The sequence below is a fragment of the Poromitra crassiceps genome (assembly GCF_964638095.1).
Source record: "Poromitra crassiceps genome assembly, chromosome: 28".
Classification (NCBI taxonomy): domain Eukaryota; kingdom Metazoa; phylum Chordata; class Actinopteri; order Beryciformes; family Melamphaidae; genus Poromitra; species Poromitra crassiceps.
In genome coordinates, this window is record NC_139651.1 from 3,348,960 (window position 1) to 3,412,893 (window position 63,934).

At 44.6% G+C, this 63,934-nt stretch overlaps 2 protein-coding genes and 1 pseudogene across 5 annotated transcripts; all 3 read right to left on the reverse strand.

The window, feature by feature from the left end:
- Positions 1-14,875: 14,875 nt before the first annotated feature.
- LOC310799691 (ribonuclease P protein subunit p29-like) lies at positions 14,876-22,381 on the reverse strand. The gene is made up of 7 exons (XM_083662282.1): positions 22,289-22,381; positions 21,065-21,120; positions 20,366-20,595; positions 20,174-20,251; positions 19,975-20,036; positions 17,336-17,437; positions 14,876-16,596 (listed from the first exon to the last, which is right to left on the reverse strand). Exons 1-7 carry the CDS (start codon positions 22,293-22,295, stop codon positions 16,460-16,462), a joined length of 672 nt encoding a protein of 223 aa, XP_083518408.1. The 5' UTR covers positions 22,296-22,381; the 3' UTR covers positions 14,876-16,459.
- Positions 22,382-34,018: 11,637 nt separating this feature from the next.
- On the reverse strand, positions 34,019-41,322 carry LOC310799648 (all-trans-retinyl ester 13-cis isomerohydrolase-like). Of its 3 annotated transcripts, XM_083662241.1 has the most exons (10): positions 41,238-41,317; positions 40,859-40,917; positions 40,564-40,679; positions 40,288-40,433; positions 39,847-39,928; positions 37,931-38,017; positions 37,649-37,791; positions 36,782-36,908; positions 36,456-36,570; positions 34,019-36,109 (listed from the first exon to the last, which is right to left on the reverse strand). In XM_083662241.1, the coding sequence occupies exons 6-10, from the start codon at positions 37,955-37,957 to the stop codon at positions 35,886-35,888; spliced, it is 636 nt and encodes a 211-aa protein (XP_083518367.1). In that variant the 5' UTR covers positions 37,958-38,017; positions 39,847-39,928; positions 40,288-40,433; positions 40,564-40,679; positions 40,859-40,917; positions 41,238-41,317; the 3' UTR covers positions 34,019-35,885. The 3 variants fall into 3 exon arrangements, with proteins under 3 accessions (XP_083518367.1, XP_083518366.1, XP_083518365.1); XM_083662240.1 differs by lacking the exon at positions 40,859-40,917 and having other exon boundaries at positions 41,238-41,322; XM_083662239.1 differs by lacking the exons at positions 39,847-39,928; positions 40,288-40,433; positions 40,564-40,679; positions 40,859-40,917; positions 41,238-41,317 and having other exon boundaries at positions 37,931-38,053.
- A 5,665-nt stretch (positions 41,323-46,987) lies between these two features.
- LOC310799710 (ribonuclease P protein subunit p29-like) lies at positions 46,988-54,577 on the reverse strand (annotated as a pseudogene). The gene is made up of 7 exons (XR_014553988.1): positions 54,485-54,577; positions 53,299-53,354; positions 52,600-52,829; positions 52,408-52,485; positions 52,209-52,270; positions 50,759-50,859; positions 46,988-49,095 (listed from the first exon to the last, which is right to left on the reverse strand). The product of XR_014553988.1 is annotated as a ribonuclease P protein subunit p29-like (transcript).
- Positions 54,578-63,934: the final 9,357 nt, after the last annotated feature.

The window sequence follows — 63,934 nt, forward strand, 5'->3', positions numbered from 1 at the left end:
TTCGTCCTCTTCCCCAGTCGTTCCAGTCAAACCTCGAGGGAACAGCTCCAAATTTAAGACGTCTGTAGCCTTTCAGGGTCGAGTAGATGGCATCCTCATCAAAATGACGACTGCAAACATAGCTGTAGATTTTGAACATGGCAGCCTCGTCTCTTCTCATCGCTATAACCCATGCAGCTCGCAATCTAACATCCTTTGGAAACTCGTGGAAACTTAGATAAGGCTGCCGTTGCTTGTTGTTGGAACAAAACGGGACACTACAGCGAGCTTTACTGCGAGATTGCGCCATATTGGTTGTTTACATGGCAACGCACCGGAAGTGAAACTGCCCCGTCTCTATTTACTTCCGCGTTCAACTTGGGCGTGAAAAGCATAGATATATATCTATGGTGAAAAGAGCCTATTCTAACAAATGGTAGCAGCAAGTCTCCTAAAACCAGCCTAAAACTGGGAGCGAAGGATTTCACGGTTGAGTGACGTCACACCCGAGTTGTCGACGACGTAACGTTCCAAAAAAGTCGGGAAATTAGCCAGGCAAATGTAAGAACTTCCGGTATGTTTCTTTTAAAAATAAAAGAACACAAAAGCCAATAACTTGATTAATTTTACACATTTAAACAATAAATTAAGCATTTAAGAAGAGATACAATACACATTATGTTTATGTATAACAATAACTGTTTTATTAACGTTATTCTCAGTATATTAACGGATAAATGCTGTTCACTGGAAGTGGCAGCTTGTCAAACCATAGACTGTAAAAATAAGTGTCAAACACACACACACACACACACACACTATACTATGGAACTAGCAATTGACGAACTTCCGGTCGGAGTTTTTCAAAATAAAAGAACACACAAACCATTGAAAATGATTAATTTGCACATTAAAAGTATAAATCAAGCATTTAAACGAAGCTATGCATTACTAATTATGTTTCTGTATAACTGTTTTAATAACATTGAGGACGTTCTTTTCAGTATCAAATGGAATATGCTGTTGACTGGAGTGCATAGTTTTACAAATTGGACAAGATTAAAGATTTCAAGATTCAAGATTCAAGATTTCAAGATTCAAGATTCTAGATTCAAGATTTTTATTGTCACTCCGTAGTACAAGTATCATGTGTGAAATTCTTGTGCTGTAGACTCCGTTACAACATAGTACAAAAAATAAAAAATAAAAACAAGAGGCAACAAGCAATAAAGCAGTAAGACACGCCACAAACAGTGGCGTATTCACTGCACATATGTGCAAATGGCATGAACATACTTAACATAACATACTTAACATAACATAACATAACATAACTAAACATAATAACATTCTGTTAGGTGCAAATAGCATATACCGGTACCCAATTAACATACTATTGAACATTAGTCATACATGATGGTAGCAGCTGCAGTGCGGTACAGTACGGCTACTACACTATTTGTATATGTTAAGGAGTCTCGTGGCCTGCGAGAAGAAACTGTCCCTCAAGCGATTTGTGCGTGCTCTTGGGACCCTGTATCTCCTCCCTGAGGGTAGCAGGGAGAACAGACTGTTGTGGGGGTGGTTTGTGTCTTTGATGATTTCATGGACCTCCTGAGGCACCGCTGGTTGTACAGATCTTGCAGTTCTGGCAGCTCACATCCTGTTACGTGCTGGGCCGCGCGCCTCACCCTTCTTAGCGCCCTGCGGTCGATGGTGGTGCAGTTCCCGTACCAGGTGGTGAAGCAGCCAGTCAGCAGGCTTTCAATGGTGCCTCTGTAGAAGTCCCTGAGAATTTTTGGCCTTAGCCCGAATTTCTTCAGGCGCCTGAGTCCGTGTAGTCGCTGTTGGGCAGAGGGGTTGAACCTAACGTAGAACGCGTTGAGTTCGTCCGGCAGGGTGGGTGACGTGCTGGGGACACTGTACAAAGTGGCAGCTTGCCAAATATATAGTGATCTGATCTTCTTTTGATAACTAATGTAATAATAACTAATCTAATGTAATATTTTTCACTTTAATTCAATGAGCCTATAGCTCCCTTGAAACTGTTTGGAGCCCCCGCCCGCATCCCACTTTGAAAACCTCTGGCCTAGGCTATTTTGATGTTTCCTCTTTTACTGAGGTGTGCTGTGTCTGTGTGCATACAATGCATTGCTCAAGACAAGTGTACATGATGGATTATATGAAAATGCAATGTCAGCGTTATGCGCATTATGACTTGTTTAGGACTTGGAACTCAAAGTTTAGGACCTGGGACTTCTCAGGACTTGCCTGTCTTCACTTTGGATTTGAGTGCAAAGACTTGATAGTCCATGGGCCAAACCCCAAAATTTCACATATCGGTACCACTCAAGTGGGCAAATTCTAATCAGGATTTTTGAACATGTATAGATGATATTTTAGTATGATAGCTGTTAGAGAATGGAATTTATCCACTCCTCATCTGCAATATAATATACGTAACAGCTATAAACCAAATAAACTGAAGCCAGGAGTCCAGAAAGATGTCTTATGAAAGTATATTTATTACCATACATTCTCCTATAAACTGTATTTATAGAAGTGACTGAATCTCAATGTATACATCTGATTGTCATACAGAGTCCCAATATTCAGTGATGACTGACCGTTTGACATATGCTTTATACTCAGAGAGGAGGAAAGGCAGAGAGGAGGGGGGATGAACTTTGGAAATGTGTGTGCGTCGTGCCGTCTGACAGGGAAACTGTTATCAGTTGTTATGGGACGCGATGCACTGCCCAAGGTTTCAGCAAAAGGAGAGAAGTCCTCAATGCCACAGGTGAATCTATATGTGTGAGATGTCATGTCATGTTAACTTATAGCATTAATTATGCGTATGCAATTATTAGCATATCGATTAGGAAATACCCATGGAACTTATATTTTCTCCAACAATAGCCTTTGCAGAATGGTCGCTTTGTCACAGTTATCAGCTCATGAAGTTAGCCAGCCCCTACAATAATTTGGACTCTAGGTGCTGATGCATATCCTATTCTAGGCTCGTTTTGAGGACCTTTCCTCATGTTTGATGAGAACATGTTTGATAGAATTTTAAAGGGTAGCTTCCTAGCTTTCATTTAAGCTCAGTTGTATGTCTGTCTGACAAATACAGAGGTCACAGGAGCTCCTCGAACTGTCAGTGACATTCGTTTTTCCACAATTTTCGTCTAAACTATAGTCTTTATTTCAGCACTGTGGCATCTAGGAACATCAGAGATACAAACAACAAACAGTGGAATACTCACAGGACTATAAGGATTCAAAAAAGGTATAATGTACCCATACTGTCCCATCATGAGGGGTGAATTTGGCCCTTAAGGTAGAAGAATGACTTCTCGAGGGAATGGGACACAGCTCAAAATTGCACATATCGGTACCATCTGGGTGGGCAAATTCTATTTGTGATTTGATTTTTTATAATTTTTTATTTTCTATAATACAAACAGGACATGACAAAGACAATAGAAAAAGGGGGGGGGGGGGTGTACAGAATATAAACAAAGATTCAGCAATTCAAAGTCTCTTTAAGAAATTCCAGTGAGGATTGTGACAAAGCTCCAGGGTCCATAAAGATCCTGAGTCTGTCTTGGAGGAGTAGAGCTGCCTGTTCCATTGACAACAAGTCCATGAAGTCTTTACGCCAGGTCTCCATATTGAAACAGTTTGGCTTCCGTTGTTTCCAATTCATTAGAATGATCCGTTTAGCTGCAGTGAAAGGCCGATGTTATAACATCATGGACCATTTTTGGTTGCTCAATAGACAGTTTCACCCCCAATATGCAGGTTACAGGACCAGGTTTAATATCAAAGCCAAGGAGACCAGACAAGATTACAGTAATGTCGGACCAGTACAAGAGGGCAGTTCCACAACAAGTGCATGAGCGTCCCCTCTACTCCACATCCATGCCAGCACAGTTTAGATCATGTATGATCGATTTTCTTTAATGTACAGGGTGTAATATAAGCCCTGTGTATTATCTTTATTTGTATGATCTTATATCTAACACAGTTTGATATTTTTGTACTATTTTTGAGTGCTGCAATGATTTATTTTTAAAATTCATATACATCCCTAGATTATGTTTTTATATGATAGACCATGATGACGGGTAGCTTATTAGTGGTTACCCCCTCTTAAATTATGGACTGCTGTCATTCAAAACCAAAAAAGTGCCTTCCCTGGAATCGTCTTTCTTTCATTATATCCTCTCCCCGGGGTGTGTATGGACTACTGACTGTTAATATTATATGTCTAGATATAGACATACTATGATACTATACATACCATACTATACTAGATAGATATACTATACCTAATTGTCTACTAAATTGGCACATTTCTCAGTCAAAAAGGGAGTAAACTGGCATGCTTCTCAGTCAAAAATAGTTTTATTTGTGTTACTGTATATAAACAGCTACATTCAAAATGTTTACAGTAGTGCTGCACGATTTGGGGGAAAGGTGCGATTTGTGCTTATGGTGGACAATATTGCGATCGCGATATAATAAACCAGACCTGGGCAACTGGCGGCCTGTGGGCCACATGCGGCCCGCGAGCGCCAACTGTGTGGCCCGCACTGGAATTGCAAAAAAAAAAAAAAAAAAAAAAAGTTTACAGTGCACCTGAACGCAACATGCAAGATACCCGCTGAATAAGTGTCATTCATGTCATTCATGTCATTCTGGCCAATACTCCACTTCTGTTATAACATTTGAGTCTGGAATATGGAATATCTTTCAATAATCCTTATGACTAAAAGGCTAAAAGTGATCTCATGTGTAAGAAATGACTGTTCTACATTGAAGTAAAAATAATTAACTTGTTGGTTTTGGATTTTTTTTTAGCTTCAAGAGTGCATTTTTGTTCGTATGACCCTCAACACAGGCTTTGAGAATCCCGGGCCACTTATTGATACTTATGCTTAAATTAACCCACTCATATTCTGGTTTATTTCAAGAAAAACATTTTGGATAGTGGAAATTCTAATTGGCTGGTAACTTCTAGCAACCATATTGGCAGGTGGTCAAAAAAGTTAATTTCAAGCCCTGCAGGGAGAGCAGGTGGTGACATAGGAGTGAGTGAGAAAAGGATCAAATATTGGTGTTTAAGACTGAATAATAATCACAACTGTTAATTTAAAATGAGTTATTCCTCTAAACCTGACTTCAAATGCCCCAAAATGTTTCGCGCCGGTGCCATTCGGTCCCCAACCCTGAGCAAAATCTGGCCCTCTGGTAGCGAGAACATTTTTTTGTGGTCCTCTCTATCTTCAAAGTTCCTGGGTTGCGGCATGACAATATTTGTTCGGCCCCCGATCAACCCGGTGATCTTTGGCTGGGTGACAGAAATGAAACAGAATCTATTCACCTTATCTGTATCTCTTCTTCATGGCTCACATTGATGGCTCACGTCAGCTTTGCACAAGCTACTTCCCTCTAGCTGCAGATGGCGTGTATATCATGCTGCCCCAACACACCTAGACTATAGTCTACTGTGTGTGTGTGTGTGTGTGTGTGTGTGTGTGTGTGTGTGTGTGTGTGTGTGTGTGTGTGTGTGTGTGTGTGTGTGTGTGCGTGCGTGCGTGCGTGCGTGCGCGTGCGTGCGTGCGTGCGTGCGTGTATATAATGACTATGAAATGCCACGTCATGTGCTGCACCAAATTAACCTGCAACCAATGAATATTTGAGAAGAAAAAATTATTTACCTGATGAGTCCATCATTCAATATCAACTAGTCATTCATTACTGTCCTTTAAAAAGTCAAATCACAGGTTTAAAGCACATTTATTACAACAATATAACACAACAATAGAACAAGAAACATTAAATTACAATATAAACTACAACATTATTTACAACAGAATGAAAATATTTAAAACTTTAACATTTTAACAACACTTTAACAATCTTAAAATGAGATGAAAACAGTATAATAAAGATAGATAATGATAGAAGGGTGAAATAGGAAAATAGGGTGACTTGGGGGGACGGGGTGGAGGGATGGATGAATAGAATCAGGGAGGGAATGGGGAGGCAAGGAGGAGTGGAGGGTTTGTCTGGGTCAGAGTTCAGAGAAGACTTGCAGCCATCTTCTCGATCACTGGAGACTTCAGGGCAGGATGGAGTCTGATATTTGACAGCTTGCTGCTCTCATATTTGACCTTGACAGCCTAGAGGGAAACACAAGGTGTTATTAGGTCATGCTAAAAACATTTCATCTTATTGAGACTTCACTGTTTTGGCAACCAACTCACCATTAACGGTGTCTGCCCCTCATTTGCAGTCACAACGTTCCTGGAGATGTGTGCTCATGACCTCACTCACCCCCCTGGCTCACGACCTCACTCACCCCCCTGGCTCATGACCTCACTCACCCCCCTGGCACACCACCTCACTCACCCCCCTGGCTCATGACCTCACTCACCCCCCTGGCACACGACCTCACTCACCCCCCTGGCTCACCACCTCACTCACCGCCCTGGCACACCACCTCACTCACCCCTGGCACACGACCTCACTCACCCCCCTGGCACACCACCTCACTCACCCCTGGCTCACGACCTCACTCCCCCCTGGCACACCACCTCACTCACCCCTGGCTCATGACCTCACTCCCCCCTGGCACACCACCTCACTCACCCCTGGCTCACGACCTCACTCACCCCTGGCTCACGACCTCACTCACCCCTGGCACACGACCTCACTCACCCCCCCTGGCACACCACCTCACTCACCCCTGGCACACAACCTCACTCACCCCCCTGGCACACCACCTCACTCACCCCTGGCACACAACCTCACTCACCCCCCTGGCACACCACCTCACTCACCCCTGGCTCACGACCTCACTCCCCCCTGGCACACCACCTCACTCACCCCTGGCTCACGACCTCACTCACCCCTGGCTCACGACCTCACTCACCCCTGGCACACGACCTCACTCACCCCTGGCACACGACCTCACTCACCCCTGGCACACGACCTCACTCACCCCTGGCACACGACCTCACTCACCCCTGGCTCACGACCTCACTCACCCCTGGCACACGACCTCACTCACCCCTGGCACACGACCTCACTCACCCCTGGCTCACGACCTCCCTCACCCCTGGCTTACGACCACTCACCCCTGGCTCACGACCTCACTCACCCCTGGTACACGACCTCACTCACCCCCCTGGCTCACGACCTCACTCACCCCTGGTACACGACCTCACTCACCCCTGGCTTACGACCTCACTCACCCCTGGCACATGACCTCACTCACCCCTGGCTCACGTCCTCACTCACCCCTGGCTTACGACCTCACTCACCCCTGGCTCATGACCTCACTCACCCCTGGCTCACGTCCTCACTCACCCCTGGCTTACGACCTCACTCACCCCTGGCTCATGACCTCACTCACCCCTGGCTCACGTCCTCACTCACCCCTGGCACACGACCTCACTCACCCCCCTGGCTCACGACCTCACTCACCCCCCTGGCTCACGACCTCACTCACCCCTGGCACACGACCTCACTCACCTCCCTGGCACACAACCTCACTCACCCCTGGCTCACGTCCTCACTCACCCCTGGCTCACGACCTCACTCACCCCTGGCTCACCACCTCACTCACCCCCCTGGCTCACGACCTCACTCACCCCCCTTGCTCACGACCTCACTCACCACACTACTCCCTGACCTCGCCCATGGACTCGCCCACCTCCCTACTCACCAACTAGCTCTAAAAGCTCCATTTACTCCCCGACCTCGCCCATCTCCGCTATCTACTCGCCAACTAGTTCTAAAGGCTCCACTTACTCCCTGACCTCGCCCATGGACTCGCCCACCTCCCCTATCTACTCGCCAACTAGTTCTAAAGGCTCCACTTACTCCCTGACCTCGCCCATGGACTCACCCACCTCCCCTACCTCCTCACCAACTAGTTCTAAAGGCTCCACTTACTCCCTGACCTTGCCCATGGACTCGCCCACCTCCCCTACCTCCTCACCAACTAGTTCTAAAGGCTCCACTTACTCCCTGACCTCGCCCATGGACTCGCCCACCTCCCCTACCTCCTCACCAACTAGTTCTAAAGGCTCCACTTACTCCCTGACCTCGCCCATGGACTCGCCCACCTCCCCTACCTCCTCACCAACTAGTTCTAAAAGCTCCACTTACTCCCTGACCTCGCCCATGGACTCGCCCACCTCCCCTACCTCCTCACCAACTAGTTCTAAAGGCTCCACTTACTCCCTGACCTCGCCCATGGACTCGCCCACCTCCCCTACCTCCTCACCAACTAGTTCTAAAGGCTCCACTTACTCCCTGACCTCGCCCATGGACTCGCCCACCTCCCCTACCTCCACTTACTCCCTGACCTCGCCCATGGACTCGCCCACCTCCCCTACCTCCTCACCAGCTAGTTCTAAAGGCTCCACTTACGATACGATACGATACGAAAACTTTATTGTCCACAGGTGGAAATTTGTCTTTGATTTCACCAAGACGTGTCTTACAAACTTGAAAAACACAAAAACAATACAAGTTACAGCCCAACCTCGCCGGGATACAGCCTGGCCATCAGTCCCGATCACAGCGACGAGGAGAACTAATGCGCTACGAAGATGTGGGAGGCAGCTGAGGAGAGGCCCCTACAGCAGAAAATACAACCCCCACTAGCCCCCTGTGGTGCTGGGCCTGACGCATGCACAGACACACACACACACACACACACACACACACACACGACACACACACACACACACACACACACACACACAAATTCACAATGGCAGCACAAGAATCCAGGGAGTTTCTCTATATTTCTTAATTAAGTCTGTGCTATTACCCTAAGCTAACTATTGTGTGTGATGATAGCCTTGAACTGTTTAGCCAGAAGGGGGGAAAAGGTTAGCTTGGGTAAACTCAGCCTCCACGTGACCTCTATGTGCTATGAGTCACGAAGAAATGTACGCTACAGGCATAGCCTGTGACGTCACGTTGAAGGCTGGTTTTACCCAGGCTAGGGAAAGGTTGCCTTTTGAAATGCACAATTGTAATTTTCACATGGGGTGTTGAAGCAGAATTGCAAAGAGTAAAACCTGAGAGGAACGAAAAGTAAAAAGAAAAATAACTACCATTCTGTATGGAAAGAATAGGAGAAATATTGTTTTTTTTTTGCTTTTCTCATTGTTTGCTTTTGGTAACTTTGTAAACCTTTGTAAACTTCTTGCTTAAAGGCCCAATTATGCTCCATTTTCTTACGAAAATAAATGTCTCCAACGTAGAGTATAGGCCTCTCCCTACTTATACTCCCACCACTTATATCCTCAGCCAGGAAGGATTTATTACATCACGGATGACATCACAATTGCTCAAGTGACATCATGACATCACTGACTGATGACATAACTTGTCATAAATTGTGACTGACACCGCTCGGACAGCCAATTTTAACTAAGATTCATGTTAAAAGCTGAAGCTCAGACCACGTCTGGGTCATTAATATACTTGTTCGCAGAATTCACGTCCGCGCTCATTGTTTTGACTTGCTTTTTTTAAATCCTTCTTAATTGTATATAAGCTCATTTTATATATATATATATATATATATATATATATATATATATATATATATATATATATATATATATATATATATATATATATATAAAAGGGAGCTTGGGCTCTGTCTGTCCAATGATGACAAGTCAGGTGCTTTCATCATTTCATCATTCTTTATGTTATGTTTATGTTATTTTCCTTAAGGGGGGGGGGGGGGGGGGGTGACGGCCATAGGGCCTATCGTCATTTACTTTGGCCTGCATACTGTTCCAGCTTTGCATTACAGGTTGCTTGCTGTTGAGCTGGGAGCTGGAGATGGGCAGCACCTGATCACTGCTGCCAGGTCTTCTACTTAGGGCTACCCGCCCTGCCAGTCAGCAGAGCTACAGCCAGAGCCATGCTTGCCTCCTGACACCACGCTGCTCTCACCTTTTTGTCTTTTGTTTTACATTGACAACACACACCACACATTTCCCACTGCACCCACCATACACTTCCAGACAATACTGATACTGACTACCACACTCCATTGTACTTTTTGTAGTTTATTCGTTACTTTTTCTTGGGTTTGATAATAAATTCAGATTATTGTTTAAAGTTCTGAGTACATCTCCCTCTCTATGGGATTTAGATTGCATAGAGATAGGCACTGTGCCTATCTCTAGTGCCTATCTCTATGGGATTTAGATTGCATAGAGATGAACGCATGGTTACGATTTAACCCAGATTTTCTGAGGAAGACTTCTCTCCCTCATTAATTCCATTCATGATGAGATTACCTTATCCAGCGCAGCTGTCGTGGATTACCACGATTGTTGTGATTGTTCAGGTGTGGCTGGTTTGACTGAGGCTAAAGGCTCTTAGACACTTAACAAAAACCTTTTTCTAGTGGCAAACAAATGAGAAGTTACCCTGTTCCGGTAGTCAAACCACCTGGCCTAATGGACAACAAGGTGTCTGATGTTGGATCAGAAGACTGAGACTTTGAGTCGCTTTGTGGTAAACGTTCTAGTTCAGCAATTCCAGAAGTTTATATTAGAGCAGGAGGCATGATGACTGTGATTGGTAGTGGTTGTCAGTTTCTAACCACATGTAATCTGCCAACATGCATTTGAACAAATTTTACACGGTATCGATAAACAGGTGGGAAAAGTACACACATTCCTTTTAGTTAAGTAGAAGTACAGTTACTTACTAGGCTCGAACCCATGACCTCAAAAGTGACCGAGGCCTCAATACTGCAGGGCAGGAAGCACCCTCTCTGCACCACCAGGTCAGACTTCTTAAAGCAGGTTTTCTCAGGGCTTTTCACTCTTTCCTCTGGCTAGTTGTTTATATACAACTAGCCAGAATACTAGTATAACCCAAACTGTTGTACTTGCCTAAACCTAATGTTTTATAAAGATGTGTATGGTTTGACTGGGAATCGAACCCCAGTTCTCAGATTGGAAGGCAAGCACCTTAACCATTATGCCACAAGACCAAGGACACCCCAAACTGCACTAATTTCACACCCTAACACTAATCTTAACCACATTTTATTTACCTGCCGCATGTTTTCAGGAAGAAGCAGTTGCAGTGACCAATCAAATGAGTTCAGGGTGTGTTCTTCAATAAACTATAGAGACAGTCCGCATGTCTGGGAACGCCCACAAAATGTTAAACGGCTGGCGCGCGAGTGGGGTAAAACCGCAGATATATCTCATGGGCTGACTCACCAAAAGACGGTGCTGCGGCTCTAAACTACAGGTTTGGGGGTTCTAGAGCAGAACACAAGACGTCTGCTCAGATGTGCGTTTTCTGCGGTGGTTAAATCCCCGATCGTGTCTGCCTGGGCTGGACTAGCAGCTAAATTCTAACTTTGCTGAATGGATAGAACGGGGGTTTTTACCCCACCCTGACCACGCCCCCAGCCAGGCTGAGCCAGCTAACCAGCGTCTATTGTGGGCGTTCCTAGAGCCTGTATGGGCGTTCCCAGACATGCGGACTGTCTCTATACTGCAAAGGAGCGTTCCCATCTAAAACAATCTCAATAAGATTGTATGATTTTCAGTTTCTAAATTCAAAGCTACCAATCATTTGGACCTTGATTTATCTTACATTGTTTTATGTAGGCTAATGGTAACAGAATCCATGGCCATTTTTCCATGTGTTTGCATCCCATCAAGGTCCAACAGAGTGTCAAAAGTTATGCCTCAAAGCTTTCTGGGAAATTCTACCTGTGGAAGAGGAAAGTGGACGGAGTTCCCAGCATGCCCTGGGGTAGTGTGTTCTGTTTGTAGATTTGTTTGTCAATTGTTTGTTTGTCAATGTGTTTTGGAGGTTAAAATTATTTCTTGTTCTATATGCATGATGTTAGTTATCTGCAAAGTTATAAGTTGAAATGTTGGCACCATGGGTGATTCTGGTGTGCAGTTCAGTGACCTGTCTGATGGGGCACAGGATCTGCTATTAAGCAGCTCTCTTTTGGTTTCTGTGTCAACAAGGAGACAAGGCTGTGAGGACGGAGGAAAGGATACATTCTCACCAAATGGGATACACCCATCTGTCTCATCGGTTGAACTCATCAAACTGGTTGAACTTATCAGCTGATCAGTGGCCAGCAGATCAGACTATGGTTGTACTGGTCAGTTTCCAGGTATGAATGTGTGTGTGAATGTGAACAGGGTGCTCCTGAAAAACAGAGCATTGCTCTCAGTGAGACTCCCTGTATAAATAAAGGTAAAATAAAAAAATAAAAAAAAGTATATATATTACTTCCAAGAGGTTATTTTCATTCAAGTTAATAGCTGAGGGGTTAAGACAGAGGATTCTGAAGCAGGTGTGCTGAGATTGAACCCTGATCAGGGATGTATTTTTTCTCTCTGAACATAGCCCTTGTGGGAGTGGCATATTTCGAGAAGGTGCAGGGAACATCATAGACCCTTTTCATCATAGACCCTTTTCACGGGGCCCATTTTGTGTCAAAAAGGCAGAATAAACACAGGTGCAAGCAAAACACTAATGAGGGGTTCCAAATTCCAATCATGGAAGTTTGAAACCCTTAATAGTGTTTTGCTTGCACCTGTGCTTACCCTGCCTTTTTGACACAAAATGGCCCCCATGAGAGGGGTCTATGGGCAGGGGTGGGTAATGCCCACTCAGACATGAGTCTTCACAACCCAATCAAATGTTAGAAAAATATTGCAACAAGCACAGTCAGACTAAATGTGGAGTGACACCAGAGGTTTAGTGCAGGTTTAAGCAACCACCACCACCAAGCTGAATCTAACTGACTGTACCTAAATGCAACGTGGGTGTCCTCTGGTTAAGAGACATAGAACAGAGAGAGAGAGAGGTGTGAAAAAGTGTTGGCATTGCCAGAGTTAATGGGGGGCTAGGGGGGGCAGGTGCCCCCAGTAGTAAAATAAATAAATAAATAAAAATTGCTCACCATTTTAAATCTCCATCTGACTGTCTGGCTGAATATGATCATATCCACTTTGCCAAGCATCATTCACAGCTATCTCTTTGCTAAAGCTGTGACAGAGGGGCCTCTGACAGGGCCTTGCTGCAGCCGCCCCCTCCTGCAACATACTGAATTTCTCCATTGGTTTGGGGTGAACAGAAATATATTGTAGGCGGAGTTCCCAGCATGCTCTGGGGTAGATGTGTTTATTAATGTGCTTTGGGAGGTTAGTTAAAGGACTTCCTGTTCTACATGTGTGATGTTAGTTATCTGCAAGGTTATTGTCAACTAATAGCGCTGTTCTACATGTTATTGCTTCACAATGTTGAAATTTTGGCACCATGGTTGACTCTGGTGTGCAGTTCAGTGACCCCCTCTGAGATGCTGTGTGTGGTCTAATGCAACAATAAACAGTATTTACTGTAGTCTTGTGCTGTATGGCGTGCAGGATCTACTAATAAAATGGAGATAATCTCTCTGTGCTTGTTGCAATATTTGCTTAACTTTTGATTGAGTTGTGAAGACTCATGTCTGAGTGGGCATTGCCCACGCCTGCCCATAGACCCCTCTATGGGCACCCTACAGGTGCAAGCAAAGCAATAATGAGGGTTTCAAACTTCCATGATAGGAATTTGGGACCCCTCATTAGTGTTTTGCTTGCACCTGTGTTTATTCTGCCTTTTCGACACAAAATCGTTCCCTGCACGTCCAGATCTTCCCCACAACGTCGAAATATGTCACTCCCACAACGGTTATGTTCAGAGAGAAAAAAGAAATCCAGAGCAGGGTTCGATCTCGGCACACCTGCTTCAGAGTCCTCTGTCTTAACCCCTCAGCTATTGACTTGAATGAAAATAATCTCTTGGAAGTAATATATATATTATATTTTCATTTTTTTTAATAGAACAATAAACGAACAAGACAAACTGGCTCAGACACAGGAAAATAAAATACATACATCAGACGTTTGGCATTGTTAACGTGGTGCTACCAGCCACAAAAGGTGCTTATGTGCTTGTGAGGGATATTACGCATAGGACCCCACCAAAGGGGTCCACATGAAACCGCCCGGGTAAGTTGTCCATCTCCCCCAACCTTAGTCACCGCTCACTAATCATTTAGTAATATATATACTTCTAACGAAGGTTTCTACTGGAACGTGCATGAAAGGTTACCTCGCTATAATTCAATTTCATGATTCCATGCAGCGATTACATTTGTAGCGATCCTGGGTCTGTAAGGATAAAAGCCAACACGTGAGCCTTAGCTAATGGCTGATGGTTAACGTGTTGGGCTTGTAAGTTGGAGACCCGGGTTCGCGCACAGGCCTCGCCTGTGTTGTTACACATCATTTTATTATATTTGTTTTAGATCATGTATGATAATGTAAGACTTTATGTTGACTGTGCGTGCGTCTACTCTGTACGGCTTATAGCTACTGTCCTCATTGTTGAAGGTTCAGATGGGTGTATCCTATTTGGTGAAAATGTATCCTTTCCTCTGTCCTCACAGCCTTGTCTCCTTGTTGACCCGGAAACCAAAAAAGAGCTGACAAGATGCATGAAGGATGCTCCAAGTCTCCTCCTACAAAACTACAATAACTAATCAGTGCAATGAAGTGCTTCACAAAGCACAACAGAGAAACAGAATAACAGGAATCAACTGATGGCAACAACTTCAATTTAATCACACAAATAAGCTTCATTTACATGATCAATATTGACAGACACAGCAGTTATCCACAGCGATCTGATCCTCAGCCACTCACCTCCACAAACTTCCAAACTCTGGCAGCTGTGTGGACCTGATTGGAGGCGTGCCCATTTGTGAATACAGCCCCCCCCCCCCCACACACACACACACAAAGTAAATGGCTGCTCTGCCCTCTAGTGGACATTATACATAATAAAATAAACCATTGCTTTGCCTATATAAAAACACATTTTTACAAATCAAAGAGCTGAAACAATTTCAAACCTTGTTCTCAGGGAGCTGACATTTTTATCCAACAAAGCCAATGTCCATTTACTTTTGGTGGAGAAAACAATGGGATATAAATAATGTAAATAAAGTGAACGAGTAACTCCCCCTCCCTCTCGTAGTATAAAGCTTCCATCTACTGTTGCATTGCCAACTTTAATTGAATAGAAATCTTCTCCTGGTGGTAAACCTCTGAATCGACATCTTTATGGACCAATCAGCATGACCTGCTGCTCCTGTATAAGCCAACGATACTGATTTGAACTGTTAAACGGTATAAGCCAATGATACTGATTTGAACTGTGAAACCGTATAAGCCAACGATACTGATTTGAACTGTGAAACCGTATAAGCCAACGATACTGATTTGAACTGTGAAACCCTATAAGCCAATGATACTGATTTGAACTGTGAAACCGTATAAGCCAATGATACTGATTTGAACTGTTAAACCCTATAAGCCAATGATACTGATTTGAACTGTGAAACCGTATAAGCCAATGATACTGATTTGAACTGTGAAACCGTATAAGGGCCTGTGTCCACCTAGCGTCTTTTTCCGACGTTAAACGCTGGGAGTGCGCTGGGGAGCGCTGATCCGAGCGCACAATATACAAGGAAGCAACGTTAGCTCAGTGCGGTAGGAGCTTGATAGCTGACAGCTAGCAAGCTAACAACACAGGTAGGCTACGCTATTAAAAGCAGTAAGCACAACACTCACCAGAAATATTAAGTGTCTAGCCAATCTGCTCCCACAATTGAGCCTTTCTGTCTCTGTTGCGATAGTTTCTCCATATGATTAGTTGCCAGAAAAGGAGCACCCGACACCAGCGTCTTTCTGAAAAGTTAAATTATTCTCAGCTGGGATCGCTGGGAGCCGGCGCACAAAAACGCCGGAGCGCTCTGAAAATAGACGCTGGGTGCAGCGCACTTTCTATAGACGTCCGTGTGCGCTCGCATACGCTCTCCCCCCATTGGAAACAACTGAAAAAAGACGCTGGACCTGAGGAAAAGACGCTAGGTGGACACAGGCCCTAAGCCAATGATACTGATTTGAACTGTGAAACCGTATAAGCCAACGATACTGATTTGAACTGTGAAACCAAAACAACTTCAAGCTGGCTGGATAACTCACTAATCGTGCTCTGTGAAATCCCCCCCCCCCCATGTCTTTAGCAGCTTCGATTCCTCTGCCACTCTCTTCCTTGTTGATCTGGAATGACTCAGGAATTACCGGTGGCTGAGATTTCTGCCGTTCAAATCGCACGTTCCAGCACATACTCTCTCGGAGCAGAAACTCCCCGCCCACTGGAGTTTCAGGCCTCTCTCTACTTTAACTACTCCTCGACGACTGTGAAAAATTTGATTTTCTGTCAATTACAAGCCACTGTCCATGCTGCTGCAAATCCTACTGGATTTGGATGAAAGTTGCAGATGACTTCATGTCCCTTTCTGAGCCACGTCGTCGCAGTGCGACCACCATCACAAGTCAATGGTCCCTTTGAGTTTAAACTTCTTGACGGAGCGCTCGCTGGCACGCTGTTGGAACTTGTTTCCGTAGATGTGGGAGACGAAGCCATTGATTTCCACCGCAAACACGCTGTTCCTCTTGGGGATCACTGTCGCAAAAGAAAGAGACAAAACATCTTAAGAGACGTCCGAGAGCGCAAGGTTTTTCATCACAAGTCTGATCGCTGGGTTGAAACCTGCTCTGAAAAGACAACATGAATATTTTATGCCAATATTAGCATAAAAAAATCGATATCGGAAAATATCGGTATCGGTTTTCATGCCGATTTTTTTTTTTTTTTTTTTTTTAATACAACGGGAGTCTCACTGAGAGCAATGCTCTCTTTTTCAGGAGTGCCCTGTTCACATTCACACACACATTCATACCTGGAAGCTGACCAGTACAACCACAGTCTGATCTGTTGGCCACTGAGCAGCTCCACTGGAGCGGTTGGGGTTAAGGGCCTTGTTCAAGGGCACCTCAGTGGTGGTAATGAGGGAGGGGCAAGCGCTGCCTTTTCACTTTCCCCACCCAGATTTATCCTGCCGGTCCCGGGGATTGAACCGACGACCTTCTGGTCACAAGCTCGCTTCTCTAACACTTACAACTTTAACACAACATGCATATTATATATTAAACTCTTCAGCTACATTAAGCTACATTATGTAACTTGTTACGTGAAATTTTGGTGGAAAAAAAGCCCGCTTATATCGGTATCGGTTGATATCAGTTGATATCGGTATCGGAAATTAAGAGTTGGACATTATCGGATATCGGATATCGGTAAAAAAGCCAATATCGAACATCCCTAGTGTTGAGTGAGTGAGAGATCATTCAGCTGGCCAAACCTTTCAGTCGGTCCACTTTGGTGATGATCTTGAAGACGTGTTTGAACTCTTGAACCAGAATCCCTGTAGTTCCAACATATGACGGGCATCTGGACCGAACCACTGTGGAAAACAAGACAAGATGCTAGTAAAGTGACAAAGATAGGAAGTGCTTACAGAAATACATCCAAGTCATGGTCGACAACCAATTGTTAACATAGCAACACTTGGCTTAGACACTCTATTCTGTTATTGTTTAACGTTTTTTGTGCGTGTAAATTCATCCTTAATTAGTGTTCCATGATGATCTAAATGTTTCAGCGGCTTTTCCACCCTGATAAGATTAAGAATAATGTTCTGGGGGAAACACTGAAGTATTGAAATATTTTGACATAACAATGATCGATTGAATTTTGATATTAGCCTTAAAGGGATACGCCAACATTTTGGGAGATTCGCCTATTTGCCATATTGCAGACAGTAAATGGATAATGTGGATGCCTTTATCATCACTGTGCGTTCCCTACAAAGGGCGGTACAGCCCCCGCTGCCACTTTGCTAGTGCTACAATAGAGACACTGCGAAGCGCGTCATCATTCAGAAACCACACCCAAAATGGGGGGAAACAAAAACTCCCCCCCCCTCAATCCTGGCGTTCTCCTTTTTTTTTTTTTTACCTTTATTTAACCAGATAAGTGCGTTCTCCTATGTCACGTGTTGCACACAAAGATCATATATCCGGAAGATGAACACTCCAACTTACTTCCTTGACAGCTAAACCCACATTTTTCTTCTCGCCAATTCTCAACGGCTTCCTTGTTTTGCTCGGGAGTACAAAAAAAACTTGAATTGGCGATGTTTTACATTTGTTGTCAGCTTTTAGCTATGTTTAATTCAAGGAAAATGGCCTATTTCATGCAGTGTCTATGGTAGTGAATGGTACAGATTGCAACAGCGCCAGAAACACCCACATGTACTGTACATGTTGTGCCTCGTGTACTCGCCACGCGATAAAATAATAATCCAAAGTTACTGGAAACGGCCATTTTCTAAGTAAATCTACACACCGAGATCTAACAAAGATTAACCTTTACTGTTAAATACTGTGGACCACAGCATCATGCTGGATAGGCTTAGAGAGTGGGTGGGCATTTCAGGGAGAGCCCTAGATTGGTTTTCCTCATATCTCGGAGGAAGGTCCTTCTCAGTGGCCGTTGGTCCGTTCACTTCTGACCCTGCTCCCCAACCCTGTGGGGTACCACAGGGTTCCATCTTGGCCCCGCTCCTCTGGGCCTTATATTTGCTCCCCCTTGGCTCTATCATCAGCAGCTTTAAGGGTGTGTCCTACCACTGCTACGCTGATGATATCCAGCTGTATGTGTCCTTCACTCCGCAAAACATGCAGAAAATTAACATCTTACTGGACTGTCTAGCTGCCATTGAGGGCTGGATGGGGAGAAATTTCCTCCAGCTAAATGCGGCGAAGACAGAGGTACTTATAATTGCCTCAGACTCCCTAGCAGCCAAGGTAAAAAACCTAATGGGGCCCCTCACCACCAACGTTCACCCCCACATCAGAAATCTTGGGGTGTTCTTCGACCAGGCTATGAACATGGACAAACATGTTTCCTCACTGACCCGCAACTGTTTTTTCCACATCCGCAACATCGCTAAACTCAGGTCCATTGTGTCTCATGCAGAGCTTGAAATGGCTGTCCACGCATTCATATCATCCCGGTTAGACTACTGTAATTCACTTTTCACCTGTCTCAGCAAAGCCTCTGTTCACCGTCTGCAGCTGGTCCAAAACGCTGCCGCCCGCTTAATCACCAGGTCTAAAAAGTCCTGCCATATCACCCCCATTCTAGCCTCCCTGCACTGGCTACCAGTTCATTTCAGGATCCAGTACAAGATCCTGATTATCTCATACAAAGCTCTAAACGGCCAAGCCCCAGCCTACATCAGCGAGCTCATTCCACCACACCATAACACTCGTTCGCTGAGGTCCTCTGACCAGGGGCTTCTGGCAGTGCCCAGGACCCGACTAAAGACCAGGGGGGACCGGGCGTTTGGGGCGGCCGCCCCTAGACTCTGGAACGCACTTCCCCCGGTCCTGAGATCGGCTCCCTCCCTCAACTTGTTCAAGGGACACCTAAAGACGCACTTATTTAAGCAGGCGTTTGAGCAGTCTTAGGCCGTTCATCACGTCACTGTCCTCTTGCACTTGGTTTCATGTTTGTATATTGTTTTTAAGTTTTTATTCTATTTTCCTGTCATGTTATGCTTTGTTATTATTATGCCTTAGTGCCATATAGGCCTAAATGTTTTGACTGCTATATTTTGTACAGCACTCTGTGCATTCGTGCTGGGAGGGGTGCTTTAGAAATAAACTTTTACTTACTTACTTACTTACAAACTAACCAAGAGTAACTGAAGTTACTTCCTTGTTTGCCATGAGGCGCTGTACACAGCGCATGCGCCGTTGCCGCTAATGGGCTATATTGTGTGCATTGCTTGGCCTTGTATTAGCGCCGTTGCAATTCTAATTAATTATCTCCACCTCTGCTCGTTTGCATGCGGCGAAGCGGTAATCAGCTTCGCTCTGCGGTGGGCCATCACAGAGTGGGATTTCATCACAGAAAGCAAAAGTGAACTCCTACCTGTGATAATGGCACCATGGAAGTCTGCCTTCAAAAGCTTCTGCTGAACAAAGTGTGGACTGCTACAAAAGATAGAGAGGTTTATTAGAGATGTAACATGACTGGTAACCAAGCAAGAGACTATAGGACAGAGATGAAAAGACATTTGAAGTGGTCTCTAATGGGCGATAACGCCACTGAGCTCCAAACCGATACTCACCAGGATGGTTTCAATCCATTGCACAGGTCAATAATGTATTGTCTCCATAGGTTATGTAGTGGCAGGAAAAGTTCATATCTAGAGTTGAGAACATACAACAGTTAGCTTACGGCTAGTGTAGCATTTTAACAGTAAGAAATGATTAGGATGCAGCTACTGTGACAATTCAGATTTTTTTGATTACCAACCAACCTCTGGTGTTCGGGCTTGATGTGGAAAACCTTCAGTTCTCTCTTCTGTCTGGCGTTGAGCCCTTTGGCTTTCTTGCTGTGGCTCTTCTCTTTCTTCTTCTTGGGCCGGGCGTACTCCAGGATCACGGCTTTGTGAGCCAGAAGCTCCTTCAGATCCTGCTGTGACTTGGACTGGATGCTGTTCCTCAGGAAAGCCTGGACGAAAGTGTCTGCTTGAGAGTTCGTTTGAGACTGGAGATGAGAGGAAGACGATAATGAAGTTCACACAGGTTATTAGGTTTGAAATTTACTGTGGGAAAAATCCATATAGACTTTCATCGATATTCATATGCATTCTAACGGAATACTTTTTCAATGAGTCTGGCTCACCAGACGCAGCACAGCCCTCGGCACGTATGGCGAGGGCTTTGACGCTGTAGCATGTTTTCCACATTAGTTTAACTCTGCACTACTCTTACTACTCTACTACTAACAGTGAACTACTCTTATTTACTTGATATACTGTTGTAACCACCAGCTGCTGCTATAATGCACCATGTTTTGATGTGCTGTGCCTATTTTGATGCAACGCCGCCAACAATTATTTTTCTACCGAAAACTAATTTCCCCACGTGGACAAAGTAGCTACTACTATTACTTACTGATGGGCGGCATTATCTCTCAGAAGTAACTAAAGTAAATAAATAATCTGTCTGCTCACCTCAACACCAAGCATCTTCTCCAGGTCAGGAGGGAATTTGGCTCGAACAAGTCCATCTGTGCCAAAACACATGGATAAAACATGAATTATTACATTGCCCACATTATCCTACTCCAAGCCAATACAAAACATTTAAATTAGAAATGTCTTCGTGAACTTCTCCCTCTGGAAGCTATCAGCTTTTGGCTCAAGGATGGGCCATTCAAATTATTTCAAATCTGGATCCCCTTTCTGGACTATATTGGAGAGGATAGGGCCCGGGCCCTTCCGAGTGGTCTCTGCGGACTGGCATGGTCTGACGTGTGACGTGTGGTGGGCCTTTGTCCATTTGTTGGGTCTGCATACCCCTGCTGTGCTTTTTTTTTTTTTTTTTTTTAACCTTCTGCCTGCTGTGGGTGCTCTGTGCATTTGTTTTTGTTTGTGTGTTTGGTCTTGTGTTTCGCTGTTGTTGTTTTTGTGGAGATTGTGTGTGTTGTGTTGTGGGTGGCTGGGGACGGAGGGCATGTTATTTGTTATTGCATTCTTCGATGGCTATTTGCCCCTCTGATGGCTAAAAAATGAATAAACATACTTTAAAAAAAAAGAAATGTCTTCGTGTATCACCAACAATGGACAGATAATATGCATTTTACAATTAAACCCCCAGTTTCTGTAGACTTGACCTGATGGCTGATACTCTCCATTCTTTTATAGGCTACAAGTTCCAACTTGTCCAGGCGTCAAGTCAAAAGTCTAGTAATGTAATGTCGCCTTGCTTCGACAAAGCTATACATTATCTGACCAAAAGTGACCAAGGATCTTTTCTGATTCCTTAAGAGCCACCCCTCGATTCGGCATACTCAAATCGAAAAAGCACCCATAAAAAATACTTTTTAAATTTAGCTAACGCTAAACTACACTGCTCACTGACGTACCACCTTAGTGGTGTATTTTGGTCGAAGAAGATCGTGGGGAATTGTAATTTACAGCTGCTTCGTAGATGGGATGCATGCCGAACTGAAAAGCAGATCATGTTGGTTTAAAAAGGCTATTGAATGATACAGTAGTAGGCTATGTTATTGTACGTTATTTTGCAGAAAAGAAAGGCAACATTAACGCTAGCTAAATTGCTGGAGGTTCAGGCAGCATACGAGCGAACATTAACTGTCTGTACTCTGTTATGTAGCGTTAGGCACTTGTATTTTAGAGCGATATTACAGAGCTGTCTTTGAAGATTAAACTCACCGTCCATTTGCACGTTTTTGGTGGCTTCTTAAAGAGAAATGAATCAATTCTGACACCAGAGAACGACACATGTGTTGTGCAGAACAAGCTGCAACTATAGATAGAGACACCCTAACTTCCAGTCACTTCCTGTACCTGTGCCACTTTCACGCCCCCTTAGGAGACTGGTCAGCCAATGAAGTTTCATAATATTGACAGACAGCCAATCACAAGCCGAGAACCACGCCCATTTAGGAGATCGGAAGAGTTCAATGGAGCTCCAGGGATGACGTATTTTTGTAGGCTGAATGCGGAAGTCCCGAACTTCCTGGTTCTTCACTGTTTCTGTCTATGGGATTTTTGAATGGGTTTTCGGCGCGATGCTTCAAATAAGGTCTGTGGGCAACGCAAGTTTAATCAAACGCGAACCAAGGTTCAGCGGGATAATCTTCACACATGAGGACCACTTTCATGAGTTTTGTAGCGTAAATGCGAGCCCTAGAGGTAAAAAGCTCGTGCTAAACTAATCCAGAACTACACACACAGTGTCGCATAGGCGTCCACGCGAAGGCGCGAGAGAAAGAATTTCCGCTTTCACTCGTGATGACGTATAATATCCGCGTCGACATTGTAGTCTCATTTAGCCGTTTGCTAGCTAGCCACCCTTTTAACGGCACATAAAAGCTTCAAAACTCATAAAAGTGGTCTTCATGTGTGAAGATGATGTTACTAAACACTGGTTCGCGTTAGATTAAGCCAGCGTTGTCCAGAGAGATTATTAGAAGCATCGCGCCAAAAACCCATTCAAAACTCCCATAGGCGAAAACTGTGAAGAACCAGGGCTGCATCGATGATTTCCGGACTCGTTCCTGGACCTCTATTTTCTTACAAGTGGCGGAGCCGAGTAGCCTGACTCCGCCAGATGGGGGCGGCATTGTTCCACAAATTCACAATCCCACCACCAAGCAGCCTATATTCAACATGGTCTGTAACTGTAAACACACCATCTACCTGAGTGAGCTACAATCAGACACAATTCAGACACAAATGGTTTCCAAGGTAGAGTTTTTTTATTCATGGTTGAAAAAGACCATGAGAGAAAAAGAGGTGGTGGTATTAAGTCTGTAGATGGTACAGTATAATGACACATTTAAATGGGAACAAAGAAATAATCAGACTCAAATGAAAACCATGACTATATACAATACACAATATATACAATATAACAAAATTGAAAGAGGCCGTTAAGTCGACGGAACAAGCTCTATGCATTTTAACGCCATGCAGTCCTTCACCTATTGTAAAATAAGCCACTTGTTGTGGCGTTAACAGAGGCCGGGGGTTTGTCAGGCATCTCACATTAGGTGAAACGTGCCATTCTCTGTCTCAGGCAGTGGCGCCCGTTCAGGTCACTGTGTGAACTGTTGCTATATTTGCAAGCACATCATTGATCACACATCAATGCCATTCAAAACAGAATTGCGTCCCCAATGTCCACAGTGTCTCGACCGCAAACCGGAAAGCAACAGATACTCATTGAGAAGTGGATTTGTTTTGAAGTGGCGTTTTACACAGGAGAGTCCAGGCTGAGGGGCTCTGACATGCAGCATCATAGTAGTGATCATATCATTCACATGTTTTGTAACAACTGTATCTACTCAATATGATGCAAAATGATACGCCATGACATCTAGATGCAGTTCCCATGTGGTTTTTTAAAAGGCGGTGGTTCACAGTGCTCTCTCACAGACAGTAACAATGGCTCCATCCACACCGTGAGAAAAAGCTGAATAAAACTATATTTCATTATCCGCAAACAAAGCCAATTATTATAAGATAAGACATTTGTCACGGCTTTCTGCCTTTCACTGAGATGGAGAGAAACTAGGGAGCAAACGCCAAAGAAAATTAAAATGGAGAATCTTTTCTTTTATACATTCCTTCACTGAGCAAGATATCAGAGGCTACCAACTGTCCTCAACACCTGAATCCACTAGCAGACTATACATAGAGTATCACTTGTGGAAGTACCAACACGCACCTAGTGATGTTGGGCCTGGTGTTGAAGCACCAGTCAGAGTGCTACTTGTTATGATTCCACTGTGTGAAAGGTTCAAATAATCTCATAAAGCTCAAAGCACTAAAACAGCGTGACTACAGTATCCAGTGTTATTTCCTTAATTTGTGGGTGGAGGATTGTGAGTTCCAATTATAATAATAATTGCAACAAAGAATGGATTTTGGACACATGAATATGGACTTAAACAGTATTTTCCCTCCACTGAAGATCGCCCTACTGTGGTTCTACTCGCCTGTGCTAATGTGTACTTACACTGCATAACTATGCAGTGTAACTGTCACTGTCACTGTCACTGTCAAAATTGACCACCGGTTAAATGAGAGGATACAAGCTACTGTTTTTGCATTCCTTGTTTTTAAAAGACACTTCGACATGTTTTCGATACAATCCCAAAACATTCTAGTGGTGACATCAGTTTGAGTAATATTCTTAAAAATAAAATAAAAATAAACGAGAGCAATAAAAGCCCAAAAGCTCACATCAGGTGTGTGAGGGAACCTTAAGTAGTAGACATGCGTAGAAGAAAGCCACTCCGATGGACCGGAGGAGACAGAATGCATCACTCGCTCACAACTAAAAGCAACGATTCATTAAAAACCTTCAAGCAGTTGAGCCTTTTTAAACTATATACAAAATTGGCACACGCTAACAAAGAACAACAGGTTAATTAATGAGCAGAGACGAATGATGTCAAAACAAGGAAAAGCAGAAATGTGTGTACGAAGTGTGGCTTTGCTCAAACGGTGCAATGGTCGCAGACAAACAGCAAAGTGAAAAGAGGCAGAAGCCAGCCGTGAGGACCCATCCGTTATTGGCCCGATCTAGTCTGTCTTTTCCTTGTTCTTCTTTATGAAGGAAGGAGTGCAGAACTCCTTTTTCTTTTTGGAGGTCGACTCGTCGCCCGCCTGGTCGCCCGCGGGCTCCTCACATTAGGTGAAACGTGCCATTCGCTGTCTCAGTCTGAGGCAACAACAGGGGCGGGCTCGGGGGCGGAGGAGGAGTCTTCGGCAGGAAGTGCGGGGGCGTCGGGCGCGAGCTCGGGAAGGGTCTGTCTCAGCGCCCGGAGCTGAGTTTGGGGCGACTTGGCTGCCATTCTGGGTCGGGGTGCCGCTCCGTCAGGTCCAGTTTCTCTGTCACAGCAGAGGCCCGCCTCGCAGGCCCGGTACTCAGGGCCGAACGGGGTTCTTCTTGTGAGTGCCCAGGAGAGCGGCCCGCAGCCGCAGGCAGGCAGGGTGCCGGGAGGTACTGCATGTAGCAGTTGTAGGCCAGCGCGGCCAGGAAGAGGAGGAAGAACAGGAGGAAGAGGAAGAGCAGGGCCGTGCTGCTGTTGTGCTGCAGATATTCGGCTGCCAGGTCCTGGCTCTCCGGGGAGCTTGGGGGAAGGTGCTGCTTGGGCTGGACTCTGATGGTGCTGCTGGGGGGCGGGGTTAGTGATGAGTCAGTTTGGGGTGGGGAGGTGACAAGGACTGTGGCTGTGGAGCTGGGGGGGGCAGGGACCGAAGTTAGTGGAGGTCGGCCCGTCTTACCATTACCTTCAGAGGCCTGGCACTGGTTAAACCTCGTCTCCGGGGGTCGCGGGGTAGTGATCCTGGACAAAGAGAAAACAGACATTATTTGCATGTAGAGGTTCATACAGTAATGGCAGATGCTGTATCACTTCCCCTTTAAAGCAATATTCTACTTAGTTTTAACATGGGGGTTATTTAAGCAATATAGCATAAGAGCCAGTGTGTTGTGGCAAATATATAGCCACAAAGATATATGCCACAACACATGCTGCTCGAGTGCTATATTGCTTTTATAAAACGGTTTCCAAGTATGATAATATAATAATAATAATAATACTATAAGTCCGACTGGCATGTCATTCTGATAGAGTCAGTTGAAACACTACTGTAAGGCGGGACCGCAAGAACGTGCGGGTGATTTGATTGGATCGTTCTGGAGACTGAAGTTGACATTGGCCAATCCTGGCGCTTGCTGAGAAGCTGAGAGCTTTCTGGAAAGCCCGACACGCAGCTCGAGCGCAGCGCTGCATTCTCAGCGCTTGCTGAGAAGCTGAGAGCTTTTCTGCAAAGCCCGACACCAACTAACGTTACGGGGTTAAATGCGGGGTTAAATGCGGGGTTAACAGCCTTTTTTTTGCAAAGAAGACATTAGCCCACGTCTATTCTTGTACAAAACATAATTTTCTGCGAAGTATTAGTAAAGTTATAAGCGAAGATCGATTCACAAGGATCTGACAGCTGTCTCCGCCATTTGTTTTTTCTACATTGTCATTTGAGGTAACCAAAGCCTTTTAGTAAGAGAGTTGCCATGGCAACTCAATAACCCATGTTGAATACTCTTTTCTGATTGGTCAATCACAGCATTCTACGGTCTACCGCTGCTAGGTATAACAGACCGTTGCTATGCACGCCGTTCTGAAAGACTGGAGGACCAAGTCCAGTCATATCAATCTGCAGAAAGAAGTCCGGTAAATTTAGCTCATTCGCGACACCCGGTGGCAAAAAGTGTTACCGTAGCTTTCTTTAGTACGTAGCCGTGTAATAAGCGGTAGAATGTACAGGGAGCCGGTCATTATCATGAAATAAACCCCATAGGGTGATCAGGACCCTTAAATATTATGTTCATGGCTGTCAAGTGCAAACAAGCCCCATGTTAAAACGGAATTAGTTTGTTATCCAAGTTAGTTTGAACATTGGGGTTGTTGTTAAAGCATTAATATTATTATACTTTAAGCTTGAGGATGACACATATTCCGCCCCTCTCTCACCTGGATTGTATTCGTGACACCTTTGGTGAGAACGGCCATCTTGCACGCCACGGTCTTCAGCCCTTGTTTGAACAACGGCCATCTTGGCCGCCACAGTCTTCACCCCTTGTTTGAACTGTGCGATGTCTGGGCGGGTGGGGAGTACGCTGTGTAAACCTGACACTCCTGGAGAGGAGAGGAGGAGAGGGGAAGGGTGGGGAGGAGAGGAGAGGAGAGGAGAGGAGGGGAGAGGAGGGGAGGGGAGGGGAGAGGAGAGGAGAGGAGAGGAGAGGAGAGGAGAGGAGAGGAGAGGAGAGGAGAGGAGAGGAGAGGAGAGGAGAGGAGAGGAGAGGAGAGGAGAGGAGAGAGTCAGCACGAGCCAAAACATTAACAGCATCTGCTTTCTCACAGGAGTTTGAATTGCTAACAAACGAGCAAATTTCACAATCCACTGTGTGCACTGTGCGCTCGCTCACTCACTCACTCACTCAGCTGTGTCAACTGCTCTCTTACCTGTGCGGTCACTGCCGTCCCCAAACAGTTCTTGAGTAGCAGCCATGTTCTTCAGTGTTTCGGACCGGAGTTCAGGACGGCAGCTGATCTTTGTGCAGCTGTATTTGATCCCGACAGTCTGGAGGGAAACACAAGGTGTTAGTAGGTCCTGCTCAAAACAACATTTCATCTTATTCACACTTCACTGTAGGCAAACCAACTCACCGGGTACTTGGCGGTGCCTTCGTTCAGCCGCATCACATTTTTTGCAATGAGCTGCATGATGGGCCTGAGCTGGGCCTCGCTGTACCTGGACTGGCGTTGTTGGAGGGAAGACTGCAAACACAAGAGAGAGAGAGATCAGAGTACTGTCATTTGCCTGATGAACTCATGTTGACTTGCTATAGTTAACCTTTGAATCCATCTGTAGGCCTTTAGACTTCAGTCAACTCACCCAGGACAGTCCATCCAGCAGGAGCTGGGCAAGACAGAGGGCAGCAGCACCAACCTCTGAGGGACGGTACTGCACCATGTCGTAGTTGCTCAGTGTCACCTCCATGAAGTACTGGGCCAGCTGCTCGGTCTCTAAATAGGACTAGACAGACAGACAGAAGACAGTCACTTTAATAGCCTTGATGACATCAACTGCATGAAGACAGTAGACAAAATATAGATTTATGGCAGTTGGCATAATACTGTATATATATACTCACACTTGCAACTTTCACGGCCCTCCCGAGGAAGTCCATTGGCGTGGGGCGTCCCAGCTCAAAATTGAGCCTCCTCAGGATCAGCTGCTCCATGTTGAGCATATCTGCCTTGAGGAAGGTCTGCCCTGTGGTCTTGGCGTCGGCGAATTCTGTGCAGCCTGCAGTCCAATTCTCCTCATACTTTGACGCCAGCCACAAGGCAGTGACCCCGACAAGGTCCAGCTGGTGACGAGGCACCTCCTGGACCTGCGGCACATATAAGAAGAAGAGTGTTAGCTAGCTGCTATATAAGAAGAAGAGTGTTAGCTAGCTGCTAGTTCACAGAAGATGAACGAGAAAACATTTAAAACAAGTTTGTACCTGGAGGAAACGGTCCACGATGGCGACGGAGAGGTAGAGCGTCTCTTGAGTCAGTGTGAATGGTGTCAGTGTGAACCGGGAGTGAATCCTCACCATCCAGTCCACGAGACCATCTCGCATGTCTCCCGTGATCAGTTTTCCCTGCAGGTAGTCGCATCGCACTGGCTGCTGTGCCTGTGGAGACGGAACACCTTGTCATATAAAATACACACTCGAGCATACCAGCTCAAAACAAACTAATCAGGGTGGTATTATATTATATCAAAATAAACTAACCAGCGTAGTATTCGATTTTTTATTATATCATTTTAATTATTATTATATTAATGAATCAATCAAAAGCATAGTAAGCGCAAATAAAGAGCATGTATTACCTCAAGGGGGTACAGATACGCATATATATCCTTCACATACTCCGAGCAGAGCTCTGGAAAGTCGGCGTCAAACTCGTCGACATCCATCATCTCCAGCGTCTCAGAGAATGCCTGGCAGATGTCCTCCTCCACCTCCATCATGGAGACATCAGAGGTCTCCTGTCCTCCAGGCTGCTGAAGGAACACAGTTCAAGTGATTGTCACTCAGTCAGGCTGTTTATAAAGACTGTGAGGATGTGGCAGCTGTTCTCTACACATACCATATTACCATAGACGGATTATGACTTCACGGGCCCCTGGGCCTGCCCCCCTCACGGGCCCCCCCTCACAGCGCAAAAAAAAAATTTTTTTTTTTTTTTGCCCCGATTTTTTTTATCCAGAATGCAACTCGGGCAAGTTATCAGATATCTGCACTGATTGCAAAGGATGGACACGCTTTTTCATGTGGTGACTTTGTGAAACAGTGTCTGAATGTGGCTGCGGATATATACTGTGTTCACTCCTGAGATTGCATCCCTGCAAATTGTCATGGCAAATTGTTTACAAAAGATGGACAATAAAGCTACTTTTCAAAGTACCTTGAGGATTTTTCAAGTTGTGAATTAAGTCAAATTTCTCTCTTGATTACAAAGGTGGAAAATACAACTGTTTTTAACTGGGTGTTTACTGATTAAATGTTCAAGCTCCCCACAAATGCAGATGTTTTTTTTTTAAATATATATAACCAATTGCAAATTATTACAATTACCAAACATATAAAAAGTAGATTATTATATTGAAATGTTATTTTAGATTTAGAATGTTAATTTTCTATAAAACACAATACATTTTAATGTAATTCCACAACGTTTATTTTTGGCCCTCGGCCCTCCACCCAGATTGAGTTTTGGCCCTTCATGGGAAAGAATTTGGGCACCCCTGAGCTAGAGTCTCTTCGCAGGCCGCCTGCGAAGTGAGCTCAGGGGCCCATAAGCTAGAGTCTCAGCTGCGAAGTGAGCTCAGGGGGCCCATAAGCTAGAGTCTCAGCTACGAAGTGAGCTCAGGGGGCCCATAAGCTAGAGTCTCAGCTGCAAAGTGAGCTCAGGGGCCCCATCAGTTAGAGTCTCTTCGCAGGCCGCCTGTGGTGGCCTGCGAAGAGACTCTAGCTCATGGGCCCCCTGAGCTCTCGGGCCCCTGGGCCTGGGCCCGGTAGGCCCGTTCAGTAATACAGCCCTGCATATTACAGTATATGAGACACACACACACACACACACACACACACACACACACACACACACACACACACACACACACACACACACACACACACACACACACACACACACACACACACACACACACACACACTCTAGTGTGACTGACTGATTGTATGGATTGATGCTAAATTAACTCTCATATGTTAGATAACAATTCAGTGAGATTTCACATGACTTTGGCACCTTGTAGCCTACTGGCAGTCAATACAGAGCAAAATATCCTGAAACTCATCACACATGAACGCAACTCATCTGTTTTATAGAGGAACTGGCTCAGTCAACAGCTTTTATCCATGTTCAATTCAAGGAAAATGACGCTGGTGTACGGAGAGCTTTCCCCAGCGATGGGCGTGGCCTATTTCCTGCAGTGTCTCTGTGTGTGTTCTCTACCTGGCTTTGGCGAGATTTCTTCTCCACAGCTTCAGGTTGGTCAGCTGACTCATTCCCATGTCTCTTCATGGCCTGTCGGGGCCCAGAGGAGCTGATGGAGCCGGAGAGGACCGCAGACACAGCCTGTCTCTGATGAGGAAAAACAGCAGGATAGACAATGACAAACAACTCCACTCCATTTCTACTTTTTACATGTCAGCTACCATCCTCACAATAAACCCTTTCCACTGACATCCATAGTAGCCTATACACAGAGAGGCCATACATATAAGTTAATTTAGATTAAATAAATCCAAATCACTCAAAATAAAATACATGAAAGTAGCTAATATTACACGAATACTATTTTTATTCTCAGATTTGCATAAAACTATCTCTATTTAGATAGAGAGATAACAAAATAGCCTAGCAAGGTTGAGAACCACCTATTACATGATGTACAATGTGTTGCTGTGCTAGCCTGTGACAGAGACATAGTTTAGCTAACCTCTGCTAATGTTTGCATTGGAATATGTAAATATCTCTGAGTCATATAGGGCCAGCTAGGCTACTCACAGTCGGTCTGATCGGTCGTGGTGGGGGGAACATCTTCCTGAACTTCTGCAGGTCCGAGACTGGAGTCTGGAAGTTATCAAACAAAGCAGGCATGAGGCAAAGGCTAGCTGAGCAGAGGCTACATTACACAGTGGAGTTTGTTTGCACCTAAATACATCCATGGTTTGCGCAGTCAGCTGTTTTCCTATTCTTTTTTCGTTCGTTTCTTAATCAGTCATCCGGAGGAAAAAAAAACGTCACGCACAGAATCCTTGCAAACTGAGTCCGATGCGTTGTATTATGTTTGTCAATACGAGACAAATATTCGTCACGTATCCACATGACAACATGATCAGACAGACAGCCAGCACAGCAGTGGTGATGATGTGGACTGAAGCAGGCGACAGGATGGTGACCATCACTGCGCCTCCGTGTGGGCCTACTCACCTTGCCAGCAAGCCAGCGCTGTGGGCCGTCATGTCGAGCTTTGCACCCCCGCCGAGAATTGCATCCCCACCACATTTTGGGTCTGTTTTAACTTAAAAACAGGGATGCAAATCTCGGCAGGTACAAACCGCCGAGACTGGCCTCCCCCTCCATAAAGCTAGGAGAGACCCCCCCAGGCATCGAGGTCACCTGTAGCCGGATTTTAAGCACCAAACTCGGCCTCCATGAGCCAGAAGAGAGCTCCAAGCATGGAAGTCACCTCGATGCGGATTTTATGCATCAAAGTCGGTCTCCATGAGACAGGACAGACCCCCTGGCCTTGAAATCACGTCTACCCAGACAATTATATCATTTGTAAACAGTTAAGTTTCCGTATAAATCATTACAATACGTTCCCGTGAGATGAGGATGCATTTGGCGGCGGGGCATGACTCGGCATGACACCGGGGCTCTCCTCCCCCGCTCCCCGGGGAGAGAGGGAGGAGAGCGCGGCGGCCAGAGGTGGAGAGAGCCGCCGCCTCTCCTCCGCGGACTCTCGCTCGGCCGCTTCTGTTATTTTTCAACTGCATAAAATGGTTGCACACCAAGTCCGTATTTTTCGTCCGAAATTGTCGAAATAACGTCAACAACTAGGCTATCCATATTCTACGATAGCTAGATGAGTTTAGCTAGCTAGGTTCGGTGAGTTCAACAACAAGCAAACTGTCATTAGTTTCAAACGAGTTGAAAGCCTCCGCTCTGTAACGTCAACAACATGTAGGATACAAAGATGGTCAAACTCACGTCAGGGGAGGGTTGATACCGATACGTTGGCTGCATTCGGCTGAACATCGTGGTTGAGGTCGAGTTTAGCTACAGGTAAAAAAAAAATGCGACTGCACTGTTGCATTTCCCTGGTGATCCTGACTTGGTCAAGGCTCTCACCCTAACTTAACTAACGGTCGGTAGCGTTAAACCAATCAGAGGCCACCCCAAATTCGAACTCACTCAAGTACCCCTCGCTGCAGCCCGCGGAATCGGGCGGAGTCGGATATGGGGCGGGGTCGGACATCAGGGGGGCGGGGCTTACTGCGGGGTCTGACATCAGGGGGGCGGGGCTTACTTACGACCACTTATTTCTTAAAGGTGTATGACACTCTCTTTGCAATGCAAAAGAGAGGGGTACTTGATGCAAAAAACAATTAGCCACATTAGAATTAATTTGATAAAGAATAAAGAAGAGTAATTAGTGTATTGACAGGCTGCGATGCAAAAAAGAAGAAGAAAATAAATAAATCCAATAATAGAGAAAAAATAAAATAAAAATTTTAAATCAAATAAAAATTTTGAAAATTGAAAAAATCTATATAGCCAATGTAACATATTGTTACTTATGTAACATATAATCAGTGTTGGGCAAGTTACTTCCAAAATGTAATATATTACATATTACTAGTTACTTGGAGAGGTATTTATTTTAGGGACTGTTTTAGGTATTTTCAGATGACACAGGCTCTTGAAAAAAAAATTGTCAGATTGTAACTACTTACCGGACTCAGTAACTGTAATAATATTACCAAAATAGAATGAGTAACTCGTTACATTACTCAGTTACTGCCTAAAAGTAATATACTACTGTAACTCGTTACTGTAACTAGTTACCCCCAACACTACTGTCATAGTAGCCTAGAGCAGAGGTTCTCAAATGTTTTTCAGACAAGGACCCCTTACAAGATAGAAACTATACCGGGGACCCCCTCATTCTGATTTGTGATTTTGGGCTAAGCTTAATTGTTTCCACGGTAACGTGCTTCACTTTTAAATTGATAGGTTTGTTAGATTAGAATGTAAGCCATGAACCATTTTAGATTTAAAGCATACAATATTTTCGTTGAACTATGAAGCTTTGCCCCCCAAAAATAACGTTTTTAATTTTATTTTCCTGAAAACCTTTTGCGGACCCCCTGGCAAAGTTCCACGGACCCCTGGGGGTCCCCGGACCCCCATTTGAGAACCACTGGCCTAGAGGGATTGTACAGCTGGATTACTAATGAGAAAGGCATCCATGAAAATGATTTAACACATTAATGTTGTAATTAATGTTAACATACAAACATCCCTACAAATATATACACACGCACACACACCTATACTGTATATAATGTATTTTTAAAATTAATATTGTCAACTTTCTGGCTGAGTGCTGCATTTCAGAGACACAGAAACAAGGACAATAAAACAGTGTTGTAGAAACAAACTTACTTTATTAGACAGAAGAAAAAATAACTTTTCCATGACTTTTCACAACTTTAAGTACATGAACAGATTTTCAGATTATCATTTCAGACTAGTCTATGCCCTGTCGGGGCAACATAACGTCAGGACAACATAACATCTGCCGCGATTTATACTCAGAATTAGCATAAAATTGGGAAAATGAAAACATTGTCTACTTCACTTTCTGCCTATGCCAATGCTCAATGGCCATGTGCAGTTTGAGATGGATTGTTCCAAGCAGCAACTGCTTCATTGCCTGAATGCATCACCTGACTGGTTCGTTAATGAAGCAGATCAAAGTAGTGATGGCAAGTGTGACACTGAAGCTTTGATACAAAGCTCATTACCTGAATGAATCACCTGACTGGTTCAAAGCTTGCTTTGGAGTGCCTGACTCTCTGGTGAACTGTGCATGCTCCACACACACACACACACACACACACATTTAAATGATTTATTTATGTCTACATAGATACAAGTACAAAGGACATAAACACTAATGCAATCAGATGTTGGGAGTCAGTCAGATACATGAGTGCCTAATTGGCGATCACATTAATGCATACACAAAAGATGACACCACACAGGATGATGACAATGGCAAATTGACAGATACAGTTCTACTGTAAGGTAAGATAGCGGTCAGTATCCACTTCATGGGTACAAAAAGCAGCGCCTCCTCCATATTGAGCGTCTACCAATAATAGCAGATACTGAACAATACCTTGCTAACTGCTTGGCCCTTCTCTTTGGGAGACAAGCCATCTGAAGGCCTCTCACAACCAGCTTATGGACATGACATAGGCTACCAAATATGAAAACTAGAAGTTTACACCTGCAGCCCAGCTGTGAGATGGTCTGCTGCAGCTGTTGATATTTCAGCATCTTGGTTAGAAAGGCCTCCTCTAGGCTGTGGTCAAAGCCAACCTCTAGAACAAACACCTCTCTCTCATTTTCATTGACAATAACATCTGGAGTGTTAGCTGGAATATTAGAGAAAACATCTGAATCATCACAACACAGACTGAACATGCTCGGCTTCACAGTAGAATGTTTATACAGTGAAATAGAAGATCTGAAAATAGAGGTGATATCTTTCGATATCAAATCCACTATTCTATCGTGCCTACAAATTTCCGGCAGTGCGACTGACTTTTATACCGAAGCCTTGATGCTTCAAAGCAACACCGAAGCTTTGATACATGTCAAAGCAACTGAAGCTTTGATACGCGCTGTAGCAACTCATAATGCAATAACGGCTCATAATGTAATAACTTAAATGTAATAAAAGTTCATAATGTAATAAAATCATGAGTGCATAATGTAATAACAGCTTTGCGCATAATGTAATAACTTATTACATTATGAGCCTTAATGGCATCACTCATAATGTAATAACAGCTCATAATGTAATGGCTCATATTATGAGAAAATTGCTGGATTATCATCATCATCATCTTTACCTCTGCCATTACATTATGCGCAAAGCTGTTATTACATTATGAGCCGATTATTACATTATGAACTTTTATTACATTTAAGTTATTACATTATGAGCCGTTGTTACATTATAAACCATTATTACATTATGAGTTGCTACACGCGCTTCAAAGCAATTCCATAGAACCACTGCTTCGCTTGTACAGACAGGACAGACGTTTCATTATATAGTAAGATTTTAGATACAGATTCAGGAAGGAACCAGGAGAAGCTCACACACTGAAAGAAAAAATGGAATGTCCACTCCAAAGGTTCACGGATGTGAAGATGCCATATATTTAATGGTCCATAAAATAATACAAAGGTGCTACCATGTGAAAAAAGAGAAAGAAAACTGAACAGAAACGTTTCGGCTACAAAGCCATCTTCAGTCTGCCAGATACAGATTCAGAACAGGTTTTGACTCATGACCGTGGAAACTCACTCACTCACTCACTCACTCACTCACTCACTCACTCACTCACTCACTCGTGAAAAGTGCATCCAGCTTCATAAAAACAGTCAATACTGCAAAATCCTGCCAGATCATTCTCCGAGTAAAACCCTTGCACTTTTCCTCGCTGTCCATGCCCCCTGTAGCCTTCAGTGTCTTTATATAATCTTCGGCACTGTATGCAGTTGGAGATTTGGTAGGGGATCCTGTATGTCCTCGTGTAGTCGGTGGAAAAAACTTTCCAGTTCACCACACCTGATGAAAAAAGAACACAAGGGCTCATGTGTAAAGGTTCAGGTTATTTTTTATTTAATGCTCTGGCCTCGCTGCAATGTAGGAAGTGGCAAGCCGTCATGTCCAAGATGACTGCACCTATAGTTTACTGTCTATTATGTTCTATAAGCAAGTGACTTTACCTGTAGCCCAGAGATGCTGTGCATATAAAAAGATGGGAGTCTAAATGAAAACTTAAGGGCTAACAATGTCTGTCTGTCTAATGACACTGCATTTGTGTCTGGGCATGTGTGCATCTGTGTGTGTCTGTGTGTGTCTGTGTGCGTGTGTGTGTGTGTCTGTGTGTGTGTGTGTGTGCATGTCTGACCTTGTCTGGGTCCAGAGAAGAGGACTTCAGGTTCCAGCCAGATGGTTCCATCTCCATGGAGAACAGCAGTTGCCGTGGTGTAGGGCAGAGATACCAGGTTCTTCCCTTGCTCCTCCTGAACACACACACACACACACACACAGACACACACCATTGGAGGCGTGGCCACCTCCATTAAAGTCTGCTTTTACATTATCAACCTACTAGCCTTCATTTAAGGACATTTAGGAGCCTATGATATTACAGTAGTGTGTGTGTGTGTGTGTGTGTGTGTGTGTCTGTGTGTGCGTGCCGTGCGTGTGCTGTGCGTGTGTGTGTGCACTCACCCTGTGTATATCCAGTGGCAGTACGTATCGTCTGACCTCGGGCTGAGGAGGCTTCATCGCTGCTTTCACCTCCTCCCACTCCTCCCTCAGGTTGGCCAGATAGAGGTAGTTATACACAAAGTCATGACTGGAGAGAGAGAGACAGAGATAGAGATAGATAGAGAGTAATTACAGTATAATATACCTCTTTCACACCAAGGTCCAGCCAGGGATATTCCTGGGTTGATTTTGTGTTTGAAAGGCCCGACCCGGCTTGGCGGCCCACCTCACAGGTGGGTTGGGCAAGGGTTGATGTCCGTGTGAATGGCACACGGACCTGTGGGACCTGGGGACAAATTAATCTCATTGGTTGATATATTAGGTTACAATATAAACATCTGTAAAACTGATAAATAAGATTACATCGTTTCCTGTTATCATTAGTAGTCGGCAGGGTTATTCTTGGGGCGGTGATTGGAATATGTGTACTGTACCATCTATGGCTCCGCCACACTGAGGGTAGCCAGTGCCACAGTTCAAAAAGCCTCCAATGACCCTTTTTCACAGCAGTCATTTTCAACACAGGTGCAACCAAAACATTAATGAGGGCCCCAGCACTGGAACACCTAAATGGATTGGAAGTTGGAAATCCTCATTAATATTTTGGTTGCACCTGAGTTGACCCTCCTTTTGAGACACAAAATGCCTGTTGTGAAAAAGGTAAATTGTGTCATGGAGGCGCTGAAGTCAAATGAACTGCTGGTATAGCATTTCAACTAGCTGCACCAGCACACCAACCCAAACAAACAGGCAATGCTGCGGTACAGGTGTTACAAACTACCACAAAGCAATGGCTAATCTGCGCCTTACACACACACAGGACCGTACCCTTTCCAGGTGCAGAGGTCGACGACGATGAAGCCCTGGTCTTCATAGGAGTTAATGTGGTGGAAGAGGTTAAAGGCTGAAGTTCTGAACCTGTGGCTGCTCAAATAACTGGCTGGTTCCTTACTGGCCAGGTGGAACCATGTCTACAACACACACACACACACATAACACATATATGAGGAAAAATGCAGGGGCTCACATGTATGTACGTACGTACGCACGTACGTACGCACGCACGCACGCACGCGCGCGCACACACACACAGACACACCACACACTTACCCCCATGTTGGACTCAAAGCAGTCCATGTAGTTGGTTCCTCTGATGCTCCAGGCAGACAGGAACTTGAGCAGGTTGATCTTCACCGGCTGCTCCACAAACACAAAGTAGTTGTCTGTCATACCAAAACTACAGACAGACAGACAGACAGACAGATGAAGACCAGAATATATACACTATATACAGTAAATCCCTTTCTACAGCTATAGACCCCTTATACAGCTTGTCAACATTGAGCTGCGCGCGCAACGTGTAGGCAGAAAACCCTCAGCCCAGCATTCACAGACAGTAAAAAAGCCCCGCTGTCAGGACTGCTCTATGCCCATCTGCAACACACAGTTATATTTTAGTTTTAAAATGCAGTTCTCGGCTTACTACCACAGCTTGTCGCCTAGTGATAAGCAATGTTATGCATCGAAATTAACGTTGTTTAATGGGATATGTCTTACAGACCCATACAGCACTGGCGCTGTCAATTGGCCAAGCCTAGTCATACATATCGTGCATTCCTTTATAACTGGGGATAGCGTAGATAATTATTCTGTAACTTGCAAAGATATATTGTTATGTTGATAATGCACACAACTCAATAATGACATTATGTAACGTTACTTGGTCGTTAACTAACCGAGCGATGTGGCTGAGCAGCCTACAGCTACAGGCAGCTTACCTGATTATGAAGAGCACTACAAAGTTGGGCATTTTTAATGATGTCCTCGTTCCAATCAGTTCAACTCAATAATGACATTATTTAACGTTACTTGGTTGTTAACTAACCGAGCGATGTGGCTGTTACTAGCAGCCTACTACAGTTTACCTGATATGAAATGAGCACTGCAAAGTCGGGCATTTTTAACGATTTCCTCTTTCGGCTTGCAACCAAAGACACATACGGTTAGCATAAAAGCAGTATGAGTTGACGGGATTCGGCAAAACTTTAGTCCTTGCTTTTAATGCTAACCGTAGGTGTCTTTGGTTGCAAGCCGAAAGAGGAAATCGTTAAAAATGCCCGACTTTGCAGTGCTCTTCATAATCAGGTAAGCTGCCTGAAACTGTAGGCTGCTCAGCCACATCGCTCGGTTAGTTAACGACCAAGTAACGTTACATAATGTCATTATTGAGTTGTGTGCATTATCAACATAACAATATATCTTTGCAAGTTACAGAATAATTATCTACGCTATCCCCAGTTATAAAGGAATGCACGATATGTATGACTAGGCTTGGCCAATTGACAGCGCCAGTGCGTATGGGTCTGTAAGACATATCCCATTAAACAACGTTAATTTCGATGCATAACATTGCTTATCACTAGGCGATAAGCTGTGGTAGTAAGCCGAGAACTGCATTTTAAAACTAAAATATAACTGTGTGTTGCAGATGGGCATAGAGCAGTCCTGACAGCGGGGCTTTTTTACTGTCTGTGAATGCTGGGCTGAGGGTTTTCTGCCTACACGTTGCGCACGCAGCTTGCTTTGTTGTCATTGTGACGTAGGCGTATAATTGGTCTATAGGTACATTTTCACAAGTACACAGAACTTTTGCATCTTTATGAACTAGGCATCTCGCACGCTCGATTCCTAGGCTCGCCCGCTGTGCGGGCTCGCCCACCCTGCAGCTCGAGCTGCTGCGTCACTGATGTCCGTCTTATGACATCATCAGTGACATCACAATGATGTCATAGTGACATCCTCAGTGACATCACAATTGCCCGAGTGTACTCAAAAACATGACCAAAATTGCAGAACCCACTTACTTTTATATAAGGAAGGATTAGATACAGAAATGATTTCTCAAGTCCTCTAAACTGTGTTGAAGTCTGAACGACCTGAATGTGCCTCTTGGTAACCATGGTGACAGCAATGTGGTGAAACCTCATTGTGAAGTGTTTGAGGCAACAGAAGGACTAACAACACACCTGTGCATGTAGGAGGGTTTGAACCTCTCACTGCTGGGCAGCTGCACCAACACCTGGGCCTTTTCTATAGGATCTGACTTGTCTGGAACACACGCACGCGCACACACACGCACACACACGCACACACACACACACACACAGAGAGAGAAAGGGTGTGAGGGTGTGTGTGAAATATTTAGATATGTGCATAATATCCTTTTTCTCCAGCCTGGTTTCTAATATCTGGTTGATTTAACAGAGAATACAGAAGTAAGCGTGACATTAGATTCTCTATTTTCTCCCCAATTGTACTTTCAGAGTTCACAATGGTGAACTCTGAAAGAAAAGATTTTGGGTTAGAGTTAGATAGTTACCGGTAGTTAGTTTCAATCCAGAAAATAGGCTGGGTGTTATGAGGTTAATGTGTATTATTTTCTGTTAGAGCCTAACATTGTCTTTCACCTTTATACTTCACTGTTGCATGGTTCTGCATATGGCAATGCACAGAATGCCTCGCTGCATTCTTGTATGAGCAGAATGGGCAGTGATATGATTCTGAAGACTTTGTAGGCACAGGCTCTTCTCCATCTTCTAAGATGGTGAGGTGTCTGAGGCAGATGTCAAAAAGGTAATAAATAAACATCCAAATCTAGGCTACATAGAGCAGAGGTTCCCAAACTTTTCCGACTAGCAATTACGCATGTTGTAAAGTAAAAAAATTGTTACACTGCTGCTTACCTATGTGCCACCTCTGCAGAGTCTGTAACTGTTGGACTGATAACAGGAGACTGCGTTGTAGTTGATGAAATGGGGGCCACCACAGTTGGAAGCACGGCTGTAGACGATACAGCAGACTGTGGACAGAGAGACACAGTTACACAGGATGTTCCTAAATGCGTGTGTGATGGCTAGACTGTTAGCTAACAGCTAACAGGAGGGAGCGCTACAATTGCTCAGGTATATTTTGGCTGTAGGTCAAAGCCTAGAACAGTGACCTAAGACTGTGAATAAATGCACGGATTGCAAGTCGTACTTCGTCTCCTTCCTCCTTGCTTTCGGTCCGGGAGCGGATCATTACAGTAGGCTTAAGGCCTGTTGAGATAATTACATATTACAACTGCATCGTTACAAATCAAATATGAAGTTAACATACGATCACTTTTTGACTTCATACAACACAACTAACAGACGCGATATCAGGCCAGTAAGATAATAAACGCTTCGTCCGGTGGTTTTGGTTCGGTAACATTAAAAATAAAAAAGCTAGCGAGCTATCGTAGCTAGCAACAAGCTAACGCTGTATTCGCTAACCTGTTTTTCATGCACAATGCTGAACTTTGAAAACAATACAACGAGTGCAAACTTCGTGCGGTTAAACAAACACATACGTTAGGTACAATTGCAGGAATTACCGTATCGCAGGTTTACTAGCCGTTTTACAATTACAAGTCGTTTTGTGGACAATCTCCAGCGACACTGCTGAGACTTGGACGTTTTCAGGGAAGTGACGTGACATGACACAAGCAAAAAAACAAAAACCCAAAAACCCGCCCTGATGTCAGCCCCCGCCCCTCTGATGTCCGACCCCGCCCCATATCCGACTCCGCCCGATTCCGCGGGCTGCAGCGAGGACCCTCTCAACTCACTCGACCCCGGGAAAAGCCAACTACCCACAGGGTTGCCAGATGGGCGGGATTTCCGCCCAATTAGGTTGGTTTGGGGTGGGAAATGGGCCTTGGGCGGGTTTACACTTACAGGGCAACTTGTTCCCATAGATCTGCCTTTGTTTTTGGGCGGTTTTGTGTGCGTTTTGGTGGGGTTTTTTCCAAAAGCCAAACCACTGATGAGAGAGAGCCACTGATGGTCTTGAAGACTCCGTCCTGTCCATACTGTCCAGAAGTTTAGACAGACTACTATACACACACACACACCACCACCACAACAACAACAACAACAACAACAACAACAACCATGTCGACACCTATCAATAGTGGTTGGTTGCTGTTTTTGAACTCTGTTATGCTGTAGTATCTTTGTGTGTTTAACTGCCTGTAGGAGCCACTTTCTAACTGTTGTCTGTTCTTTCTAAATATACATGCTGTCTTTCTTTGGAGCGGTCTATAGGAGGCGGTATAGAGCTCTGTGTGTTTACCATTGCATCTTACCAACACCCTGATCATGGATTGATCTATCTGTATCTATACATGTTATGGATGTTAGGTAGACATATGAAAAAAGGCGAGACACGAACACCGGTGTCAAATAAAAACACATAAACTGGAGCCTTTGCAGTGTGCAAGCTTTATTTATTTTTTCTATTTTTTCATGGATGTTAGGTAGGCTATCAGATACTCCTGCCAATGCCCTGAACCCAGTCACTGTTCTCAGAATTGGAGTGCTTACTGTGACTGCCCATTGCTTTTATCATCTTTATTGCTCTCAATTTCATTATATTACATTACATTCAGTTTCAAGTTGATTGGAATTCAGTTTCAAACTAATACATTCAATTTCAAATGATGCTATTCATATTCAGTTCTTCAATGCAATTATACAAGTTAAACAATACAAATTGAAATGATGTGATTCAAATTCAGTCTGTTAATACAATTGTTCAAATTGAGCAACACCCCAATAATATTTTGTTCTATGAAGATCTCAACAGTGAATATATCAGCGCTTCTGTTTTTATACGCAAACACCATTTTATTGGAGGAAAAGAGTGAGCTAAGAGCTTAGATTAATTTTCCAAGTGAACATTTACAAAGTGAAGAGCAGAAAACCGCTGAAGGTGGAGCGGTGGCCTGGACCGTCATAGATGGTGTCCCCTGAGGGAAGTTTCATGTAGACCCTGTCGCGGGGGAGTAGCGTCAGGACCAGACCATTGGAGAAGTAGGTGCGGGGGTCAGCTGTGTCGGTGGGGTTCTCTCTGTTATGCAACAGAAATAAGTCGTTCTTGAAGAGCTTCACTCCTGTAAATTTTGTGGTTTTGTAACCGCTGGCGGTGAATCTGAAATAGTAGACTCCTCCCACCGGTGCTGTGAAGATGCCTGCAGAAGAAATAATGCAAAGTCTCTATGAAGTGACATCCCACAACATGGTGAACAGATTCATCAACAAGGTTAGCTGTGTGTGTGTGTGTGTGTGTGTGTGTGTGTGTGTGTGTGTGTGTGTGTGTGTGTGTGTGTGTGTGTGTGTGTGTGTGTGTGTGTGTGTGTGTGTGTGTGTGTTGGGTCACCTGTATCAGAGCTGTAGGCCCGTCCAGTGTTGGTCCAGACTTTCCTGTAGATCAACGTTCTGTCTCCGCTGAAGGGTCCTATTGTACGTCCTCCATCACCTCCACCCAGAGCGGTGGAGAACGCCACCTTCTGTCTGTTTCTGTCTGTGTGTGTGTGTGTGTGTGTGTGTGTGTGTGTGTGTGTGTGTGTGTGTGTGTGTGTGGGGGGGGCAGGAAAAAACACATTCTTTGAAATCTTTGCATACAAAATTGTTGTTCTTGAGGACAGAATCATCTGTGTTTTTGAAATACTGACAATGAATTGTAGGTCAAATTAAGCCCTTTTTGAAAGGGGTGTCTAGCCGACTGCTACGGGGGCGTAGGTCAAGTCGGGGCGCCATCCCACCCTGACTCAATGGCTCAGTGGCGGTGGAGGTCTGTCGATGGATTCAGCATCTACACCTGGCTTTTAAAGGGACTGGCAGATGACACTCTGATTGGTTGAGTTCATGTTACGCCCAAAACACACCTATGAATAATTAAGGGACTTAGTACATGCACGTACAAGTGGACTTGGACACAACCACAAATGCACTTGTGCCATGCGCTTAGATCGTGCGCTATCGACAAAATAGGGCCCTAGTCTCCTCACAGAAACATTTCCCCATGCTGTAACAAGTATCTGACGAAGGCAAAAACTAAAATTCAAACATCAATCAATCAATCAAAGTTTATTTAGAGTGCAAAATCACACCGAGGTGTCTCAGTACACTTCACAATAACAACAGAACACTAAAATCAGGTAAAACAATACACAGAGAAATATTACACAGTATAATCATCATCAAATATAGTATCTATCTCAGTAAAGTGACATATCAAGTAACAATAATCATAGCAAATATGACAATAATCATAGCAAATATAACATTCAACTCCACTCCACATTTACTCTTTAGGCTTTAGGCAAGGCAAGGTAATGTTGTTTCTTATGAACTTTTATGATTGAAATGTCATATTTGATATTTATGCCTAGTGGATGAAATTCAACTTGGTTGCTAAAACCCCTTTTAGCAACCAAGTTGAATTTCATCCACTAGGCATAAATATGACATTTCAATCATAAAAGTTCATAAGAAACAACATTACTGGGTCCAAGAAATTTCCAGTAGACTATTGTGGCACCTTGCCTAAAGCCTAAAGACTAAATGTGGAGTGACACCAGAGGTTTAGTGCAGGTTTAAGCAACCACCACCACCAAGCTGAATCTAACTGACTGTACCTAAATGCAACGTGGGTGTCCTCTGGGTAAGAGACATAGAACAGAGAGAGAGAGAGGTGTGAAAAAGTGTTGGCATTGCCAGAGTTAATGGGGGGCTAGGGGGGGCAGGTGCCCCCAGTAGTAAAAAAAATAAATATGTAACCATGCAAAGAAGCCAGTTACATAAATTGACAACGCCACCTTGGGAATTTCACCCAAAGAGTTAAACCAAAGTTCCGTTTTACCCTTAAATGAAGAGCAGAGGCAAGATGTTCCAAGTATAACAAGGGTACATGTTTATTTAATGCACACAGTCCCAGTTAAAAGGTCAACATGCTAAAAGGCTGGTTGTTTATAAATTAAAAACACATTTAGATAGTTCTAAATGGAAGCTGCTCAACGACCAGGAGGAGGGGTTAAGAGTCCCCAGAGAGGGAGCTAAAAGCTCAAATGCGATCCCAAATTAAGACTAGGTGGGGATACACTACAAACAGCACAGCAAACCAAAAACACAAACCCACAGATAACTAGGGACACGGGGATTCGCACACTCAGCCCCTCTCAATGGGACAATTTCTCCACTCCTGGCCGGGACAACCTGCAGTCAGAACGTAACAATTAAAAACAGGCAGTGGTACAACAGAAAGTGAAATAGTACAACAAAATAAATAAAACAATAAAGAAAGGGCAAAACAGCAGCTGGCCGCTACTTCACATAGAGAATAAAGCTCTTGGGATTCTCAAGCTGTGATGAATGTTCTAGGCCGCATGTTCACTTATAAAGTGTCAGCAACCAAGCTCCAAGCAACCATTTCCAGGGAAAACCAAAGAGTGTGGGATAAGGGCAGCTCAGCCCCACAAGACACAGTATTTATTGAGGTGCACCTAATTATCTAAGCAGCAGCACCTGGGCCTTGATGGGTGTAAATCACTAGGGAGGGAACCTGACTACAACATGGGCCAGCCCTCTAAGTTAGCCTGGCTACAAATAAATAAAAATTGCTCACCATTTTAAATCTCCATCTGACTGTCTGGCTGAATATGATCATATCCACTTTGCCAAGCATCATTCACAGCTATCTCTTTGCTAAAGCTGTGACAGAGGGGCCTCTGACAGGGCCTTGCTGCAGCCGCCCCCTCCTGCAACATACTGAATTTCTCCATTGGTTTGGGGTGAACAGAAATATATTGTAGGCGGAGTTCCCAGCATGCTCTGGGGTAGATGTGTTTATTAATGTGCTTTGGGATGTTAGTTAAAGGACTTCCTGTTCTACATGTGTGATGTTAGTTATCTGCAAGGTTATTGTCAACTAATAGTGCTGTTCTACATGTTATTGCTTCACAATGTTGAAATTTTGGCACCATGGTTGACTCTGGTGTGCAGTTCAGTGACCCCCTCTGAGATGCTGTGTGTGGTCTAATGCAACAATAAACAGTATTTACTGTAGTCTTGTGTTGTATGGGGTGCAGGATCTACTAATAAAATGGAGATAATCTCTGTGTGCTTGTTGCAATATTTGCTTAACTTTTGATTGAGTTGTGAAGACTCATGTCTGAGTGGGCATTGCCCACCCCTGCCCATAGACCCCTCTATGGGCACCCTACAGGTGCAAGCAAAGCAATAATGAGGGTTTCAAACTTCCATGATAGGAATTTGGGACCCCTCATTAGTGTTTTGCTTGCACCTGTGTTTATTCTGCCTTTTCGACACAAAATCGTTCCCTGCACGTCCAGATCTTCCCCACAACGTCGAAATATGTCACTCCCACAACGGTTATGTTCAGAGAGAAAAAAGAAATCCAGAGCAGGGTTCGATCTCGGCACACCTGCTTCAGAGTCCTCTGTCTTAACCCCTCAGCTATTGACTTGAATGAAAATAACTCTTGGAAGTAATATATATATTATATTTTCATTTTTTTTAATAGAACAATAAACGAACAAGACAAACAGGCTCAGACACAGGAAAATAAAATACATACATCAGACGTTTGGCATTGTTAACGTGGTGCTACCAGCCACAAAAGGTGCTTATGTGCTTGTGAGGGATATTACGCATAGGACCCCACCAAAGGGGTCCACATGAAACCGCCCGGGTAAGTTGTCCATCTCCCCCAACCTTAGTCACCGCTCACTAATCATTTAGTAATATATATACTTCTAACGAAGGTTTCTACTGGAACGTGCATGAAAGGTTACCTCGCTATAATTCAGTTTCATGATTCCATGCAGCGATTACATTTGTAGCGATCCTGGGTCTGTAAGGATAAAAGCCAACACGTGAGCCTTAGCTAATGGCTGATGGTTAACGTGTTGGGCTTGTAAGTTGGAGACCCGGGTTCGCGCACAGGCCTCGCCTGTGTTGTTACACATCATTTTATTATATTTGTTTTAGATCATGTATGATAATGTAAGACTTTATGTTGACTGTGCGTACGTCTACTCTGTACGGCTTATAGCTACTGTCCTCATTGTTGAAGGTTCAGATGGGTGTATCCTATTTGGTGAAAATGTATCCTTTCCTCTGTCCTCACAGCCTTGTCTCCTTGTTGACCCGGAAACCAAAAAAGAACTGACAAGATGCATGAAGGATGCTCCAAGTCTCCTCCTACAAAACTACAATAACTAATCAGTGCAATGAAGTGCTTCACAAAGCACAACAGAGAAACAGAATAACAGGAATCAACTGATGGCAACAACTTCAATTTAATCACACAAATAAGCTTCATTTACATGATCAATATTGACAGACACAGCAGTTATCCACAGCGATCTGATCCTCAGCCATTCACCTCCACAAACTTCCAAACTCTGGCAGCTGTGTGGACCTGATTGGAGGCGTGCAAATTTGTGAATACAGCCCCTCCCCCCCACACACAAAGTAAATGGCTGCTCTGCCCTCTACTGGACATTATACATAATAAAATAAACCATTGCTTTGCCTATATAAAAACACATTTTTACAAATCAAAGAGCTGAAACAATTTCAAACCTTGTTCTCAGGGAGCTGACATTTTTATCCAACAAAGCCAATGTCCATTTACTTTTGGTGGAGAAAACAATGGGATATAAATAATGTAACTAAAGTGAATGAGTAACTCCCCCTCCCTCTCGTAGTATAAAGCTTCCATCTACTGTTGCATTGCTAACTTTAATTGAATAGAAATCTTCTCCTGGTGGTAAACCTCTGAATCGACATCTTTATGGACCAATCAGCATGACCTGCTGCTCCTGTATAAGCCAACGATACTGATTTGAACTGTTAAACGGTATAAGCCAATGATACTGATTTGAACTGTTAAACGGTATAAGCCAACGATACTGATTTGAACTGTTAAACGGTATAAGCCAACGATACTGATTTGAACTGTGAAACGGTATAAGCCAATGATACTGATTTGAACTGTGAAACCGTATAAGCCAACGATACTGATTTGAACTGTGAAACCGTATAAGCCAACGATACTGATTTGAACTGTTAAACGGTATAAGCCAATGATACTGATTTGAACTGTGAAACCGTATAAGCCAACGATACTGATTTGAACTGTGAAACCGTATAAGCCAACGATACTGATTTGAACTGTGAAACCCTATAAGCCAATGATACTGATTTGAACTGTGAAACCGTATAAGCCAATGATACTGATTTGAACTGTTAAACCCTATAAGCCAATGATACTGATTTGAACTGTGAAACCGTATAAGCCAATGATACTGATTTGAACTGTGAAACCGTATAAGGGCCTGTGTCCACCTAGCGTCTTTTTCCGACGTTAAACGCTGGGAGTGCGCTGGGGAGCGCTGATCCGAGCGCACAATATACAAGGAAGCAACGTTAGCTCAGTGCGGTAGGAGCTTGATAGCTGACAGCTAGCAAGCTAACAACACAGGTAGGCTACGCTATTAAAAGCAGTAAGCACAACACTCACCAGAAATATTAAGTGTCTAGCCAATCTGCTCCCACAATTGAGCCTTTCTGTCTCTGTTGCGATAGTTTCTCCATATGATTAGTTGCCAGAAAAGGAGCACCCGACACCAGCGTCTTTCTGAAAAGTTAAATTATTCTCAGCTGGGAGCGCTGGGAGCCGGCGCACAAAAACGCCGGAGCGCTCTGAAAATAGACGCTGGGTGCAGCGCACTTTCTATAGACGTCCGTGTGCGCTCGCATACGCTCTCCCCCCATTGAAAACAACTGAAAAAAGACGCTGGACCTGAGGAAAAGACGCTAGGTGGACACAGGCCCTAAGCCAATGATACTGATTTGAACTGTGAAACCGTATAAGCCAACGATACTGATTTGAACTGTGAAACCAAAACAACTTCAAGCTGGCTGGATAACTCACTAATCCTGCTCTGTGAAATCCCCCCCATGTCTTTAGCAGCTTCGATTCCTCTGCCACTCTCTTCCTTGTTGATCTGGAATGACTCGGGAATTACCGGTGGCTGAGATTTCTGCCGTTCAAATCGCACGTTCCAGCACATACTCTCTCGGAGCAGAAACTCTCTACTTTAACTACTCCTCGACGACTGTGAAAATTTGATTTTCTGTCAATTACAAGCCACTGTCCATGCTGCTGCAAAATCCTACTGGGTTTGGATGAAAGTTGCAGATGACTTCATGTCCCTTTCTGAGCCACGTCGCAGTGCGACCCCCATCATAAGTCAATGGTCCCTTTGAGTTTAAACTTCTTGACGGAGCGCTCGCTGGCACGCTGTTGGAACTTGTTTCCGTAGATGTGGGAGACGAAGCCGTTGATTTCCACCGCAAACACGCTGTTCCTCTTGGGGATCACTGTCGCAAAAGAAAGGGACAAAACATCTTAAAGTCCCTGGAAACCAGAAATATTTCTTTATTATTTAGCATTTTGAGTTCATCACATCACAGGACCCTATGTTAATAAGCCACCAGCCAAATTTGAACGATGATGAACGTTGCAAAGTATATAAATTTAGGTTTGACAGGTGTGGCAAAACGCATGAGAATCGATTATTTTTTAGAGTGTATTTTCTCCCGCGGAATGTGTGGGCGTGTCCGTCTGCAGCAGTGACATTTCTCTCCTCCGAGAGAGAGAGAGCGCGAGAGAGAGGGGGGGAGGGAAACGGAGAAAGAGAGATCCAGTGCGTGTGTCGAACACGAGGGCTTGAGAGGGCTTGTGTGTGTGTGTGTGTGTGTGTGTGTGTGTGTGTGTGTGTGTGTGCGTGTGTTCGTTGCGGCTGTGTGTCTCTCTCTGTGCTCTCTCTCACACTAGTCCAGAGAGAGAGAGAGAGAGAGAGAGAGAGAGAGAGAGCAGCATAGCGCTCGGCACAGAGTGGGAGGCAGACAGACACTGAGGGAGCGCTGTCACTGGGGGCAAAGAACGGACAAAAGGAGAAGGGCAGATTGCGCGCGTGTACAAAGGTTATATAGAGCTTATGACGTCATAAGCTCCTGCGTTTTATCACCTCGCGCACTGCTGTCTTCAATGAGGAAGTACTTTGTAGAATCTTGTAGAAAAGTGTCGATTTTAAGGCTTTGGGTTGAAAGTAATGTATAATAATTTCTGAGGCACAAAATTACTAACATAAGACCCTAAATAACATACCGTAGTTAGAACGTTTTTGTGGATTTTGGTTTCCAGGGACTTTAAGAGACGTCCGAGAGCGCAAGGTTTTTCATCACAAGTCTGATCGCTGTGTTGAAACCTGCTCTGAAAAGACAACAAGAATGCGGGGGGGGGGGGGGGGGGGGGGGGGAGATAGCGTGGGAGATACTGAGGGAACTGAGGGAGATAGCGTGAAGCTCTCTAAATAAAACAGGTGTTGAGTAGGGATGTCCGATATTATCGGCCTACCGATATTATCGGCCGATATTAGCATAAAAAAATCGATATCGGAAAATATCGGTATCGGTTTTCATGCCGATTTTTTTTTTTTTTTTTTAAATACAAGGGGAGTCTCACTGAGAGCAATGCTCTCTTTTTCAGGAGTGCCCTGTTCACATTCACACACACATTCATACCTGGAAGCTGACCAGTACAACCACAGTCTGATCTGTTGGCCACTGAGCAGCTCCACTGGAGCGGTTGGGGTTAAGGGCCTTGCTCGAGGGCACCTCAGTGGTGGTAATGAGGGAGGGGCAAGCGCTGCCTTTTCACTTTCCCCACCCAGATTTATCCTGCCGGTCCCGGGGATTGAACCGACGACCTTCTGGTCACAAGCTCGCTTCTCTAACACTTACAACTTTAACACAACATGCATATTATTAAACTCTTCAGCTACATTAAGCTACATTATGTAACTTGTTACGTGAAATTTTGGTGGAAAAAAAGCCCGCTTATATCGGTATCGGTTGATATCGGTTGATATCGGTATCGGAAATTAAGAGTTGGACATTATCGGATATCGGATATCGGTAAAAAAGCCAATATCGAACATCCCTAGTGTTGAGTGAGTGAGAGACATTCAGCTGGGCAAACCTTTCAGTCGGTCCTCTTTGGTGATGATCTTGAAGACGTGTTTGAACTCTTGAACCAGAATCCCTGTAGTTCCAACATATGACGGCATCTGGACCGAACCACTGTGGAAAACAAGACAAGATGCTAGTAAAGTGACAAAGATAGGAAGTGCTTACAGAAATACATCCAAGTCATGGTCGACAACCAATTGTTGAAGAAAGAGGTAGGGCGTGCACATCCGCTTGTAAGGCTCAGGTGCAGGACAAAAAGCAGATAACATAGAAAATAAATAGAGTCCGCACACTGAATTAAAGTCAGCTCCCAGGTCAGTTTATTTTAACGTTTCGACTACAAAGTCTTCATCAGAAAAACGACAACCAATTGTTAACATAGCAACACTTGGCTTAGACACTATTGTTTAACGTTTTTTGTGCGTGTAAATTCATCCTTAATTAGTGTTCCATGATGATCTAAATGTTTCAGCGGCTTTTCCACCCTGATAAGATTAAGAATAATGTTCTGGGGGAAACACTGAAGTATTGAAATATTTTGGCGTAACAATGATCGATTGAATTTTGATATTAGCCTTAAAGGGATACGCCAACATTTTGGGAGATTCGCTGCCACATTGCTAGTGCTACAATAGAGACACTGCGAAGCGCGTCATCATTCAGAAACCACACCCAAAATGGGGGGAAACAAAAACTCCCCCCCCCAATCCTGGCGTTCTCCTTTTTTTTTTTTACCTTTATTTAACCAGATAAGTGCGTTCTCCTATGTCACGTGTTGCACACAAAGATCATATATCCGGAAGATGAACACTCCAACTTACTTCCTTGACAGCTAAACCCACATTTTTCTTCTCGCCAATTCTCAACGGCTTCCTTGTTTTGCTCGGGAGTACAAAAAAAACTTGAATTGGCGATTTTTTACATTTGTTGTCTGCACAGCCCCACCACACAACAGCTTTTAGCTATGTTTAATTCAAGGAAAATGATGCTGGTGTATGGCAGTGAATGGAGAGCTTTCCCCCGTGATGGCCGTGGCCTATTTCATGCAGTGTCTATGGTAGTGAATGGTACAGATTGCAACAGCGCCAGAAACACCCACATGTACATGTTGTGCCTCGTGTACTCGCCACGCGATAAAAATAATAATCCAAAGTTACTGGAAACGGCCATTTTCAAAGTAAATCTACACACCGAGATCTAACAAAGATTAACCAAACTAACCAAGAGTAACTGAAGTTACTTCCTTGTTTGCCATGAGGCGCTGTACACAGCGCATGCGCCGTTGCCGCTAATGGGCTATATTGTGTGCATTGCTTGGCCTTGTATTAGCGCCGTTGCAATTCTAATTAATTATCTCCACCTCTGCTCGTTTGCATGTGGCGAAGCGGTAATCAGCTTCGCTCTGCGGTGGGCCATCACAGAGTGGGATTTCATCACAGAAAGCAAAAGTGAACTCCTACCTGTGATAATGGCACCATGGAAGTCTGCCTTCAAAAGCTTCTGCTGAACAAAGTGTGGACTGCTACAAAAGATAGAGAGGTTTATTAGAGATGTAACATGACTGGTAACCAAGCAAAAGACTATAAGACAGAGATGAAAAGACATTTGAAGTGGTCTCTAATGGGCGATAACACCACTGAGCTCCAAACCGATACTCACCAGGATGGTTTCAATCCATTGCACAGGTCAATAATGTATTGTCTCCATAGGTTATGTAGTGGCAGGAAAAGTTCATATCTAGAGTTGAGAACATACAACAGTTAGCTTACGGCTAGTGTAGCATTTTAACAGTAAGAAATGATTAGGATGCAGCTACTGCGACAATTCAGATTTTTTTGATTACCAACCAACCTCTGGTGTTCGGGCTTGATGTGGAAAACCTTCAGTTCTCTCTTCTGTCTGGCGTTGAGCCCTTTGGCTTTCTTGCTGTGGCTCTTCTCTTTCTTCTTCTTGGGCCGGGCGTACTCCAGGATCACGGCTTTGTGAGCCAGAAGCTCCTTCAGATCCTGCTGTGACTTGGACTGGATGCTGTTCCTCAGGAAAGCCTGGACGAAAGTGTCTGCTTGAGAGTTCGTTTGAGACTGGAGATGAGAGGAAGACGATAATGAAGTTCACACAGGTTATTAGGTTTGAAATTTACTGTGGGAAAAATCCATATAGACTTTCATCGATATTCATATGCATTCTAACGGAATACTTTTTCAATGAGTCTGGCTCACCAGACGCAGCACAGCCCTCGGCACGTATGGCGAGGGCTTTGACGCTGTAGCATGTTTTCCACATTAGTTTAACTCTGCACTACTCTTACTACTCTACTACTAACAGTGAACTACTCTTATTTACTTGATATACTGTTGTAACCACCAGCTGCTGCTATAATGCACCATGTTTTGATGTGCTGTGCCTATTTTGATGCAACGCCGCCAACAATTATTTTTCTACCGAAAACTAATTTCCCCACGTGGACAAAGTAGCTACTACTATTACTTACTGATGGGCGGCATTATCTCTCAGAAGTAACTAAAGTAAATAAATAATCTGTCTGCTCACCTCAACACCAAGCATCTTCTCCAGGTCAGGAGGGAATTTGGCTCGAACAAGTCCATCTGTGCCAAAACACATGGATAAAACATGAATTATTACATTGCCCACATTATCCTACTCCAAGCCAATACAAAACATTTAAATTAGAAATGTCTTCGTGAACTTCTCCCTCTGGAAGCTATCAGCTTTTGGCTCAAGGATGGGCCATTCAAATTATTTCAAATCTGGATCCCCTTTCTGGACTATATTGGAGAGGATAGGGCCCGGGCCCTTCCGAGTGGTCTCTGCGGACTGGCATGGTCTGACGTGTGACGTGTGGTGGGCCTTTGTCCATTTGTTGGGTCTGCATACCCCTGCTGTGCTTTTTTTTTTTTTTTTTTTTTAACCTTCTGCCTGCTGTGGGTGCTCTGTGCATTTGTTTTTGTGGAGATTGTGTGTGTTGTGTTGTGGGTGGCTGGGGACGGAGGGCATGTTATTTGTTATTGCATTCTTCGATGGCTATTTGCCCCTCTGATGGCTAAAAAATGAATAAACATACTTTAAAAAAAAAAGAAATGTCTTCGTGTATCACCAACAATGGACAGATAATATGCATTTTACAATTAAACCCCCAGTTTCTGTAGACTTGACCTGATGGCTGATACTCTCCATTCTTTTATAGGCTACAAGTTCCAACTTGTCCAGGCGTCAAGTCAAAAGTCTAGTAATGTAATGTCGCCTTGCTTCGACAAAGCTATACATTATCTGACCAAAAGTGACCAAGGATCTTTTCTGATTCCTTAAGAGCCACCCCTCGATTCGGCATACTCAAATCGAAAAAGCACCCATAAAAAATACTTTTTAAATTTAGCTAACGCTAAACTACACTGCTCACTGACGTACCACCTTAGTGGTGTATTTTGGTCGAAGAAGATCGTGGGGAATTGTAATTTACAGCTGCTTCGTAGATGGGATGCATGCCGAACTGAAAAGCAGATCATGTTGGTTTAAAAAGGCTATTGAATGATACAGTAGTAGGCTATGTTATTGTACGTTATTTTGCAGAAAAGAAAGGCAACATTAACGCTAGCTAAATTGCTGGAGGTTCAGGCAGCATACGAGCGAACATTAACTGTCTGTACTCTGTTATGTAGCGTTAGGCACTTGTATTTTAGAGCGATATTACAGAGCTGTCTTTGAAGATTAAACTCACCGTCCATTTGCACGTTTTTGGTGGCTTCTTAAAGAGAAATGAATCAATTCTGACACCAGAGAACGACACATGTGTTGTGCAGAACAAGCTGCAACTATAGATAGAGACACCCTAACTTCCAGTCACTTCCTGTACCTGTGCCACTTTCACGCCCCCTTAGGAGACTGGTCAGCCAATGAAGTTTCATAATATTGACAGACAGCCAATCACAAGCCGAGAACCACGCCCATTTAGGAGATCGGAAGAGTTCAATAGAGCTCCAGGGATGACGTATTTTTGTAGGCTGAATGCGGAAGTCCCGAACTTCCTGGTTCTTCACTGTTTCTGTCTATGGGATTTTTGAATGGGTTTTCGGCGCGATGCTTCAAATAAGGTCTGTGGGCAACGCAAGTTTAATCAAACGCGAACCAAGGTTCAGCGGGATAATCTTCACACATGAGGACCACTTTCATGAGTTTTGTAGCGTAAATGCGAGCCCTAGAGGTAAAAAGCTCGTGCTAAACTAATCCAGAACTACACACACAGTGTCGCATAGGCGTCCACGCGAAGGCGCGAGAGAAAGAATTTCCGCTTTCACTCGTGATGACGTATAATATCCGCGTCGACATTGTAGTCTCATTTAGCCGTTTGCTAGCTAGCCACCCTTTTAACGGCACATAAAAGCTTCAAAACTCATAAAAGTGGTCTTCATGTGTGAAGATGATGTTACTAAACACTGGTTCGCGTTAGATTAAGCCAGCGTTGTCCAGAGAGATTATTAGAAGCATCGCGCCAAAAACCCATTCAAAACTCCCATAGGCGAAAACTGTGAAGAACCAGGGCTGCATCGATGATTTCCGGACTCGTTCCTGGACCTCTATTTTCTTACAAGTGGCGGAGCCGAGTAGCCTGACTCCGCCAGATGGGGGCGGCATTGTTCCACAAATTCACAATCCCACCACCAAGCAGCCTATATTCAACATGGTCTGTAACTGTAAACACACCATCTACCTGAGTGAGCTACAATCAGACACAATTCAGACACAAATGGTTTCCAAGGTAGAGTTTTTTTATTCATGGTTGAAAAAGACCATGAGAGAAAAAGAGGTGGTGGTATTAAGTCTGTAGATGGTACAGTATAATGACACATTTAAATGGGAACAAAGAAATAATCAGACTCAAATGAAAACCATGACTATATACAATACACAATATATACAATATAACAAAATTGAAAGAGGCCGTTAAGTCGACGGAACAAGCTCTATGCATTTTAACGCCATGCAGTCCTTCACCTATTGTAAAATAAGCCACTTGTTGTGGCGTTAACAGAGGCCGGGGGTTTGTCAGGCATCTCACATTAGGTGAAACGTGCCATTCTCTGTCTCAGGCAGTGGCGCCCGTTCAGGTCACTGTGTGAACTGTTGCTATATTTGCAAGCACATCATTGATCACACATCAATGCCATTCAAAACAGAATTGCGTCCCCAATGTCCACAGTGTCTCGACCGCAAACCGGAAAGCAACAGATACTCATTGAGAAGTGGATTTGTTTTGAAGTGGCGTTTTACACAGGAGAGTCCAGGCTGAGGGGCTCTGACATGCAGCATCATAGTAGTGATCATATCATTCACATGTTTTGTAACAACTGTATCTACTCAATATGATGCAAAATGATACGCCATGACATCTAGATGCAGTTCCCATGTGGTTTTTTAAAAGGCGGTGGTTCACAGTGCTCTCTCACAGACAGTAACAATGGCTCCATCCACACCGTGAGAAAAAGCTGAATAAAACTATATTTCATTATCCGCAAACAAAGCCAATTATTATAAGATAAGACATTTGTCACGGCTTTCTGCCTTTCACTGAGATGGAGAGAAACTAGGGAGCAAACGCCAAAGAAAATTAAAATGGAGAATCTTTTCTTTTATACATTCCTTCACTGAGCAAGATATCAGAGGCTACCAACTGTCCTCAACACCTGAATCCACTAGCAGACTATACATAGAGTATCACTTGTGGAAGTACCAACACGCACCTAGTGATGTTGGGCCTGGTGTTGAAGCACCAGTCAGAGTGCTACTTGTTATGATTCCACTGTGTGAAAGGTTCAAATAATCTCATAAAGCTCAAAGCACTAAAACAGCGTGACTACAGTATCCAGTGTTATTTCCTTAATTTGTGGGTGGAGGATTGTGAGTTCCAATTATAATAATAATTGCAACAAAGAATGGATTTTGGACACATGAATATGGACTTAAACAGTATTTTCCCTCCACTGAAGATCGCCCTACTGTGGTTCTACTCGCCTGTGCTAATGTGTACTTACACTGCATAACTATGCAGTGTAACTGTCACTGTCACTGTCACTGTCAAAATTGACCACCGGTTAAATGAGAGGATACAAGCTACTGTTTTTGCATTCCTTGTTTTTAAAAGACACTTCGACATGTTTTCGATACAATCCCAAAACATTCTAGTGGTGACATCAGTTTGAGTAATATTCTTAAAAATAAAATAAAAATAAACGAGAGCAATAAAAGCCCAAAGCTCACATCAGGTGTGTGAGGGAACCTTAAGTAGTAGACATGCGTAGAAGAAAGCCACTCCGATGGACCGGAGGAGACAGAATGCATCACTCGCTCACAACTAAAAGCAACGATTCATTAAAAACCTTCAAGCAGTTGAGCCTTTTTAAACTATATACAAAATTGGCACACGCTAACAAAGAACAACAGGTTAATTAATGAGCAGAGACGAATGATGTCAAAACAAGGAAAAGCAGAAATGTGTGTACGAAGTGTGGCTTTGCTCAAACGGTGCAATGGTCGCAGACAAACAGCAAAGTGAAAAGAGGCAGAAGCCAGCCGTGAGGACCCATCCGTTATTGGCCCGATCTAGTCTGTCTTTTCCTTGTTCTTCTTTATGAAGGAAGGAGTGCAGAACTCCTTTTTCTTTTTGGAGGTCGACTCGTCGCCCGCCTGGTCGCCCGCGGGCTCCTCACATTAGGTGAAACGTGCCATTCACTGTCTCAGTCTGAGGCAACAACAGGGGCGGGCTCGGGGGCGGAGGAGGAGTCTTCGGCAGGAAGTGCGGGGGCGTCGGGCGCGAGCTCGGGAAGGGTCTGTCTCAGCGCCCGGAGCTGAGTTTGGGGCGACTTGGCTGCCATTCTGGGTCGGGGTGCCGCTCCGTCAGGTCCAGTTTCTCTGTCACAGCAGAGGCCCGCCTCGCAGGCCCGGTACTCAGGGCCGAACGGGGTTCTTCTTGTGAGTGCCCAGGAGAGCGGCCCGCAGCCGCAGGCAGGCAGGGTGCCGGGAGGTACTGCATGTAGCAGTTGTAGGCCAGCGCGGCCAGGAAGAGGAGGAAGAACAGGAGGAAGAGGAAGAGCAGGGCCGTGCTGCTGTTGTGCTGCAGATATTCGGCTGCCAGGTCCTGGCTCTCCGGGGAGCTTGGGGGAAGGTGCTGCTTGGGCTGGACTCTGATGGTGCTGCTGGGGGGCGGGGTTAGTGATGAGTCAGTTTGGGGTGGGGAGGTGACAAGGACTGTGGCTGTGGAGCTGGGGGGGGCAGGGACCGAAGTTAGTGGAGGTCGGCCCGTCTTACCATTACCTTCAGAGGCCTGGCACTGGTTAAACCTCGTCTCCGGGGGTCGCGGGGTAGTGATCCTGGACAAAGAGAAAACAGACATTATTTGCATGTAGAGGTTCATACAGTAATGGCAGATGCTGTATCACTTCCCCTTTAAAGCAATATTCTACTTAGTTTTAACATGGGGGTTATTTAAGCAATATAGCATAAGAGCCAGTGTGTTGTGGCAAATATATAGCCACAAAGATATATGCCACAACACATGCTGCTCGAGTGCTATATTGCTTTTATAAAACGGTTTCCAAGTATGATAATATAATAATAATAATAATACTATAAGTCCGACTGGCATGTCATTCTGATAGAGTCAGTTGAAACACTACTGTAAGGCGGGACCGCAAGAACGTGCGGGTGATTTGATTGGATCGTTCTGGAGACTGAAGTTGACATTGGCCAATCCTGGCGCTTGCTGAGAAGCTGAGAGCTTTCTGGAAAGCCCGACACGCAGCTCGAGCGCAGCGCTGCATTCTCAGCGCTTGCTGAGAAGCTGAGAGCTTTTCTGCAAAGCCCGACACCAACTAACGTTACGGGGTTAAATGCGGGGTTAAATGCGGGGTTAACAGCCTTTTTTTTGCAAAGAAGACATTAGCCCACGTCTATTCTTGTACAAAACATAATTTTCTGCGAAGTATTAGTAAAGTTATAAGCGAAGATCGATTCACAAGGATCTGACAGCTGTCTCCGCCATTTGTTTTTTCTACATTGTCATTTGAGGTAACCAAAGCCTTTTAGTAAGAGAGTTGCCATGGCAACTCAATAACCCATGGCCATGGGTTATTGGAGTGGGTTACTGGATTTATACAATGGCTGTGAACCAATCAGATTGCTTGATTTGAGAGAGCCGTTTTATAATATATTTTATTACATGGCTTTGTTGAATACTCTTTTCTGATTGGTCAATCACAGCATTCTACGGTCTACCGCTGCTAGGTATAACAGACCGTTGCTATGCACGCCGTTCTGAAAGACTGGAGGACCAAGTCCAGTCATATCAATCTGCAGAAAGAAGTCCGGTAAATTTAGCTCATTCGCGACACCCGGTGGCAAAAAGTGTTACCGTAGCTTTCTTTAGTACGTAGCCGTGTAATAAGCGGTAGAATGTACAGGGAGCCGGTCATTATCATGAAATAAACCCCATAGGGTGATCAGGACCCTTAAATATTATGTTCATGGCTGTCAAGTGCAAACAAGCCCCATGTTAAAACGGAATTAGTTTGTTATCCAAGTTAGTTTGAACATTGGGGTTGTTGTTAAAGCATTAATATTATTATACTTTAAGCTTGAGGATGACACATATTCCGCCCCTCTCTCACCTGGATTGTATTCGTGACACCTTTGGTGAGAACGGCCATCTTGCACGCCACGGTCTTCAGCCCTTGTTTGAACAACGGCCATCTTGGCCGCCACAGTCTTCACCCCTTGTTTGAACTGTGCGATGTCTGGGCGGGTGGGGCGTACGCTGTGTAAACCTGACACTCCTGGAGAGGAGAGGAGGAGAGGAGAGGAGAGGAGAGGGGAGGGGAAGGGTGGGGAGGAGAGGAGAGGAGAGGAGAGGAGAGGAGAGGAGAGGAGAGGAGAGGAGAGGAGAGGAGAGGAGAGGAGAGGAGAGGAGAGAGTCAGCACGAGCCAAAACATTAACAGCATCTGCTTTCTCACAGGAGTTTGAATTGCTAACAAACGAGCAAATTTCACAATCCACTGTGTGCACTGTGCGCTCGCTCACTCACTCACTCACTCAGCTGTGTCAACTGCTCTCTTACCTGTGCGGTCACTGCCGTCCCCAAACAGTTCTTGAGTAGCAGCCATGTTCTTCAGTGTTTCGGACCGGAGTTCAGGACGGCAGCTGATCTTTGTGCAGCTGTATTTGATCCTGACAGTCTGGAGGGAAACACAAGGTGTTAGTAGGTCCTGCTCAAAACAACATTTCATCTTATTCACACTTCACTGTAGGCAAACCAACTCACCGGGTACTTGGCGGTGCCTTCGTTCAGCCGCATCACATTTTTTGCAATGAGCTGCATGATGGGCCTGAGCTGGGCCTCGCTGTACCTGGACTGGCGTTGTTGGAGGGAAGACTGCAAACACAAGAGAGAGAGAGATCAGAGTACTGTCATTTGCCTGATGAACTCATGTTGACTTGCTATAGTTAACCTTTGAATCCATCTGTAGGCCTTTAGACTTCAGTCAACTCACCCAGGACAGTCCATCCAGCAGGAGCTGGGCAAGACAGAGGGCAGCAGCACCAACCTCTGAGGGACGGTACTGCACCATGTCGTAGTTGCTCAGTGTCACCTCCATGAAGTACTGGGCCAGCTGCTCGGTCTCTAAATAGGACTAGACAGACAGACAGAAGACAGTCACTTTCATAGCCTTGATGACATCAACTGCATGAAGACAGTAGACAAAATATAGATTTATGGCAGTTGGCATAATACTGTATATATATACTCACACTTGCAACTTTCACGGCCCTCCCGAGGAAGTCCATTGGCGTGGGGCGTCCCAGCTCAAAATTGAGCCTCCTCAGGATCAGCTGCTCCATGTTGAGCATATCTGCCTTGAGGAACGTCTGCCCTGTGGTCTTGGCGTCGGCGAATTCTGTGCAGCCTGCAGTCCAATTCTCCTCGTACTTTGACGCCAGCCACAAGGCAGTGACCCCGACAAGGTCCAGCTGGTGACGAGGCACCTCCTGGACCTGCGGCACATATAAGAAGAAGAGTGTTAGCTAGCTGCTATATAAGAAGAAGAGTGTTAGCTAGCTGCTAGTTCACAGAAGATGAACGAGAAAACATTTAAAACAAGTTTGTACCTGGAGGAAACGGTCCACGATGGCGACGGAGAGGTAGAGCGTCTCTTGAGTCAGTGTGAATGGTGTCAGTGTGAACCGGGAGTGAATCCTCACCATCCAGTCCACGAGACCATCTCGCATGTCTCCCGTGATCAGTTTTCCCTGCAGGTAGTCGCATCGCACTGGCTGCTGCGCCTGTGGAGACGGAACACCTTGTCATATAAAATACACACTCGAGCATACCAGCTCAAAACAAACTAATCAGGGTGGTATTATATTATATCAAAATAAACTAACCAGCGTAGTATTCGATTTTTTATTATATCATTTTAATTATTATTATATTAATGAATCAATCAAAAGCATAGTAAGCGCAAATAAAGAGCATGTATTACCTCAAGGGGGTACAGATACGCATATATATCCTTCACATACTCCGAGCAGAGCTCTGGAAAGTCGGCGTCAAACTCGTCGACATCCATCATCTCCAGCGTCTCAGAGAATGCCTGGCAGATGTCCTCCTCCACCTCCATCATGGAGACATCAGAGGTCTCCTGTCCTCCAGGCTGCTGAAGGAACACAGTTCAAGTGATTGTCACTCAGTCAGGCTGTTTATAAAGACTGTGAGGATGTGGCAGCTGTTCTCTACACATACCATATTACAGTATATGAGACACACACACACACACACACACACACACACACACACATACACACACACACACACACACACACACACACACACACACACTCTAGTGTGACTGACTGATTGTATGGATTGATGCTAAATTAACTCTCATATGTTAGATAACAATTCAGTGAGATTTCACATGACTTTGGCACCTTGTAGCCTACTGGCAGTCAATACAGAGCAAAATATCCTGAAACTCATCACACATGAACGCAACTCATCTGTTTTATAGAGGAACTGGCTCAGTCAACAGCTTTTATCCATGTTCAATTCAAGGAAAATGACGCTGGTGTACGGAGAGCTTTCCCCAGCGATGGGCGTGGCCTATTTCCTGCAGTGTCTCTGTGTGTGTTCTCTACCTGGCTTCTGCGAGATTTCTTCTCCACAGCTTCAGGTTGGTCAGCTGACTCATTCCCATGTCTCTTCATGGCCTGTCGGGGCCCAGAGGAGCTGATGGAGCCGGAGGGGACCGCAGACACAGCCTGTCTCTGATGAGGAAAAACAGCAGGATAGACAATGACAAACAACTCCACTCCATTTCTACTTTTTACATGTCAGCTACCATCCTCACAATAAACCCTTTCCACTGACATCCATAGTAGCCTATACACAGAGAGGCCATACATATAAGTTAATTTAGATGAAATAAATCCAAATCACTCAAAATAAAATACATGAAAGTAGCTGATATTACACGAATACTATTTTTATTCTCAGATTTGCATAAAACTATCTCTATTTAGATAGAGAGATAACAAAATAGCCTAGCAAGGTTGAGAACCACTACATGATGTAGCCTAGAATGTGTTGCTGTGCTAGCCTGTGACAGAGACATAGTTTAGCTAACCTCTGCTAATGTTTGCATTGGAATATGTAAATATCTCTGAGTCATGTAGGGCCAGCTAGGCTACTCACAGTCGGTCTGATCGGTCGTGGTGGGGGGAACATCTTCCTGAACTTCTGCAGGTCCGAGACTGGAGTCTGGAAGTTATCAAACAAAGCAGGGATGAGGCAAAGGCTAGCTGAGCAGAGGCTACATTACACAGTGGAGTTTGTTTGCACCTAAATACATCCATGGTTTGCGCAGTCAGCTTTTTCCCTATTCGTTTTTCGTTCGTTTTTTAATCAGTCATCCGGGAAAAAAAAACGTCACGCACAGAATCCTTGCAAACTGAGTCCGATGCGTTGTATTATGTTTGTCAATACGAGACAAATATTCGTCACGTATCCACATGACAACATGATCAGACAGACAGCCAGCACAGCAGTGGTGATGATGTGGACTGAAGCAGGCGACAGGATGGTGACCATCACTGCGCCTCCGTGTGGGCCTACTCACCTTGCCAGCAAGCCGGCGCTGTGGGCCGTCATGTCGAGCTTTGCACCCCCGCCGAGAATTGCATCCCCACCACATTTTGGGTCTGTTTTAACTTAAAAACAGGGATGCAAATCTCGGCAGGTACAAACCGCCGAGACTGGCCTCCCCCTCCATAAAGCTAGGAGAGACCCCAGGCATCGAGGTCACCTGTAGCCGGATTTTAAGCACCAAACTCGGCCTCCATGAGCCAGAAGAGAGCCCCAAGCATGGAAGTCACCTCGATGCGGATTTTATGCATCAAAGTCGGTCTCCATGAGCCAGGACAGACCCCCTGGCCTTGAGATCACGTATACCCAGACAATTATATCATTTGTAAACAGTTAAGTTTCCGTATAAATCATTACAATACGTTCCCGTGAGATGGGGCGGCGGGGCATGACTCGGCATGACACCGGGGCTCTCCTCCCCCGCTCCCCGGGGAGAGAGGGAGGAGAGCGCGGCGGCCAGAGGTGGAGAGAGCCGCCGCCTCTCCTCCGCTCTCACGACTGGACTCTCGCTCGGCTGCTTCTGTTATTTTTAAACTGCATAAAATGGTTGCACACCAAGTCCGTATTTTTCGTCCGAAATTGTCGAAATAACGTCAACAACTAGGCTATCCATATTCTACGATAGCTAGATGAGTTTAGCTAGCTAGGTTCGGTGAGTTCAACAACAAGCGAACTGTCATTAGTTTCTAACGAGTTGAAAGCCTCCGCTCTGTAACGTCAACAACATGTAGGATACAAAGATGGTCAAACTCACGTCAGGAGAGGGTTGATACCGGTACGTTGGCTGCATTCGGCTGAACATCGCGGTTGAGGTCGAGTTTAGCTACTGGTAATAAAAATGCGACTGCACTGTTGCATTTCCCTGGTGATCCTGACTTGGTCAAGGCTCTCACCCTAACTTAACTAACGGTCGGTAGCGTTAAACCAATCAGAGGCCACCCCAAATTCGAACTCACTCGACCCCGGGAAAAGCCAAC

Excerpts from the sequence above, each read along its gene's own strand:
- LOC310799648 (XM_083662239.1), bottom strand. The coding sequence starts at position 38,050 with ATGACAGACAACTACTTTGTGTTTGTGGAGCAGCCGGTGAAGATCAAC. Across the intron at positions 36,909-37,648 it reads GACCTCTGCACCTGGAAAGG|TCATGACTTTGTGTATAACT; the intron begins GTACGGTCCTGT and ends CTCTCTCTCCAG. Across the intron at positions 36,110-36,455 it reads CTTCTCTGGACCCAGACAAG|GTGTGGTGAACTGGAAAGTT; the intron begins GTCAGACATGCA and ends TTTTTTCATCAG.
- LOC310799691 (XM_083662282.1), bottom strand. Across the intron at positions 20,037-20,173 it reads AATGGATTGAAACCATCCTG|CAGTCCACACTTTGTTCAGC; the intron begins GTGAGTATCGGT and ends TATCTTTTGTAG. Across the intron at positions 17,438-19,974 it reads CCATGGTGCCATTATCACAG|TGGTTCGGTCCAGATGCCCG; the intron begins GTAGGAGTTCAC and ends TGTTTTCCACAG.